Source organism: Chanodichthys erythropterus, chromosome 3, assembly GCF_024489055.1.
Source record: "Chanodichthys erythropterus isolate Z2021 chromosome 3, ASM2448905v1, whole genome shotgun sequence".
NCBI lineage: Eukaryota > Metazoa > Chordata > Actinopteri > Cypriniformes > Xenocyprididae > Chanodichthys > Chanodichthys erythropterus.
In genome coordinates, this window is record NC_090223.1 from 45,638,238 (window position 1) to 45,710,326 (window position 72,089).

At 37.4% G+C, this 72,089-nt stretch overlaps 1 protein-coding gene across 1 annotated transcript; it reads left to right on the forward strand.

The window, feature by feature from the left end:
- Positions 1–7,288: 7,288 nt before the first annotated feature.
- hs3st2 (heparan sulfate (glucosamine) 3-O-sulfotransferase 2) lies at positions 7,289–46,789 on the forward strand. Its single transcript, XM_067376074.1, has 2 exons — positions 7,289–7,821; positions 46,171–46,789. Exons 1-2 carry the CDS (start codon positions 7,289–7,291, stop codon positions 46,787–46,789), a joined length of 1,152 nt encoding a protein of 383 aa, XP_067232175.1.
- The last annotated feature ends 25,300 nt before the right edge of the window (positions 46,790–72,089 follow it).

Below are 72,089 nucleotides of genomic sequence, written 5' to 3' on the forward strand. Positions count from 1 at the left end.
TTCCCGTGACTGACAACACTAGTCAAAGCATTTGTCAGTTGCATCTTGTTTCGTCTTCACAACAATTCAGTCTTTTCAATGTAAAAGTCTCCGCTACTGACTGACACATTCATAAAGACAGTCTTTGCCGCCATCTAATGGTGTAATAATGTAACTTCTGTTGCTGTTCACGGTCAGGGACTATTTTTTTCCGGTGGAAGGAAGACTTTTAGTGATTTTACGTCATGAAAGCTACATTGATACATGTATTTTTGTCTTTAATATTTGTATTATGTGGTAACCGTTTTATAAAAGCAATAAGGTACTTGAGGCTAGTGCTGTATCGTGAATGAATCACAGCTGAAGGGGCTTCGCATCGTGCCTAACAACGCCCTTCAGCCGTGACTTATTCACAATACAGCACAGCCACTCGTACCTAGTTGCTTACTTATATAATTACATATGCACTGCACATTATCATTTCTTTGTATTAATGTAACAGTGTGCTGAAAGGTGATTTTAATCTGTGATATTGCTGAGGAATCTATTTGGATGATGCCAAAAGCAAGCAACCAGCCACCAAAATTGATCTTTGCTGGAAAACATACACAGAAAAAAATGAAACAGTGTGTGTTGTCTTGCGCATGGACGTCTAAAATATTCCACAGCGTTGAAGACAGCCGAATAAATCTGGGATTTCTGCCAGTCAGAGGAAATTACCAAATGCCAGTTGGAGCAGCCGGTCCAGTTAATGATCACCTACTCAGTCTTGATCAAACTCCTGCACTTCAACTATCACTGATAACCATTAAATGACTATAAAATAAGGAGCACTGATAAATAGACTACAAATCTCTGGAGAAAGCGGCATTGTAAGCGAATCGACCTAAAATTGTTTTTAATACCAACTGTGTGGGCGGCTCATCCGTTATATATGAGGAAAGCTTTATGACATCCTAATAATTTTTTACAGTGAAGTGTTCAGCCATCTCACAGAGAGAGACAAGCCAGACTAGATAAATTACTGGCAATTTCCAAGATGACGTTCTGAGATAAAGGATCCTGTGTGTTGTTGTAAGTGTCATTAAACTATCCATCAAAGAGCCAAACCACCCTCGCTGCCCACAAACCATTTACTATTGCACTAAAGTGTTATCAGTTGAAACGGCTGATGTTTTCTTTTATTTATTTAATTATTGTCATTTCTGTGTCTTTTATCTCTAGACGAAAAAAGGTTCAGCTTGACTTATGCTAATCAGGTTTTAAGTTCTCTATCTTTTTTTAGAATTCTAATTTTAGCAAAAAACAGAATCATCTCTAATTGAAGCGGAAATAGTCATTTCTCCGCTGTCTGTAAACTTCACATATAATGTGGGGCTAAAAATGAAGGTGTATGCTGGCAGGTCTCTGGACAGGAATATCTGTAAATATCACTGCCTGCTGAGTTTCCTGCTGACTACTGCCAATACAGACTGGGTGACAATTACCAGCTTCCAGAGAAAGGCTCAACCAAGACTCTGGGCTGATGACCAAAAGGGTGACATTTCTAACCCATGTCCTCCTTTGGTGAGCAAACATTAGTGATCGATGGATCAAAACGGCTCTGATTTAAACAACACAGGGAAAATGTCAGTAACAATTAGCTAATTCAGTCATTGGCAGGCAAAGTAACCTGCTGTTCAATGGCCTTTTCTGGGCATCTGATATTACCTTTCCCATAATAAAGAAGAGATAGCAACGTTTATGCCTCTAGAACGCCACTAATGGTAAATTCACTTCGGTCGAAACTGTCACATTTTCCACTTGCAAAGGTTTGAAGCAAAAAAAAGAGGGTGAGAAAATTTCCTCCAGCCTTTGAGGCTGGGAATGATGCATGCAAGCAAGGACCCTGATCTTATTACTGTTGAATGATTGCCCGAATCCGAATTCAGAGGAATGAACAGTCGTACAATGGTGATTGGAGCTTAGAGAGAAATGGTTCAGCCCTGTGCAAAAGGTAACACAAAGAGCACACATCTAAAATACCCCATTCCTTTCCACGAGAAGGACTAAACCTGCAGATTGGATTATTTCATTTGAAGAGAGCCAGGCATTTTTTCATGCCATTGACTGGTAACCTTGTCATGATTGGGATTAATCTTTGAACATAAATAAGAATTAAAATCACTTGTATACAGCTGGCTGCAAAAACAAACAGTCACATGTTTCATTTAGTAGAAAAGAACACTGTAGGTCTAAAAACAAGTACAGATGGTTTACTCATCTGGCTTTTAGGTTTTCTGACGTTTTTAATTTTTCATTTGTTTTTAATGTGTTCTTTTGAAGGGTCACTCTGCAGTGTCGCTACTGTAAAACAGCTAGGTTATATCTGGCTTTTTAGTTTATTGTTGATGTAGAAAACTATTTTAATATTAAGTCCATTTGATGCATGACTAAAAGATTAGTGTGTCTTTTATAAACTAGCAGCATTCAGCACCATGGACAGGGGCATGGCGCTTAAATGAGTATGTTTTTAAATTTTAAACATAGTTGAACCAAACATGAAAATTCTCTCATCATTTACTTACCTTCATGTTGTCCCAAGCCTCTCTGGAACCCAAAATATGATATTTTTTAAGAGTTTTTGTTGGAACCATTATGTGGACAAAAAACAACACAGAATAAATAAAAGCATATAGCTTTGGAACAACGTGTGGTGAATTAATGATGATAGATATTTTGACAGAATAGAGTACTTTCAATTTTTGAACATAAAATAAGATATTTTGACAAATATTTCAGTGTTTTTGTCCATATAATGGAAGTCAGTGGTAGCTAAAACTCTTTGGTTATCAAAATCCTTTAAACTGGGGGAGAGAATGAGTAAATCTTGACAGAATCTTTATTTTTGGGTGAACTATCCCTTTATATGCATAAGAAATGTCAGTGTTTTACCTTTCTTGTCCATTTAATCACTAAAGAAAGAACTAAGAAGAAAGTGGTAGTTTTATTGGAACATGTAATGGAAAATACAGAGTAGAATACAAAAACATATTAAATAAACACCCAGATGTGTCATTCCAGGATATAACCAGATAATTGAAAATCATTTTGAAATGGCACTCCACTCCTCTGGAAATATTACATCCAGCAGAGTTTGAAATTGTTCCACTAAAAATTAAACAACTCCTTATAGGCTGACCGCACTTTGACCTGGGTTATTTCAGATGATATCTCGCAGCACTAACCTCTGCAGCCAATAACATTTCTATATACTGTAGGGAACTCTCACGATCGCATTCAGAGATATCAGGAATGAGACTCAGAGCTTGGCGGAATGAAAAGGTTAATGAAGCCCCATGCTTAATTGTATCAATGTCATCTGGGCCAATGCTGTTGACCCAATTGATCCACGGTCTCTGATCACATTTCACTAAAAGCGGATTCAGAGTCACAGCAAGGGTGGCTGATTAGCAAGACAGACTCTCTGGTGCCCCACTAATTGGAAAAATTGTCTACAGATAGACAATCTCTCTGTAAACCCCATGCTTTCACTGAAAAGAATAGTCCCGTAGCTTGCATTACTATATTTACATGCTACGCCCTCTGAGGCAAAGATATTTTTAATGTAAAATAAAAGTAAATAGACCTTTAAAAAAAACATTGCAAGGCGTATTTTTCACTGAACAACTGATAATCCCAATGTGTTCATGTTATTTAGGGGTACAGTGCTTATTTCGTGGTGTCAACATTTGTATAAATATAATCTGCAACATTCAGTATTTTGTGGGAAATGTCAAACCGACACTAAACAAGACTTGCTGACTGAAATGCTCTTGTTCTCTTGAGCAATCCATGACTGCAACATACAAGCCTTTGGAGATGGCAGAGGTTAGAAATTATTCATTTGCCTGTAAGAAGAAGTACAGGCCACTCAGGATTATATCCAATAAATGCAGGCAACATTAATAATGAGAATGTGTTTATCACCTTTTGCCTCCTACACCACACTACATCTGGACATTAAAATCATCCGCTCTGAGAGGATGATCCTAATCGTAGGGATTTCACCTGTGCAATTCATAGCCTTTTTGAAATTGTCTCTCTCTCTAAAAAAGAAATAAGACCTGTCAACATTAATGTTCCTCTAGACAAACACATTGAAATAAAGCTCTGAAGCAGATTAGTGAATGAGGATTAAGGGTCTGTTTGTCTTGATAATTGTCTTTAGGAAATATTAAAACAAAAGATTTTGCACCTTTGACCTTATTTAACCTTCCAAAAGAGGTTGATATCTCCAAACAACAACAAGAGAGTATTTTCAATTAAATCTTTATTTACAGATGCTTAAATTCAGTATGTAAATTTACTAGAATGAACACATACAGTAGGATCCAAAAGTCTTTTTCTCACCTAGGTTGTGCTTGTACTGTTTTTGGTAAATGCAAAGGCCTTTTCACATGTAAACTGAAATAAATAAGCCTCAGACTGAAGGAAACGTAAATTCATGCCAATACAGTAGAGGGCGCAGCTCAAACAAACCAAACTAAAAACAAAAAATAAAATAACTTGCAGTAACTCGGATATTTTGTTGTAAATTTAAAAGCAATGTGTTACTTTACTAGTTACTTGAAAAAAGTAATCTGTTTACGTAACTTGAGTTACTTGTAAAGCGTTAGCCCCCACACTGATTATCAGCATAACAATTTTAAAGGGAAAAGATGGATTGGATAATCGGTAACACTTTATTTTACAGTGTCCTTGTTACATACTAATGCAATAACAATAAATTATGAATAATCACATGCAACTAATCCCAAAACAAACTCTACTCTTATCCCTAACCCTATGTACATGCTATTGATTACCGTGACTCGGTTCTCAATTGTATAAAAACACCATAACAAGGACACTTTAAAATTGGGTTCAAATAATAATAGTGTAAAATAGCGTAAAAAAGTGAATTAAAGAATTGCCTAAAGGGGTGGTTCACTGTTTTTTTTTTTTTTTTTTTTTCTAGGCTTGTGTTTGTGGGCGCAGTTTAACATGTCTTAATGCTTAGTTTTTTGTTGTTGTTTTTTTTTAAAATCCCATATTTTTCATGTTTTACCTTTATTCTACACAATTGTCATTTGAACGGCCAGTTTGACTTCCTGCTTCTATGATACCACTCCCTCCGAAATACGCAGTGTATTGTGATTCACTGAAGCATCTGGAAACGCCTTTCCAAAAACCAGTTGTTACATGTGCTTTGTGGAAATGTAAATAATGGCATCTATATTGTCGTATCAAAAATTGAGCCCGAATCAGACCCAGATAGCAGTAATGATGAAGAGGGTCAAGCAGAATCTCTGCAAGCACGGCTTTTAAAGGACGTTTCTGAATGGCAAGTATTTCCGTTTGTATTTGTGTCAAAAAGTGTTTACATATGCTGTCACTTATAAATGTTACTGCTGTTTATGTTAGCTATCAATATACAGTTAAATTCTGATTAAAGCTTTACTATAGCCGAATACATGACTGACTACTAGCATTATTGTAAAGGTGTCGTTTACTTTATAGCATGAACAACTGTTTGTCTATGAACATAGAAGTTTGTTGGCGTTTGTTGGAGAAGTATGCAATAGAATTTAGCTAACTGGCTAGCAAAGAAAAAAAAAAAACGCATTGATCTTTGTTTACGTCCTCGATGCAACCAAAAAATAGCAACATAATACATTTAAAAGACATGTACAAACAATAAAACGTATTTACAGTTAGGGGCCCATAAACAGCAGCTTCTGCTTTTAAAGTGGGAACAGCTTCATCTTTCAGGAATAGCCTTTGTGCAAATCCAGCATTGAACTCGTGTAGATTCTGGAAGCTGTCTTCAGCACCGCATCCAGTGTAGAAAATATCACTGATTATAATGGGTTCTATTATCTTTTGACACGTCTGGTGTACACAACTCTTCCACTTCCATAATGCCATAGCCTCACCCACTTTGTTGCATGTTCCCGTGGGCAGGGTTTATGTTAATTCCAGGGTTTATGACATCACCAACCCGGGAAGAAGCTTGTTGTAGTCCAAACCGGTAGTAATTGTAGGCATAAAACTGCCATAACTTTAAAAGACAATATCTCCGTTTGCATTGAACTTTCAGCGCTGTAACTTTGCAGATTTAACTTTGTTTATGCTTAAGCAGCAACATTACACACTAAAGTTAAAAAAGTGAAATTGTACAATTGTACATGTACAATTGTACTTTAACATTTAGTATGCCCCCCACTGTTTGTTTATTCATTAATTTAACTAGAATAAGTCGAAATAACCAATCATGTGAACATGTAGCCAATAGATGAATCTTTTTTTCTAAGCAACAGTAAAGCCAGTCTAGAAATTTGAGGCTGAAATAATGAACAAAAACACTTTTTACTTACGTTTTAAAGACAGCAATCAGACTTGTTTTTCTTGCAATATTAAGCAACTGTGAATTTCCTCTTAACACTTCTGGTCTGAGAATCTCATAAATGATAGCTTTAAGAGGAGAGTTGTTTACTTTCGGGTCTAAGAGAAGTAATTTTGTAAAACTATTAACATAATTTAATATAATTGAAGAATCGATTAAGATTCCAATCCATGGTTGCAAGCAATTCGTTTAGACACGGGGCAAATGAGAATTTAAGCAGAATAATGGCACTTAGTGTAATGGCACACGCAGCTGGGCAGTACTCCTTTAAAAAGACAAACGCACGAGGAATATGAAAATATGACGTGACGTCAGGCGTCGTCTTTAAATATTGATCTCGAGCGCTTGACTGCCGCAAAGCCGCTCTTGAGAACTTTAGAAAGACACAAACATGAGCTGAACGGAGAGGGGGAGAGCGCTGCGCGGCTTCGCGTTGGGAACTTGGGAGAAAAATGTGCCTTTTAGACCTGGAATATGCGATTTCCAAAGCGGATTACATTTAGTAAGATGTGTCACATTACCAGGTCAAACAAAGGGATTACCTTAAACATTTTCAACTCTATATCAGCACAGAATCAAGTGCGTTGCGGAAGTCCGTTGCTGAGGTGATTTAACGTAGTCAAAAGTGACACGACGTTGAAACTAAAGGGCAGTGGAATTACATATGCTGTTTGCTCATTTTGGAAACTTTATCTTGTTATCGATACCTGTTCTTCTCAGACTTTCTGTCATCTTATGTGTCCGGTCGGAAATATTAACTATCATTTTCCCAAATGAGATGTAAGTTCGCGCCTTCGGAGTTGATGGGGAGCACGAGACAACCAGCGAACCTCACTGAGAAACTTACGGAGAAAAACATGCCGTCTTTTCATCCATGGAGACATGGCATATAGGTTCCTCTCCAGCCGAATCGTGCCATCCTCAAACAGATTAAGCAGAAGATTTATTTTTATATTCACTATCTCTTTGTGTTTCATGTATCTATGCTACAGCATCATCTTCTGCTCGGGTACAATCATGCCTAACCAGAGATTGGAGGATCACCGCTGCGTCCATCTGAAGAACATGGGAAGTAAAAAACTTTTACAGAAGTCACATTATTGCACTATATCAGCGAAAGCGAGGGTTATCTCGGATGAGACGAGGGCTGTGGGTCTCTTAAACCTTACTGGCAACCAAAGCAAACATTCAGCCTTTCAGAAAACACAAGATGTGGTAGATCACAAGCAGAGTAATAACAGTAATTCGCCAAAATACGGGAATAAGAAGTTGCCCAATGCACTTATAGTTGGCGTTAAGAAAGGAGGCACCAGGGCGGTGCTGGAGTTCATCCGGATTCATCCAGATGTTCGAGCTCTTGGGACTGAACCACATTTCTTTGATAGAAACTATGACAAAGGATTGGACTGGTACAGGTAGGGTTTTTATTATTTTCTTTTCTTTTTTCATTCCCTGGCTTTTTGCATTGGTATTCTGAATAATAATTGAATAAGGCAATTGTAATATACAATAATACAATCATTTATTTATTAAATTTATGCAATATTACACAAGTGCTGCTGTACTGAATATTAACTGCAGGTAATCACAGCCGTGTGGATTTTCAATACTACTGCACAATTGCAAGAATTATATTAATATTACTAGTATTAATTAACTTAACTTGCAGATATTGGTCTGTTAGTATGTTTCTTTTCCACCCATGAAAATACTTCCAACTTCCAAAACAAGTCAAGCTTTACTGTATGTGTCATCAAGCTGTGCACATACTAAAAGCCAGTCTGGAATTGATAATATGAGCAGAGTGGAGTGGCACAGATTTCTCTTCCTAGCTTAAAAAGTTTCAGTATTCTTTTCTTCCCTATTGTGACGTACAGTATATTTGAGTTAAACGGCTTCTCGAACAAGAAAAAAAAAAAAAAAAAAAAAGTAGGATGGGACTTTATTTTGTCTATTGGGAATTGATTGAATTGTGGTTTGCTATTGCCATGATCTCATGTGAGTGACAGGTTGATCCCGCCTTTGCGCCTGTAAACACATCATTAGAGAAGAAATGTCACTGTAAGAGGGAGGGGAAGTTATTTTGATTAAACATTACGCAAACACTTGAATTAAAAATAATGATGCTAATAATAATAAAAAAAAATATTATGTGCATGTATAAATAATTTATAATAAATACTACAATATATATAAAAAAAAAAAGAATTGCGAACTTTGATTTCATGGTGACTTTAATCACTCCAGCTCATGAAGAGAAATAAGAAAACGTGAATTTTTTTCTAAACCTGCTAAATGTTCTCTGATGCTGTTTACAAGAAGAAGAAAAAGAAGTTGTTTCACGTTTCCAAATACCTTTTTTGCTCCAGGCAAACTATTCAGCATTCTTGGAATTCTGATTGGCCAATCAAATTACCTATTTAATTATAAATTACCTAAAATTATGTGAAATAGCTGTCATAAAGAAACTGTGCTCAGTATTCTGAACATGCCAAAAGTTGTACAAACTGTTTGTATGACAGTGGTAGTGTGCATAAAAAATATTCAATTATTAATATAAAATTTTTATTTAAAAAAAAAAAAAAGGGGGAAGCTATTCCTTGGATAGCAACTATTATGATCCAATATAATACACCGATCAGGCATAACATTATGAGCACTGACAGGTGAAGTGAATAACACTGATTATCTCTTCATCTCAACACTTGTTAGTGAGTGGGATATATTAGACAGCAAGTGAACATTTTGTTCTCAAAGTTGATGTGTTAGAAGCAGGAAAAATGGGCAAGCATAAGGATTTGAGCGAGTTTGACAAGGGCCAGATTGTGATGGCTAGACGACTGGGTTAGAGCATCTCCAAAACTGCAGCTCTTGTGGGGTGTTCCCGGTCTGCAGTGGTCAGTGTCTATTAAAAGTGGTCCAAAAGTGAACCTGTGTCAGGGTCATGGGCGTACAAGGCTCATTGATGCACGTGGGGAGAAAAGGTTGGGCCTTGTGGTCCGATCCAACAGACAAGCTACTGTAGCTCAAATTGCTGAAGAAGTTAATGCTGGTTCTGATAGAAAGGTGTCAGAATACACAGTGCATCACAGTTTGTTGCGTATGGGGCTGAATAGCTGCAGACCAGTCAGGGTGCCCATGCTGACTCCTGTCCATCGCCGAAAATGCCACGTGAGCATCAGAACTGGACCACGGAGCAATGGAAGAAGGTGACCTGGTCTGATCAATCACGTTTTCTTTTACATCACGTGGATGGCCGGGTGCGGGTGCGTCGTTACCTGGGGAACACATGGCACCAGGATGCACTATGGGAAGAAGGCAAGCCGGCGGAGGCAGTGTGATGCTTTGGGCAATGTATGGGAAACCTTGTGTCCTGCCATCCATGTGGATGTTCCTTTGACACGTACCACCTACCTAAGCAATGTTGCAGACCGTGTTCACCCTTTCATGGAAACGGTATTCCCTGGTGGCTGTGGTCTCTTTCAGCAGGATAAATGGTTCAGGAATGATTTGAGGAGCACAACAACGAGTTTGAGGTGTTGACTTGGCCTCCAAATTCCCCAGATCTCAAACCAATCGAGCATCTGTGGGATGTGCTGAACAAACAAGTCCAATCCATGGAGCCTCCACCTCGCAACTTACAGGACTTAAAGGATCTGCTGCTAACTTCTTGGTGCAGATACCACAGCACACCTTCAGGTTCAGGTTTAGTGGAGTCCATGTCTCGACAGGTCAGGGCTGTTTTGGCAGCAAAGGGGGACAACACAATATTAGGAAGGTGGTCATAATGTTATGCCTGATTGGTGTATATATAAACAAGCAAAAACTAATTTAATCAAATAATATAAATTAAAGAGCCACTCAAAACTCTCAAAGAAAATGTAAATTTTAAGCAAAACACATTCTTCAAAATTGCACAAATTGGAAAAAGAACAAGAACTGCCAAATGTGTGAAATGTCATAAAGGCAGCAGGGTGCAAAAATGATGAAAACTGCCTTTTTGTGGTGGCAGGAAGACAAGAGCTAAAAACTCGAACTGCTGACATGAAGATGTTAGCTGTAAGTCATACTGAGAGAGCAGGAATGATAGCGTTTTGGCCAGAGACCCAGAGCGGAATGACACAGAGTGATTGCAGTGTTCGGTTTCAGGGGGAAAATATGCAGATAAAGGCCAATGGATCTCTTTCAAGAGTAAACCTTCCATAAACCCTGCCAGAGAAAGGCATGGATCATATTGATCAGTGGGCAGATTAAAATCAACTCCTTCCTTCCTTCTTCCCTTTCTACTGATGGGCTGCCATTCAAATACCCATCGGGGAGCCGTTCGACTGTGCAAGAAGTCTGTGTCAATTCTGTGTGGCGTGTAGGGCTATGGCGCAGGGGTCTCTAGGAGACAATATCACCCCTCCCTCTTTCAGCACGGCGTCTGCCTGCAGCTCAGCTTCAGTAATTACACACACACATCACATCCCAGCTCAGACAGGACAGAGAGCGAAAGAGAGGACTCCCCATGGGCCATGTCCAAACGTGAGGGGGAAAATCCATAAAGCCAACAGTACATACCTGTGTGAGAGCAGCCCTTCAGCCATTAGCAGGTGTTGCTGCTTGTTCAGTCTGCTCGTCATCTGGAAACCACAATAAAACACACTCCTCCTCTGTTTACGTTCATTTAAGGGCAACTCCACTCACCCACAGCCTTCTGTGCTTAAATCAATTGAAGCGGATGTGTTTGTGAGATGTGTGGATCGATGCTAGTCCCTTGTATTTGGACACGGGGAGAAAAAGATGCGGGGGAAAAAGATGTAATGAGAAAAAGAGCCAGGATGAAGGAAAGATGAAAAGGAATTCGGAGATGTTGCCTTGTGCCTGCTAAACAAACAAATGCCCACAAACAAGCTATTAATAGAGTAGATATTTTCTTTGTAAACTACAGCAAACAACCCAAAAATGAAAATTTGCTGTTAATTCACTCACCCTCAGGCCATTCAAGATGTAGATGTAGATTTTTAACTGTGGTCCTTGGTGATTCAAAGGCTACTATTGCGTTGGAAGTCAAAAACCCTATACAGGCTAAACAAAATTAATACACATGCTCCTGACTATAGATTGAAGTGTTATGATGTGAAGCAATCAGTCTGAGCAAAAAACTGAGCATTATTTACAACATTAATACCTGTAATCCACAGCGTTCATGATAGTCTGGAGTGCGAGCTTCCTGACGCATAATGTCTTATACGCGGGAGCTCAAACGTTGGGAATCTGTGAAAATCTGTGAGATTGTGCAAGCAAATGTAATCTTTATTCTATATAATCTATAGAATTAATAGATATTAATCTATATTATATTAAATATTAATCTATATTATATATATATAGGTTGCAGCATCCAGGATAAGCACAAGCAAGTGCAGTTTTGATGGAAAATACAACATATCTCTTGTAAACAAACACAGCATCAGCTCGTTTGCAAGCATGCTCCCGCATATATACGTCATAATGCAACAGAAAGCTCATGCTACAGACTGCCATGGCAACAAAATTACTGGTAATAATGTTGGCAAATGGCTCAGGACTGTTTGCCATGGTTATGGATTACACCGAACATGTATATAATGTTCAGTTTCTAGCACAGACTGATCGTTTCACTTTATAAGACCTCAATATATCACCAGGAGCCTTGAGTATTAATTTAGTTTTGCCTGTATATAACATGTTGGAAAAAATGCAATGATACTTTTAAATATAAAAACTAAACCACCAGTAGTCTTATTAAGGGAGTCACTGATTCATTCAATTGATTTGTTCAGATGTCTGATTCATTCAAGAATGAAGCAAGTGACTGAATGGGTCATTGTGTTATTGACTCACCCGGTTCTTTCAGAAACATTGAATCATTCTGTAATAAAAACTCCGCTGTGTGTTGCTCGGAAATGTACAACAGTTTTGCTGTGGATTTGTTTGGAACTATGGCAAAATAGAGAAAAAATGGAAGTCACTTAATATTAACTACTCGTTTATTGAATTGTTGTATAAAATCAATGTCACATTCACAATCATGCTGATATTTGGGAAAACAGCACTCTTGGTCATGTGATGATGCTTTACTATATCATATGTAATATATGGATAGTTCAGCCATTAAACTCTTTTCACGCTCAGATTGCTTTTCAACGTAACGTTCACAGCCAATCAAATGTATTTATTACCACTTCCAGACCTGCCAACCTTGGAAAAAATTTTCGAGTACCAGTTTGACGGGACAGGACACGTTTTTTTTTTTTTTTTTTGTGGGGGGGTCATATATTTTTTTATATTTTTGAGAATACAATACACAAAGCACAAACACACACCCATCTTCGTTAATCTAATTTTGACTGTTAAAGTTTTATAATTTGACACAATTAAAAATTTCACTACACCTGCTCAAAAGCATTTTTTTTATTCATGATTAATATTGCATTGCATAATGTGTGCTTATACAAACTGACAACCACAAGTGAATAACGTTCACATATTTAATATGGACTAAAAAGTTTTGTAGGCTCTATTTACATACAACTAACCTGACAGTTGAGTCCTTTACACAGGTTTTGTAATGAAAACTAGTCTAAAATTAAGAAACCCTTAGAAAAGAGTAAACATTGAGTTTACATGTGATTCATTTAAAATACTTAATTTATTATTCCAATATCCAAATATGCTAAAATATTTGGATATTGGAATAATATTGGATATACTAAATCCCACAGAAAAAAAGGTATCTATTTGTAACATGCTGTATTTGAACAAGACAAAAATTCGCTGATTAAAGGTTAGCCAATACAAACATATTTATAGAAAACAGTAAACAGTGAATAGACAGGACCCATAAATGCAAAACGAATCGAGTATTCAAGAATATAAAGAAGTTAGTTATATAACGAGGGGTTGTGTTAACTAAAGAGTCCGCCATTTACCGAATCTTAAAAACACGGGTGGATAGTTAAAAATGTTTTCTGACAAAAAAATAACAAGAACAAATTTAACCACGGCAATTTTCATTTTACAATGATCTTCCCTTTCTGTGCTCACGCGCGTTTGTGTGTATGAGAGAGAGCTCGCGCAGCGCTGAGACAACGGTGCTTTTAAATGCATAAGTAACTAATGTGCTAGTTTTCATACAAAATAAGTAGGCTATATAACATAATTAGGTACTTTAGTTAGTATTAACACAATAACGCAACACATGTAGGCTATACGTTTCTCAACACTGATTTCTGTTTCAACACTGATTTTCTTTGCCTGTTTCTCCAGACTCGCTCTTGTCAGTCACACATCACAGCACTTTCATAATCACTAAGCCATATAGCGATTTCAATTTTATTTAGATTTGTTGTTCAACATTACTTGAGCATTTTATACCCGTTTACCTCAAGGAGTCAGAAGTACGGTGACTGCTGTACCGTCCTCGCCTGAGAATTCAGTCACTGAGACTGCAAGAGTGGAAGGAGGATCGCGCAGGATTTTGTGTTGCTGTCGATTTGCGGTCTCTTTTTATTGATAGGCCGTATGCATTTGTCAATCATCCCCGCTTGCTATTTGGGGAAATGAACCCAGCGATATGATTGGTCAAACTCTTTCTTTTGCTGGATTTGAATACTACGCGCGCACAGAGGACTCACCGGGTTTTTGCGTAGTATAGAGTGACAAATCGTACCAGCGTACTTTGAGGTCAAAATGCGTACTTGGTACGCAAAATGCGTACATGTTGGCAGGTCTGCACTTCTCTTTATAACCATGAGGCATCCAAACGAATTCAATAACGTTATGTACTATGCAAATTCTTATTCTAGCCCTCCTCTTCCCCAGCACCACTTGCCTAGATCTGGTATGGGGGTATCTCCCTCTCTCTAGCAAAATTAACATGTTTTAAAACATGCTACTTTTTTCCAGTCAGGAAGGTAAAATTCTCTTTCATTTGCCAGTTCAAAAAAAAAAAAAAAACTTATCCTGGAAAGCGGATAAGCGCTAAAGCAACACCATAGAACATTTGCTCATGGTTCCCCCATGTGGTTGATAAGCGCAATGGGTTAGCAATGTTACCAGCTTTTCCGTGGGGAGCGCAATACACGTGAATTTGTTAACTAAGCTGACGGAACCAGTGAATGCAGAAACCGCATTTGGAAACCATGTCCACCGACCAGTTAAAGTAGCCCATGTTACACTAGATCACAATGTGCAAGCTATCGAGACCGGCAACATTACCTTATCTCTTCTCTACCTTACGGTTATAAATTGTGAACCAGTAGTGTGCCAATTAACAAACTGAACACAGCCTAATGACAAATAAGCTCAAAAGTACAGGACAGTAGGGGTGTAACGGTACACGTATTTGTACCGAACCGTTTCGGTACAGGGCTTTCGGTACGGTGCACGTGTGTACCGAAGCATTACATTGCAACCAATATTCACCAACAATAACCGCAATAAGCTCTGCGTCTTGTTACTTTCGATAAGAAACAAAGTGTCATCCTTCAAATTCTGTCCACGAAATTATGAAGTTTATACAGAAAATGCCATTTTGACGTGCTTTGATGTGGGGTGACAGATCACTGTACAGGCGCCTCAGTTCAACCGGCAGCGCGAGCGCGGAGCGCAAGTGAATGTGTTCATCTCTTCCTCCTTAATACTAGTTACAGAATAAACATGAAAGAACATCTGAAGGTATGTTGCAAGATTCAGTACAACTTACTGAAACGGCCATATCTCATGTAATCGCTCATTCAGTGTTTCAACGGTGAAAGCGTCCGTATTCAACAATATGTCATGATGCATTTACCTCAGAAAAGCCATTCAGTGTTCACAGCTTGTTAGTTCGCTAGAGAAATGAACTCTTTCGCTTAATATATGCACTGTATTAGCCAATATATTCATTATTTTACTAATCTTTTAGTGATATCTTGATTAGGCTATTTAATGTATGTTTAAATAAATCTGATGTTAAAATAACAGCAACTGTGTAGAAATGATTATATTTCAACAACGAATTGGAGTAAAAACATTTAGAAGTTAATGCAAAAACTGCCTTAGGTGCAGCTTACAGGTTTGCATACAATTTGTTATTTGAGCGTTGAAAAGCAATTGAATTTAGGCTAATAGTTTGGGCTTCTTTCAAGTTAGGGCTCCCTACATAGTTTATAGCATTAGCAGAGATCATTTTTTTTTATCCTTAAGAAACTTTTAGTTTTAATTTAATTTAATATATTTAAAGACAAAAACACAATTTGTTCAGTAAACCTCTGTTTAATAATAAAAAAAGCAATTTTATGTTTAGTTTTCTCTCCACCTGCTGTACCGAAAACTGTACCGAACCGTGACTTCAAAACCGAGGTACGTACCGAACCGTGAGTTTTGTGTACCGTTACACCCCTACAGGACAGTAAGAAAAAATTTACATATAAGACTTATAAATCCAGTAGCAGGATGGTTAGGTCTCCATCCGTTTTGCAACCCGTTGCTTCTTTCAGCTCGCACCAACAAGTGTAAGCCTGTCCAATATTGATTCGTGTACAGGCTCATGTCCAATCACTCTCTATTTCTTTTCTTCGCTTGCTCTGACAACACCCTCTTTGGTTTCTTTGCTGGCTCTGCCATTGCATTGGTTTTGAGACTTGCATATTAGATCATTTTGTCTTATAGTTAGCTGTTGGCTAACTCCACCCAGGCTACAAGTAAAATATGTGACATATGCCATAAAGCAGGTCACACTCTTCCACTGGCAGGGGATGGGCGGGGCTGCATGTACCGACCCGAACACAAAACTTGCAGAGTGTGGTTGTAGCCGCTAAGTAGAATTAATCTGGTTAAAAGTTGTTCTACCACTGAAATAATTTTACAGACATTATTTTCAGGTCGAAAAACTACATAGTGTTGCTTTAATGTAGAGCACACGTAGTACCATGCCTATAAAATTTGCACAAGCACACATTAACACAAAAACAACTCTTAATCTCACACTAAGAAACTCATCAATACTATTTGTGGACGGGTTAATTAAAATGCCACAGAGGCCAAGACACTGAAACAGTCCCCCTAATCCTCACTGAAAGCTATTTTATTTTAGCCACTGACATCTTGCAATAAGAGGACCAATAAGGGCTGCAATAAAGGGCAGGACTAATGAGAAAGATGAATTGGCTGATTAAGTCAAAAGTTCCTTATAAAGCCCCTTAATAATGTGTTTTAGAGTCTTGTTTTTCATTTTACTTCAATCTTTGTCTTGGCAGGGCCCATTCATTAAATTCACGTAGCGTTGTTGAGATTACCCCAGGGTTTTTACTAGAAGTTGTCCTAGATGGAGTCACAAAGTCCTAGCTTGAAATAATAAGATCTCTTCCTTTAGCTAAAAAAAGTGCAAGGTTTCAAGACAATTTCAATAATTGTTGAGTTTTGTGTGCTCTACCACTCCGACGAAGCATACGAGAGACATGTAATACATATGTGGCGATGCTCATTACTTTATTTTTAGAATGGACAAGGATCCTTATGGCCTCATTTGTTGTAGGCAAACCTGTTTTCTCATTACTAGTGGACACTTGTGCATCAGTTCATCAAATCAAACAAATATTCTGCACTACACACCATCTAAACTTAAAAGGGCGTCTGAATTCTATTGATTTTATTATAGTTGGAAGTTCTTCAAGTAGATTCCCTAAGAAATCCTCAGATTGTAAGAGACGTCTTTTAACATTTGCTGGAGCCAAGAAATTCCTCCTGGTCCTCCATTAATTGGCTCGAAAGGGAAAGGAGCAGTGAAACACAACAGTCAGAAAGGTTGACGAGGACAGAAAGTTGGACAGAGCTTATTTAACTGGGAAAACCACACATTTCTCCATGCACACTTTCTATTGCCCTGAATCACTAACGGGAATTGCTAATCCCAGCATGGTTCAGAGAGTTGTAGATCTTCCTGTAGCATTAATTACCTACACAATTCTTCTTTGGATGTATCCCAGCAGGGAACGGCAAGCTACCGAGATGTTTTGATTTGGTGATTTTAGTGTAAATTACTCATTAAACTTGAGTGCCACTAGCAAGAGCGGCGAGTAAATATGAGCTACTCTGAGAAAGTGTGTCTACCGATGGGAGTCCATTATGGGACTGACTGGATTAAGGATGAATGTTGAATGCTTCGAGTCACTCTAGAGACAAACCATAGACCCGGTGAGGAGCTGAAGGTGAGCACTCAGATTCACTTAGAATACTTGAAGAGAAGCAGTATTATCATACATTATGGCATTCCACTGGCCCTCTGCTGTGCAAACTAATTTGTGCATATACCGGGCATATAAAACGCACTTTAGAGTTTAGCACATTTTATTTTGTTACTCTGTAATGCAAAGTAAAAAAAAAGCTAGACATTTTACTAAATAAATGACAAAAAAAATAAATAAATAATAATAATAACTAAATGCACACTGCATGTATTTCATGAAAATCATGCCTTTGCTTTTACACATGATAATTACCCCTGAAGTTATATATATATATATATATATATATATATATATATATATATATATATATATATATATATATATATATATATATATATATATATACACACACACACACACACACAGTAGCATCATCTGAGACCACCAGTGCAGCAGTGAGGTGTTTCACATGCAGTAAAAACACACCTGTGCATGTGGGAGTACATTTCTAGGAAAATTGTTAACCATAAAGACCAAGGACACACTTCATAAACCTGCCTTGTACAGCAAAAAAGAAATCTTTTGTTGGAAAAATAACATCTCTTGAACCTTTAACACTACAATCTGTGTTTCGTGATAACCTAACATTGCACATTAGAACAAGTTTTCATGCGTTAATGCTCCAAAAACATTCTTTTTGCAGCCTGGTCTCATTATTAATACTTTCAAAGAAACAAAACGTACATTTTTAAAGATGCTGAAACGTACAATATTGGCCTATATTGCGCTAAAACGTAAAAATAATTATGTTTTTAAAGTGAAAAATTTGTAAATATTTAAGAATCTTTCATGTCGTAAAGATATATGAATAATTTCCCTTTTATCTTTTTGTAGATAAATGTAAGATCTCTAAACCCCATCCTGAACCTAAACAAACCCATTTTATACAGAATGTTAAAAAAATAAAACATAATGGACAGAAATGTGTAGGAAAATGACAATTTTAGTGAAAATTAAAACAATATTTTGCGCCGCTAATACTACACCGATCATTTCTTAAAATTACATTATAAATAACAGAATTATTTAATTATTATTTAATTATTGTGAAAATGCCAAAAGTGGGACCAGTTTAAATGATGATGAGCTGGAGTTGCAGTTGCAGTTGCAGTCCTTTCTGGCAGTAATAGTTTTTTATTACAGAGCAGAATTTAATTTATTAATCCATGAAAATATGAATCCGACTCATCTCTGTGATCATTTCAAATGTCAATCCACTGAAACACGGCATGTCGCAATCAGGTGTGTCGAAGCAGGAGAGAACCAATGAGCGTTCGATATCAGTGCCATAAACCCTGTCGTAAAGGTTCTCGAGGGCACAACTTTCAAATTTGAATCTTAATGAGTGCGGGTTTTGACTGTGACGGTCGTTGCTGAGAATGAAGATTGCTGGATAAAGTGCTGAATTTGGATATGTTCTTTGCAAACATATGGATTCTAAACATTTGGAGTACAGCGAACAAATAAAATGGATGTGATTTGTGAATCCATGTTGTGCTTTGGTGTATCTCATGGTTGTATTGTCAGAGAAAACACCTTCTGTGTTGGACAGCAAACAAAATAAATATAACAAAATGGTTAAACAATTACAGAAATAATGCTCTAAATTCAGCTTTGCCATCACAGGAATCATTTCTGTTTTAAGAGATATTAATATAGAAAAAAAGTCAAAATTTCACAGTATTGTTTTACTTGATCAAATAAAGGCAGACTTGGTGAGGATAAGAGACCACAGAACCCTGATGTTTGTAGATGAAATTCAATTACTCTAGTAGCTTCCCTCCATTGGTAGTCAATGCATTGATATGCTTTTGCATATGCTTTTGTACTGACAAAGTTTGCAGGCAACGTTGACAATTGCAAAGATTTCAAATGAAGGGTCGATGCAAAACCTTTAAATATTATTCTAATATTGTATTATATTATATCATTTTTTGTGGATGCTTCTCAATTCATAAAGATGGGGGAAATTAATGGAGCTGCAAAAAAAAAAAAAAAAAAAAAATAGAGAGAAAAACGTGCTGCAGTCTGCTGAAATACTGAGACTTGGAAGATGATTAATCTTCCAGCAGGACAATGACCCAAAAATATACCCAAAAAATATAATAGTTATTCTAGAGTGGCATAAAGTGCAAAAAAAAAAAAAAAAAAGAGAGAGAGAGAGAGAGAGAGAGAGAGAGTTCATGCTTTAAAATGGCCCAAATCAAAGTCACTCCAGATTAATTATATGCATCTGCAAAATGACTTGTTATTCATAAATTTTCCCATCATGAGCAGGCATGCTCTGCATCACCTGTCTCGACCAAAGAAAGTAACTGCTGGAGTGAAGATAAGGGATGCTAAGTTAGGAGTGTAATGGATTGTAGTGGACCAGGCCCCACGGTTCGGAGCGCATGCGATTCACAGTTTAATTGTGACGTTTAACCTTCCTGTTTTAGTGAGTTTAGAAAGAAAACTGATGCATTATTGGAATCATTGCATTAGCTCGACTTAAAATGACAACAGCCTAATGTACTTTCTGCTGTCATTAATGATAATCAAAAGGCAAAAAGAAAATAACATGTGTAGCTTTAAGACTAAGCAGTGTTATTTTATAGTTGATTTTACAATGTCTGTACCTGAATACTGTTAGACCTATACCTGAAAAACTGAAATACTATTTATTTAATTTGTTTCTTTGTTCTATTACATCTATGTCTGTTAATGTGCTCTTATTCTAATACCAACTTTTCACTTGTCTTAATGAAATATTGATAAAAACAATATTGTTTTTCATTAGTTAGGCTAGTAGCTTTTGCTGTGGTATCAAAGTACTTATAGTGTTCTTTAAATAATAAATAGAAAGCAAAATCATATCCTTTTAAAGTTCATACACTGATCTGAAAAATACACTGATCTGAAACCCCCCCCATTTTTAGTTCAATAAAATGTGTGGATTTTTTCCCTTTGATATCATACAGTATTTTGTATCGAGGTGGAAAAAATCCAAGTGACTGTATAGTGCATATATGGGCAACAGAGAGAGCTGTAGATATCATGTATCACTTTTTGAGGCTTCAAATATAACCATTTCCCATTTTAAAATCAATTCACATGCCAATGCATATTCACAAGTGTACCTCATGGGAGAAGATGGCAGTGGGAGATGGTGTGCAGTGAAGTTATTTGTTGCTACTGGATGCCATTTTAGTCATGACTTTTTTGGGAATGGCTACAGTGTCTTCCATTGTACACATCATCTATAACCATTACCCTTAAGTAGCAACATCAATAAAATGAAAAAAAAAAAAATGTTAATGTGACAATTTGCAGTAAGATTCTGTTAAGATCACACTTTACTTGTGCGTCATTGGATCACGTATGAGATGAAGTGCAGGTATTCTGTGTTGCGTTCAGGTGTCCTTCAGCCATTTGCATTTCAGCCACATACTGAGTAAGCCTGCTTCTTATTATTCCATAGTAATGTTCCCATTATATCCTGCAGCTTTGCAATGAACCCTTTAAACCAGGAGAGAAAAATAGCTCTGAGGAGGCAAGTAAACTGAATACGAAGTTACACCAGGCTGGAATACCATGACACAAGCATACTGCTTACATAGTTTGAATACATAACACTCTGGATGCAACCCAACAATGAATTACATGAAACACTGACATAATTAACTAAAAAACTCACCAGAAAATGTGCTGTTTGCTGGTCTCAGTTTTGGGAGGCCATCCATAAAGCATTTTCTTTGTGGGTGGATCAAACCCATTCCCCGCTGGACAATGAAAGCTTTGGCTGTCCTCCCTTTTCACTTTCACAGCCTTCTGAAGTACACAGTGCTCTGTCTGTGGCTTGAAAATGAATGATAACATATTGTGTTTTGACAATGCCACTGATACTGAAATTAATTGAGATAATGAAGCAACAAAACCCTAAAACTGTAATCATTGACATTTTTTTTTACAAAACCATCCTACACAGTTCTTGGCTGTGTGAAATTTGAAGCGTGCTAAAATGATTTAAAGTTACGTGTATGATTGAGAATATAACAATATATTAGACATATGATGTGTCTTAAATTATGTACAATATACAATGCACTTTATGATGTAGTGCAAGGGTTCTTAACCCTGGTCCTCAAGGGCCACTTTCCTGCAGAGTTTAGCTCCAACCTTGAACAAACTCACCTGCCTGTAGCTTTCTAGTAATCCTGAAGAGCTTATGCCTCGTTCCAGGCAACCCATAACCCGTGTTTTTCCAACCTTCTACACGTGAAAGTGCACTAGAACGGCAGTCAAACCCGTGACTTCCCACCCGTGAACTTGTACTAGATCGATGTACTCCCAGTTCCGCGCTCTGACATCACATAGCCCGCGAAACAACAATGGCAGCCCCCTACGGATGCGGTGTTTATGCAAGTGCACAGTAAAATAACGTAAAATAAAAGGTATAACAGCTTCTCTTGCCTTATGCGCCATTTTTCCGCCTCCGCAAGGAGTAAGTCTATTACCTTTGGCGATAGAAATGATTGTAAATGAGCATAAGCCCCGTATGGTCCGCCATGCTGGTTTGTTTACACTCAGGCAGTTTGGCGTGACTTGCCTGGAATGCTACAAAGTCGTGAGTCGTGGTTTGAAGTCCTGGGCTCAAAAACCTGGGGTGCGTTTCCCAAACAACGATGTAACTCGCTGCTGAACTACCAAAGTGCGATGCATCGTTGAACAAATCAACTAGCTAGTCACGACTGTTTCCCGAAACCGTATTGTCGCAAACTTGTCGTTCAACCACGTTGGTGAATGATGTCACGCAGGTGGTGGAGTAATAACTTCTTTAAATTAATTTGTTTGAGATCGAATTATTGCTAGAATTTCTGCTCTAAATTACGGACATGGCATTAGAGGACTAGTTCTCATTTTCCTCAGTTATATTGCTTTATTTACAGATTAAATCAAATGCTTGTTCTGACGTACTAAAGCACGTACGCACATGCGCCCTCAAAAACTGTGCTTTAAATCTCTTGATAAACTAAAATATATAAATGACATTTGGATATATATTAAAAAAAAAGATATGATATACATTGTACTTGTCAGCTTGCTTATTTTGCTCAAAATAATGATTTATTAAGTCCTCCTGTCATAATAACAGGAAACTATTCTTCTAACTACAGCTCGAGAGCTGTCGTTCCAACCACACAAGTTTGCGATGCAGTTTGCGAATGTTCGTTTAAACTTTGGTATCAGGAAACACCAAATCGTTGAACTATGTAAGTAACGACGGAACTTGCGATGTTAGTTGGCTAATGATGCTTTTGGGAAACGCACCCCTGCCTGGAATGCAGCATTGATTAGCTGGTTCAGGTGTGTTTGATCAGGGTTGGAGCTAAACTCTGGCTACGTTCCAGTTCTTTTTTTATGACCTTCCCTCACTAACTTCCCTCAGTCTCTTTGACTCGGATGTATGTCATTGGTTACGTTACATGCCCACTACTGGCAGAACCTTTGCAATGGGCTGAATTGGAATGTCCTAAGGCCGTGATCACTTGGAATCTGCTATGGAGTTGATTTATTATTATTATTTTTTTCCCTTACGAAATTGGTTAATGCAGCATTCTATATGTAAACAGGTGTGTTTGGGGTTTTTAAATATTCAAAAAAATATTGAATATATCATAGAGTGGGGTAAATTAAACGCAATATGCGATGACGTTACAATCGTGTTGCATTGTGGTATATGAAGCTGCCTGAAGTGTACATATGTGGTAGACTCGGTCAAAATCGGGGGAGTGAGGGTCTGCCCATATAAATTCTCTCGTCCACTTCACCAAGTGGAACGCACTTCAAAATGGCGGCAAGGATTCCCCCGAGGGGAAGTGTTTAGGGAAGTTTGCGAGTACATGTCTAAAATTGGGGTGGAACGCAGCCTCTGTAGGACATTGGTCCATGAGGACCAAGGTTGAGAATGCCTGATTTAGTGTATGAACTTTATAAGGTTATTTGGCCATTAAGCATTGGAGTCTGATAGCCCTTCCCTTCTACTATGTAAGGAAAGCTGTGAGCACTGAGTGCATGAAGTGACCAACCACATTCCACACTTTGGCTGCGTTCCACTCCAGTTTTAGACACATACTCGCGGATTTCCCTAAGCACTTCTCTTCGGGGAAATCTCTGCCACCATTTTGAAGTGCGTTCCACTTCGTGAAGTGGACGAGGGAACTTTATATGGACAGACCCTCGCTCCCTCGATTTTGACCGAGGGTGCAAGTCTACTTCATATGTAAACTTCAGGCTGCTCCATATACCAAATTGCAACACGATTGTGACGTCACTGCATATCGAAGGAAGATATTTGGAAGAATGTCAGTAACCAAGCAGATCTCTTCCTTTGTGTTCAGTAGAACAAAGAAATTCAAACAAGTTTAGTACTACTTGAGGGTGAATAAATGATGACAGAATTTTCATTTTTGGGTGAACTATTTCTGCATCATTCGGGCATTTAAAATGCATGTGTTCTTTTTCGAATTTTCAGTGTGAAAACTACTATTTATACAAAATGGCATAGAATAGTGCATAAGTATGCAAATTGGGATGCACCTATAGAATATGACAGTCGTATTTGACTTCAAATGCGTGTGATGTTGTGCATCGCATGTTGAAATGTGAGAGTTGGACCACCGTGCTCTGAACTGAAGCCAGTATCCAGGAGACATCACCTCTTTGAGCTCTCCTCCTCCTCTCAGGGATGTATCTGAAGTAAATGAGACCAAAAATACTGTGGCACTGCTGAGGTGCAAAAGATGTTTCAGTTCCAACACAAATGAGTTTGGAGACTGACAAGTCTTGGTTCTTTCATCTTTTTATAGTCTCTGTTGAGGAGCTCTTTGAGCAACTACACGAAGTCTGCAGATGCACTGCTCTGAATCAAAATACACTGTTTCTCGGCGAGGTGTATATGGTAAAGTTAATTTATTGTGCGGCGCCCTTGCAGTCTATTTTGGGGTAGTCGATGGTCTAATTGTTCACGTTCTTTCTGGTCAGATCAATAATACCAACAGATCGTTATTGTTTAATTTCATACGTTGCAATTACGGCAAAGACGTCGCATGATGAATCTATGAGGGCAAGTGAGTCATTTGTAAATGCACATTGAACATGGTGTGTTGACAAATGTATAGCAGTGCTTTAGCATGTATAGATCTTTCATTAGAAGTGAAGGGCTTTTGAGATGAATGTGTGGCTTAAATGATAACACATTTTTAATGTGTCATATTGAAGGAGTTATAATTCATTCAAGTGCTGGTTTTAGTCACATTACTACTGCCAGCACTGTTCACCTACACCCACGGTATGATGTATGTGTGGATGGTTCATGGTTAACTCTTAATAGACTTTCTCTGAGGCGAGTTTCTGTTGCTGACTGGTCATTAATGGTCTGACATCCTCCCAGAAGAAAATCTGAGCAGTTGAAATATTCATGATCTGTATTACAATGATGGCAGAATTGAGCCATTTGCTCTTTGCCAGGCCAGGAAATGAGGAATATTAGTAATACATCTGTTCATTGTTCAGGGATTATGTGACTTTGTTTATTACAGCACATGATGATATGACTGGAAAACAATTCACAGTGCCGACAATTATGGTAAACTACATAAACACTTTCAATAAACTTCCCCTGGTAGTGACACATAGCATGACACCGTACCCTAACCAGACTCCAAAATCTCTTTTCTTTTATCCTTGTTAAGCTTTTTTTTTTTTTTTTTTTTGTCCTTTCCAGCCACAATACCATAACACAACATGGTTTTTGGGGGTTCTATTTCTACGATATTGCAGCTGTCAGCTAAATTATTATCTCAGTGTGTGTTTTATACAATATAAAATTGTTTAATTTGAGTTCAAATTTCATTTTTGCATGATTTTAAAAGGATAATTCAACTAAGATATTTAAATTAAATTAGAGGAAACCAAAAAGTTCAAACTGTAAACTGTAAACAAAAGTCAATTCCCTGACAAATAGTGTCAGTCACTGACTATGTGTTTTGAATAATGTTAAAATCGTTTAGTTTTTTTATTCATTTGATTTTGCACTTATCTATTTTGTTGTAAGTGCAAGACAGCGGTGCGTTTGCAGAGAAAACTCCGCCTTCATGCTCTTCTGATTGACTGTGATTGAGTTTGTTGCACCTTGCAGCCTTGTTGCATTTGGTGTGGACAAATGATGCTTGTCAATATTGTATTTTTGGAAGAAGGATTGAATCATTGACTCATTTAAATTGTGTTAATTTTGAAAAAAAAAAAAAAAAAAAAGTTACATAGTATACATTTAAATGACGGCACAATTAGAGAGACAGGAAACTAATTAGGAAGAAAGCGGTACATACTGGATTCGAACTTACATTCCCTTGAGCCATGCAATACTTTATACATCAGGAGGCACATCAGTCTCAGGCATCAGGCCCACCAAGACCATCTAATGCAATCGTACATCTGATTGACAAGTTCACCTTGAAATGAAGTTGTTTACAAGGTACAAGGTCAATACAGTTAATCTTTCTGAGGAAGAAGTAATCACTGAATTTTCCAGCTTAGTGGTGCTTTTTTTTTTTTTTTTTTGCTTTTGTTTGAAACAAAGCAATACTAATATGATCCACCTTGATGCTAAAGTTGTTTAAATCTTATATATATATATATATATATATATATATATATATATATGAGATTTTAGTGGATATATGTAAAAAGTACTATAGGTGTGCATAGAGTCCATAATCAATACTTTTTGAATGGACACATATTCAGATTATAAAGTCTGCACACATTTGTGTTAATTTCTTTGGTGTTTGATGTTTTTACTATATGAGTTAAACCCACATCAAAATAGCACATAAAACAAATCTAACTATGATTGGCTGTTTTATGTTGGTCTCTTCCTGTGTAAGTGGGTGGTTTTTGGAGAGAAAAAGCTGCAAACTGGACTAGAGTTTATGTCGTAGTCAAAAGTCTGGCTATGCGAGACTAATGCTCTACCCACTTCTAAATGTTTCCAGCAACTTTTGCGCTTAACATGTTGGATACCATGCAAATGCTCTATTGACAATATTTATGCAATAAAATGCTGAAAAAGTGCCGTAAGAAACAAACTGATACTTTATTTGACCATAAGCCACTAAATCCACATGGATTGTCCTAGAAAGCCAAAAGATTCATAAAACAGTTTGACATTTCTGACAAATGTCTTGTTTCCTTAAAAGAGAGGTAGTATGCAAAGGAAACACTGAATCAGGTTTAATGCTGCATGATAACATAAAACTGCACCTAACTAAACTCCAGAGTAAACTATGAAGCCATAGATGTTGGCCTGATCCCTATGAAGACTCAGGAACAGGATATTGTTAACGGGGCTGGGCTCATTAAGAGTGTCAGCAATGACAAGCATTTGAACTCAGACAGGAAATGAGGCTCGCTGTCTAAAACGCTGTGAGCATATATCCCCGCAGCTTTGTCATGGTGATTGATGCTTTTCATTTGAAATACCAATGAGATGAGATCAGCACTAGCACGAATATGATGGTCCAATCCTCTGTCCCACCATTAAGCACTTTAATTAGCACAATGAGGCTTAGATTAATTAGACAGAAATGGCAGCATAACTGGCCAGTTAATAATCACATATGTAGGTTTAAGCAAGACTTCAGCTAATGCAATATTGGAAAGCGTCTGAGCATGCATTATTTAAATATGCCCAGGTTAAGCTTAATACCCATGGATTGAGTCATTAGATGTCTATGGTGGGTTCAGTAGAGGGAGCGGACAGCATGTTGGAAAGAATAAGCTGAAAACAAACCTCAGCACGCCGTCACACATAAATGGACTAAAATCTACCCTGAATCACAAATAGCTTCAGACATTTAATCCTGGGATTTTATATGTACAGGATTGTTAGACAGGTCAGATGTGCTTAAGTGCATGAAAGCTTCAAGCACACGGTAGGGGAAAACAGACTTTATTCCCAGCACTGCTCAAACGGCATCAGGAGGGCGTTTAGTACTTCATATCGACTGAACATCCAAAACTGACCTTTTCATCAGACATTGGTACATTTCTAAGTATCAAAATGCTGGACTTACAAGTTCCCATTTAAAGTGAAGGTTCAGGAATGCAAAATTAAAAGAATACGTTATAAAACACTGTGACTTGTAGCAATCAAAGCGCAGAGATGGCTTTGCTGTAGCTGCGCTGCATTCCCCAGTCTGTCAGAACTTTTAGAAAAATACACATGAGGTTGCATCAGAACAGTGTATAATGAGAACTTTTATATATATATATTTTATATATGATAGGGCGCTGCAAAGTCACTCAAAGTCAGATCTTTCATAGATAACCTAAACAGGCAATCTAAAGTCAAACTATTACAGAAAGAGACAAAGAATGGCAGATTAAAGAGAGCAATGTTTGTAGTAGATTCATAGGAGTTGCTAGACCTTGCTATTTATATGATCTCTGACAACATTGGCTACAGTAGCTGAGGTTATTTCACTTTCCAGTCATTAAAATGCATTAACATTTGTTCCATTAAGTATTATCAGAGAGCTTGTATGAAAAATATGCTCTATACATATAGTACTGCCTCACCAGCCAATATAGACATATTAGGTTTGGTAGAAAATTTGTTTGGTTAGAGGCGAATTCAAACTCAGGTCAGTCGCATCAAAAGCTGATGCCACCCATCCTGCTCGCCATGCCACTGATTCTGTCAACAAGATTTCTTTGGTCATTTTGTCTGGCTAAATCAGATAATGGTGGGCGGAGTTAGCGTAAATAGTACGCAGCCCCTAAAGGTACATGGTGGTGGAACAAAATTGCGTAGGGAAGGAAAAAAAAAGGTCAAAGCTTTTGCATTCCCCCGAGAAATTTTGCGTTCTCTCGCAAAGATATTTGTGTTCCTAGCAAGGACATTTGCCTGCTCTCACAAACTTTTGCATTCTCTCGCAAAACCTGTTGTGAGTTCGGACAAACACTTCCTGTTTAATTTCCCTCTGACAATGGTTCAGATAGCTCTGTACGTTAACAATTGAGCAGTTAATAGAGTTTTATTTTAAACTTAGACTTAAGTATAAAGAAATATGATAATTCAATTCAAGGCACGGTTTTGACGTAAGTAAAAGACACCTGAACTGAATAAGTTCGGTAAAGTTAGTAACATATTCACAGATTCGAATTCACTGGATCAATAAGCTACAATCAATGAGCTACAACCTAATATCCCTCAAAACAAGCCTTCCTCCACACAAAATACATTGATCTCTATGTGCAGGTGGCTGAAGGGACCGTCTGCAAAGTGCAAAATCCGAAAAGCGCTTACTTCAAAAATAGTCAATAAGGCTGCACACTGTAGCTTCATCAAATTTTGTTCAGACGTCACTGCTCTTTTGATGGTTAAACTACAACACTTAGATTGGAAAAATGTGCTTTTGCATAATTTTTATGATTTTCTATTAAGAAAAATATAAATAACTTCACTGTAACACACTGTACTGTCACCAAATTCAGTTCACAAATTAATGCTCTCCTACTAGTTATACTATGACACTTAGTTTGGAAAAAATGAGAACGGAAAAGTTTGAGCGCATGCAAATGTCTTTACGAGAGAACGCAGATGTCTTTGCGAAGAACTCAAAATATTTGCGAGGGGACGCAAATATCTTTGCGAGGGGAAGGGGACGCAAATATCATTTCCAGGGAACGCAATTATCATTGCGAGAGAACTCAAAAGATTTGTGAGGGGACACAAACATCATTGCGAGAGAACTCAAAAGATTTGCGAGGGGACACAAACATCATTGCGAGAGAACTCAAAAGATTTGCGAGGGGACACAAACATCTTTGCGAGAGAACTCAAAAGATTTGCGAGGGGACACAAACATCATTGCGAGAGAACTCAAAAGATTTGCGAGGGGACACAAACATCATTGCGAGAGAACTCAACAGATTTGCGAGGGGACGCAACCATCTTTGCGAGAGAACTCAAAAGATTTGCGAGGGGACACAAACATCATTGCGAGAGAACTCAACAGATTTGCGAGGGGACGCAACCATCTTTGCGAGAGAACTCAAAAGATTTGCGAGGGGACACAAACATCATTGCGAGAGAACTCAAAAGATTTGCGAGGGGACACAAACATCATTGCGAGAGAACTCAAAAGATTTGTGAGGGGACACAAACATCATTGCGAGAGAACTCAAAAGATTTGCGAGGGGACACAAACATCATTGCGAGAGAACTCAACAGATTTGCGAGGGGACACAAACATCTTTGCGAGAGAACTCAAAAGATTTGTGAGGGGACACAAACATCTTTGCGAGAGAACTCAAAAGATTTGAGAGGGGACACAAACATCATTGCGAGAGAACTCAAAAGATTTGCGAGGGGACACAAACATCTTTGCGAGAGAACTCAAAAGATTTGCGAGGGGACACAAACATCATTGCGAGAGAACTCAAAAGATTTGTGAGGGGACACAAACATCTTTGCGAGAGAACTCAAAAGATTTGCGAGGGGACACAAACATCATTGCGAGAGAACTCAAAAGATTTGCGAGGGGACACAAACATCATTGCGAGAGAACTCAAAAGATTTGCGAGGGGACACAAACATCATTGCGAGAGAACTCAAAAGATTTGCGAGGGGACACAAACATCATTGCGAGAGAACTCAAAAGATTTGCGAGGGGACACAAACATCTTTGCGAGAGAACTCAAAAGATTTGCGAGGGGACACAAACATCATTGCGAGAGAACTCAAAAGATTTGCGAGGGGACACAAACATCATTGCGAGAGAACTCAACAGATTTGCGAGGGGACGCAACCATCTTTGCGAGAGAACTCAAAAGATTTGCGAGGGGACACAAACATCATTGCGAGAGAACTCAACAGATTTGCGAGGGGACACAAACATCATTGCGAGAGAACTCAAAAGATTTGCGAGGGGACACAAACATCATTGCGAGAGAACTCAACAGATTTGCGAGGGGACGCAACCATCTTTGCGAGAGAACTCAAAAGATTTGCGAGGGGACACAAACATCATTGCGAGAGAACTCAAAAGATTTGCGAGGGGACACAAACATCATTGCGAGAGAACTCAAAAGATTTGTGAGGGGACACAAACATCATTGCGAGAGAACTCAAAAGATTTGCGAGGGGACACAAACATCATTGCGAGAGAACTCAACAGATTTGCGAGGGGACACAAACATCTTTGCGAGAGAACTCAAAAGATTTGTGAGGGGACACAAACATCATTGCGAGAGAACTCAAAAGATTTGCGAGGGGACACAAACATCTTTGCGAGAGAACTCAAAAGATTTGCGAGGGGACACAAACATCATTGCGAGAGAACTCAAAAGATTTGCGAGGGGATGCAAACATCATTGCGAGAGAACTCAAAAGATTTGCGAGGGGACGCAACCATCTTTGCGAGAGAACTCAAAAGATTTGCGAGGGGACACAAACATCATTGCGAGAGAACTCAAAAGATTTGCGAGGGGATGCAACCATCTTTGCGAGAGAACTCAAAAGATTTGCGAGGGGACACAAACATCTTTGCGAGAGAACTCAAAAGATTTGCGAGGGGACACAAACATCATTGCGAGAGAACTCAAAAGATTTGCGAGGGGACACAAACATCATTGCGAGAGAACTCAAAAGATTTGCGAGGGGATGCAACCATCTTTGCGAGAGAACTCAAAAGATTTGCGAGGGGACACAAACATCTTTGCGAGAGAACTCAAAAGATTTGCGAGGGGACACAAACATCATTGCGAGAGAACTCAAAAGATTTGCGAGGGGATGCAACCATCTTTGCGAGAGAACTCAAAAGATTTGTGAGGGGACACAAACATCATTGCGAGAGAACTCAAAAGATTTGCGAGGGGATGCAACCATCTTTGCGAGAGAACTCAAAAGATTTGCGAGGGGACACAAACATCTTTGCGAGAGAACTCAAAAGATTTGCGAGGGGACACAAACATCTTTGCGAGAGAACTCAAAAGATTTGCGAGGGGATGCAACCATCTTTGCGAGAGAACTCAAAAGATTTGCGAGGGGACACAAACATCTTTGCGAGAGAACTCAAAAGATTTGCGAGGGGACACAAACATCTTTGCGAGAGAACTCAAAAGATTTGCGAGGGGATGCAACCATCTTTGCGAGAGAACTCAAAAGATTTGCGAGGGGACACAAACATCATTGCGAGAGAACTCAAAAGATTTGCGAGGGGATGCAACCATCTTTGCGAGAGAACTCAAAAGATTTGCGAGGGGACGCAACCATCTTTGCGAGAGAACTCAAAAGATTTGCGAGGGGACACAAACATCATTGCGAGAGAACTCAAAAGATTTGCGAGGGGACGCAACCATCTTTGCGAGAGAACTCAAAAGATTTGTGAGGGGACACAAACATCATTGCGAGAGAACTCAAAAGATTTGTGAGGGGACACAAACATCATTGCGAGAGAACTCAAAAGATTTGCGAGGGGACACAAACATCTTTGCGAGAGAACTCAAAAGATTTGCGAGGGGACACAAACATCATTGCGAGAGAACTCAAAAGATTTGCGAGGGGATGCAACCATCTTTGCGAGAGAACTCAAAAGATTTGTGAGGGGACACAAACATCATTGCGAGAGAACTCAAAAGATTTGCGAGGGGACACAAACATCTTTGCGAGAGAACTCAAAAGATTTGTGAGGGGACACAAACATCATTGCGAGAGAACTCAAAAGATTTGCGAGGGGACGCAAACATCATTGCGAGAGAACTCAAAAGATTTGTGAGGGGACACAAACATCATTGCGAGAGAACTCAAAAGATTTGCGAGGGGACACAAACATCTTTGCGAGAGAACTCAAAAGATTTGCGAGGGGACGCAACCATCTTTGCGAGAGAACTCAAAAGATTTGTGAGGGGACGCAACCATCTTTGCGAGAGAACTCAAAAGATTTGTGAGGGGACACAAACATCTTTGCGAGAGAACTCAAAAGATTTGTGAGGGGACACAAACATCTTTGCGAGAGAACTCAAAAGATTTGTGAGGGGACACAAACATCTTTGCGAGAGAACTCAAAAGATTTGCGAGGGGACGCAACCATCTTTGCGAGAGAACTCAAAAGATTTGTGAGGGGACACAAACATCTTTGCGAGAGAACTCAAAAGATTTGTGAGGGGACACAAACATCTTTGCGAGAGAACTCAAAAGATTTGTGAGGGGACACAAACATCTTTGCGAGAGAACTCAAAAGATTTGCGAGGGGACGCAACCATCTTTGCGAGAGAACTCAAAAGATTTGTGAGGGGACGCAAACATCTTTGCGAGAGAACTCAGAAGATTTGCAAGCGGACGCAAACATCTTTGCGAGGGAACACAACGTTTGCCGAGGGAACGCAAATGTTTTGCGAGAGAACGCAAAAGCTTTGAAAAATGCTTTTTCCCCCATCCCAAATTTTTTCCTGTCCCTTTAGGGGCTCAGTAAAATAGCCTCTGCCAACAAGACAGGCTATTTGCACTTGGTCCTAAAAAATCCTAAAAAAATAACCACTTTTGAACAATGTAAAAATGTGATAGTGTAAAACTACTGTATGCAGATCACAACATTCCATTACAATGTCTATGCAAAACATAGAACCACATTTTATGTATGAACACTATATCATGTTGGCACTTCGCTGTCACAGACACGCTTCGTTTGTACAGTAGCTCTCATCTGAACACTCTCTGAATATTGCATCTGTGTGAAATCACAGATGCAATATTAATTTATTTACAAAAGTTGTCAAAGCCACATCATCTTATTGTCAAGGACTGAAATCCTTAAATTGGCCTTGAGTAGAATGAGATTAGATCATTTCTAGAAGGACTTCAGCGTCACTGCATTCAGTGTCCCTTTACTGCAAATATGCACTGTCATCTATTAGATAAACATACTGCAATGTGTGAAACACAAAGGTGCGGCACAGAAAAAAAGTCATCTCAGCATGCAGGTTGGCCAGAAGCCTTTTTTTAATCAGAATCAATGACCTCAGTAGGAACGGCACATTGGTTTGCACTTAGCACGGCATACACTCATTCATACACTCAAACATTTTTTTTGGTTTTGTTTTTTTTGTTTTGTCTGTTGTTGTGTTTTTTGCATTCATAGTCCAGCTCACAATGTGGCCCAAGAATAGAGATGCCTGGGCTGACAAAAGGCCTGCAGGAGACTTTTAATTTGAGAAGATAACTTTAGGTTGGTGGTATTAGTATGACACTAGCTGATGCAATTCACAGAGCTTGTTCTCCAGAGCTCTCACGACCTTGTCAGCAGATCCCAGACATATCATAAGAGCTGCCTGGCTCTATGAAAACTTATCTTCAGCAGAAAAGACAACAGGAATACATCGTGCTCTGGCAGACAATTAACAGCACTGTAAGTTTCAGATGTAATATCAGACCTTTGCCTGATGCCATTTCTCATTTCTCTGAGGTGGTGGATCTGTTGGCAGCAAGTAGTGACTTAACCCCCTGATGAATTAGAATGTCAATCTGCATTAAAACTGAAAGCCGGTGATACCAGACATCAGGATATCCTCCATTATGTAGACCTGTGTCTACAGATACAGTGATCTAATAAATGCAAGGCTTGGAAAGATAGCTGGAGTAAATGTTACGATGGAAAAGTTCCCCTAGGAACGCTCAGTTTCATACTGGCGGTAATTGTTTTATGTCTTACTTGTTTATGATAGAAATTCAATTAGGAATTAAATGCAAGAGACTGACTTCAAAGTTAATTCAATGGGAAAAGATAAAAATGTTTCCTTTGCTGCACCATGATAAGCGTATTAATTATGTAATTGCAGAGGAATTATGCCAGTGATTAAAATGTTTACATTTTTGGCATGCTTGCTGTTGCTATTAAAATGTTCCTTATTACAGGGTCTTGGCAATTTCAAAACTCTATGTAAACAATTTACATTCAGATTGTCTTTCTATTCTTATGCTAAATAGAATTAAAAAAAAAAAAAAGTCGGTTAATGACTGATTAGCATGTTTCCCACCACTGAAAGCGTAGTAACTTTGTTGCATATATATAACCTGTGCTTCCCACAGGTTTGAAATATACTTGCAGTGGTAGCGGTGTGAAAAATCCTCCTATTACCTACGGCACAAAAATGGTCTGCTACATGTGACAAACAAATAATGTGTGATTTTTAACAGAATATTTATTTATTGAAATTAATTTGAATTACATAGCATACATTACATTTAATTACATACTAATATTATGCATTATTATGTAAAATTACAGCATTTAAATGGTTCTCCTTGTCCTATGTTCTTCTTGCTGTCATATAGTGTCTCTCTCAGTGAATGGGACACAGATTTTACTGGTAAAATTTATATAATGAATAGTATTTGTGTCAAATAATGTTCTTAGTCTTTTATTCATGTGGGGGAGACTACAGTAATTTACTATGAATTAAATGGAAATCAAATTAAATACAATTTATAGTGCAACCAAAAATACCAATAATGCCCAAAAGAAAAAGACAAAACTTAGCACGTGACGTTTAATTATAAACAAGCCTGAAATACATGGAGACTCTTATTTTGAAATGTCTACACAATTGCAGGCTGATCCTTCAGATTCTTACAACCATCTAAAACCATCTATATAAAGGTCATAAAGTAAACATTGTAATAATTCATCAACTTGAGTTCATAAATCTGCTGCCTTGTGACTTTGCAACATGCAAAGCTCTTTGTGAAATATCCAGTGCGTCTCTGCAGCACACGTGGGAATGTCAGCGGGAGCAAACAGTTCTGACACACATAACGAGCAGGTACGAAATGCATAGGGCGAGTGGAGATTTTCCACTAGTTAATCGATCGTGGATGGTTTTCTTATCTTGCACGGATATGAAAGTATAAGAGGAAAAATAATAAAAGTAAAAATGTGTCTCCAAATATACTTGGGCGGCGGTTAATATACCTGGGCGGCCCGCCCAAGTAAAGTCTATCTGTGGGAAGCACTGATATATTTCTCCCATAAACATGATTAAAATTGTGTGTGACTTGTGCCACAAGACCAGACAGAATGACCTTTGTTGCAGTCATGCCCCACACCCTGTCGCCGGTTTTTAGTTTGTCCCTCAGATCACTGTTGGTAAATTCTCACCACTGCTGACCGGGAGCAACCCACACGTCTTGTCGTTTCAGAGATACTCTGAGCCAGTTGTGTTGCCGTAACCACTTGGCCGTTTTCAAAGTCACTTAGATCTTTATTCCTGCCCATTTCTCCTTTATAAAAAACACATTGATTATAAGAGCTGATTGTTTGCTTATGATTTAATCTACCTAGGCCATAATATGTGGCCTTGTTAGGAGATGATCAACAATATCACTTGACCTGTGACTGGTCATAATGTTTTGGCTCAGTGTATATAGGTAATAGGGGTGTAACGGTACACAAAACTCACGGTTCGGTACGTACCTCGGTTTTGAAGTCACGGTTCGGTACAGTTTTCGGTACAGCAGGTGGAGAGAAAACTAAACATAAAATTGCTTTTTTTTATTATTAAACAGAGGTTTACTGAACAAATTGTGTTTTTGTCTTTAAATATATTAAATTAAATTAAATTAAAGCTAAAAGTTTCTTAAGGATAAAAAAATGATCTCTGCTAATGCTATAAACTATGTAGGGAGCCCTAACTTGAAAGAAGCCCAAACTATTAGCCTAAATTCAATTGCTTTTTATTTTTAGATAAAATAATCAACACTCAAATAACAAATTGTATGCAAACCTGTAAGCTGCACCTAAGGCAGTTTTTGCATTAACTTCTAAATGTTTTTACTCCAATTCGTTGTTGAAATATAATCATTTCTACACAGTCACTGTTATTTTAACATCAGATTTATTTAAACATACATTAAATAGCCTAATCAGGATATCACTAAAAGATTAAGTAAAATAATGAATATATTGGCTAATACAGTGCATATATTAAGCGAAAGAGTTCATTTCTCAAGCGAACTAACAAGCTGTGAACACTGAATGGCTTTTCTGAGGTAAATGCATCATGACATATTGTTGAATACGGAAGCTTTCATTGATGTCTTTCCACCGTTGAAACACTGAATGAGCGATTACATGAGATATGGCCGTTTCAGTAAGTTGTACTGAATCTTGCAACATACCTTCAGATGTTCTTTCATGTTTATTCTGTAACTAGTATTAAGGAGGAAGAGATGAACACATTCACTTGCGCTCCGCGCTCGCGCTGCCGGTTGAACTGAGGCGCCTGTACAGTGATCTGTCACCCCACATCAAAGCACGTCAAAATGGCATTTTCTGTTTAAACTTCATAATTTCGTGGACAGAATTTGAAGGATGACACTTTGTTTCTTATCGAAAGTAACAAAACGCAGAGCTTATTGCGGTTATTGTTGGTGAATATTGGTTGCAATGTAATGCTTCGGTACACACGTGCACCGTACCGAAAGCCCTGTACCGAAACGGTTCGGTACAAATACGTGTACCGTTACACCCCTAATAGGTAACATTTCATTATAGTCTAGTAGATTTATCATTGTTATTGCTGAGGGCTCTTAACAGTGTAATGCCAGGTTCAGACTACACAATATTTTTGTCTGCTACGATAGTCACTGTGACAGATTATGCAATTTTGAATTCCTTGTCATGTCATGGACAGACTACATGTTGCTTCCTGACCAGTCATCACTTGCCGTCTTTAACCATGTGTGTGATGACATCGAGAAGGTGGAAGGTAGGAAGGCTACCGGAGTGGCATGTTAGCGTAATGCTAATTCTAGTACTCATCAGGATGCTGAATCGTCTCCACTGTCACTCGCCAGAATTTCTCTCTTTTCACTCTGTCATGGTAATCCCTCAAGGAAACATCAAAAAAGCAAGAGTACTATTGTCATAGTTCCATGAACCTTTTCTCTATTGCATAATTCCAAATAGCAGCACCAATACCATTGTCTCTCTTTCGTTTCGCCATGTTTGAAAGCTGTGTACGGAAGAGCTTCTGTTCTCCTACTGGTCAACGTCATAGATGTGAGGACCAAAAAACATTAAACAAACTGTAATTGACGCGGCGTCAATTGTCGTCCACTATGACACACTATACGAGATGAAACGATTGATTTTTGCGTCCCGACTGTCATTGTTGTTTACGAATCATCACGAGATCCTACGTCAAATGGATGTCGTGTAGTCTGAACCCGGCATAATTTTTTTCCTCTCCACCATCTTTTTTGTTACTGCTCAGGATATTCACTATAAAGGCTTGTTCTTCCATCAACCAATCAGCATAATCATTTTACTGTGAATAATCAGTCACATAGCATTTTAGGTGTAGGTGAAAGGCTCAAAAACAGTTCAAGTGACCAGGAATGATGGCAGATTTCAAATCACATACTTCCGAGTGGTCCTGCACCAGCTGAGTAACTGCCATTGAGATACTAACAAGCAATGTTTCTAGAGGTTTCATTTCGATCTTCTTAAATAGTGAAAATTATGGGAAGTTCTAACAGAACTTTACTTTAAATCATTTTTAGATTTATTTCTTGTTATCATCTAGTTTTATTTCTGCATTAGCCACAAAAATCAAAGCTTTCAGAAAATGTTTTACGAAGTGCCAAGAACTTCTTCCACTTATGGCTACTTCACCGGCTATTCTTCAGTGGACCCAACAGTACGCTTCTGTGCACCACTTTGCAATTAGCACCTCTCTATTCCAGCTTTCAGCTAACTTAGCTTTCACTCTTCTCACTAAATTAATTTTCTTCTAAAAGACCAGACTCTTATGCAAGCAACAGAGCACCTGCCAGCCCCTGTCTCAAGACAGCAGATGAGAGACACATCAGTGATGTGATAACAGGCAGAATGGCAAATTCATGGCATCTTTTGATTCTTGCAAACGCAATTAATTAAAGAACTGCAAGTACAGAGGTATTCAAAGGCGCAAAAACAAAATAAATTTACAGCTTGGATCGAAATCTTGGACATGCAATTTGAAAGAAATGCCTTTTCCGTGCAATTTAATAATAATTTCACAAAAATATTTACATAATTTTCATTCAGTGAGGAAAATTATAGTGCCATTCATTTCAGTTGAATAAAGCATACATTCTTCCTTAGTGATGCATGAAATATTATAATTTGCAAGGAAAATTAAGGCTGGTGTTACAACTTCAATATGACAGATTCAGAAAAAGATTTTTTTTTTTGTGAGTGCATTTTTGATGGATGTCTGGAAAGAAATACACGTCTGATTGTGTAACTGAAGTATGCATTGCGTCAGGGTGTGATTGGTGCTATGCATTCAGACACACAATAAAGTTGTTTAGTGGGTGAAGCTCCATTGCACCGAATGCAAGATTAATGGCTGCCTCTGGCCCTGAACCTCTAAGGCTAACAGAGACACCCTGGACAGCAGTGCACCATTTATAAATCAAGCTAAATGGATCAATATTTTCAGGACTATGGTGGTAAAGTATTGCAACTCCTGCTTTAGGGTAGCCCATTATGAATCGCGGATGAGTCTGAAGCTGGTGGAAACTCGAGGTTATTCTCTGACCCCTGTGTTCCATACAATAAGACGGTCAATAAAATTTTCATCTTTATTACAGACTTTCATTAAGATTTAAATTCTTAAACCCTCACTAATCCTGTCTTATAGCTGTAATTCTCAATTTAATGGATGAACGCTGATGTAATCACATAAAAAGTTCATTTATAGCTCTGGTTTAATACAGTCTCAGGGAAAAATATAAAGGATTTGTAAATGTAGCAAAAATCTCAATATCAATTAATGCTGATATCTTACAAGTTTACTTGATCGATCATATGTGACCCTGGACCACAAAACAAGTCATAAGTTGCACGGGTATATTTGTAGCAATAGCCAACAATACATTTTATGGGTCAAAATGATTGATTTTTCTTTTATGCCAAAAATCATTAGGATATTAAGTAAAGATCATGTTTCATGAAGTTATTTTGTAAATTTCCTACCTTTTGTAAGTAATATGCATTGCTAAGGACTTCATTTGGACAACTTTAAAGGCACTTTTCTCAATATTTTGATTTTTTTGCACCCTGAGATTCCAGATATTCAAATAGTTGTATCTCTGCCAAATATTGTCCTATCCTAAAAAAACGAACATCAATGGAAAGCTCAGATTTTGTATAAGTCACAATTGACCCTAATGACTCGTTTTGTGGTCCAGGGTCACATATAGCAAAGTACATTAGCAGGGAGCTTGTGTGTTAAATATAACATACAGCATATGTTTAGTTTATATATGTTATTATTTATTTAGCCTATTTGCCAAATTGATTCAGGGAGGGAGAATGGACAGAAAATTATACTGATAAAGCAAAGGAGCAGAATTGGGAAATCCAGGTTTGAGCTCATATCTCAAAGTATTAAAACAAGTACCATGTCTCATTGTGCATTAATTGCTATGACACAGATCCAACATATCTGTGTAAATATGAGTGAAAAAATATTTCATTAGGGCATTTCAATACAATCTCATGACAATCTGTAACCATTTTACATTTTGGCAAATTGCTGGCTAATTCCTGTCAGTTCTTACAATATCATTCGATATCAAGTTCCCTTGCATGGGAACTGTCGACGCTACGTCATATGATGTTATGGTTTCCCAGGGAACCAGGGTTACACAAGTAACCTGAGACGTTTTCATACAATCTGTTTACATCCCAGTGATGGTTATATTTAGAGGTGGAACTTCATGTTTACTTTTTTTTCTAAAAAAAAAAAATCATACATTTCTGTAAAAATCCCATTATGCAAATTTACATCAAACTGCCACAATGTAAAAAAGGTTACATTTTCTTGTGAGATTGAGAGGGTTTACACCATGCACACCAGACGCAAGCGGTGCAACACGACAAAAGCAAATAAAAACCATTAATCAGTGATGGTGTCTACACTAGATCCAGACAACAGACCGATGCTCTGTTCTATTTCTGACGGACTTCAAGCGCTCGTGCTACTTCTGACACGAAGAACAAATGGATTTGCAGCAGTTGTTTTGTCGCATCCAGTGTCAGCCTCAAGCTGTCAAAATACACAGGTTTTTATTTTATTTTTTAGTCGCAATGTGACAGTATCAGCTGATTGTATGAAAGGGTGACAAAATGATAAAAAAAAGCTGACAAAATGATTGCAGGAAGGGGCAGGTTTAAGTGGAAAAAATGATTGGAGAAATGGGTGAGTTCAAGTGGACCTTAGGCTTGTTCGACTTCATGCAACGCTGTGCAGACCGATCAGCGGCTGTCTTGAAGCAGTGCATGCAGATTAAAAATTCTGTCCAACTTGAGACGCCAATACCACACGACTGTGAAACATGGCATCAAAGTACCACGAGAGTGATTCGAGAGTAGTCAGCTGAGTCAGCCAGCGCAGCTTTTCCAGAGCGGCTGCACGAGCTCTGATGATGACAGCTGTTTCATGATTGTCAGGATTCAACACATGACAACAATCACGTGTGTTTCGTTTTTATTTCATGTTTATTCTTCAGTTCTACTAATGCTCACAAATCTGTATTTTTTAACAGTAAAAGCTCTTTCATGTAGTCTCAATGTTATATTATGACAGGAATTGTGTCATGTTTATCAATAAAACTGATAAAAATGTAGACCCCACTTTTTGGTATTTAAATAGTATATGCTTATGTTAAACTTTATTAATGCTTGTACAAACAGATGGAGTATTAAGCGATACATAAAATGCTGAATGAAATGCCTCTAAAACATTTGTGTATTTGACAAATATTGCTTTTATTTCACTTAAGCTGTGATAAAGTATGCAAATGAAGTGCAGGCATCACTACGGGAAGCAGAAAGTGTCTGACTTCACATCTCCGTTTTCATCTCCGCCCCGACTCAACGTGGCAACTCTCACCGATGATGGCTGGTTGCATCCAGCCACAGCCGATGTTGAACACACCTAAAATGATTGAGAAAGAGGCGGGTTTAAGAGGACAAAATGATTGAGAAAGAGGCAGGTTTAAGAGGACAAAATGATTGACAAAGAGGCAGGTTTAAGAGGACAAAATGATTGAGAAAAAGGCGGATTTAAGAGGACCAAATGATTGAGAAAGAGGCGGATTTAAGAGGACAATATTATTGAGAAAAAGGCGGATTTAAGTGGACAAAATGATTGAGAAAGAGGCGGGTTTAAGTGGACAAAATGATTGAGAAAGAGGCGGGTTTAAGAGGAAAAAATAATTGAGAAAGAGGCGGGTTTAAGAGGAAAAAATAATTGAGAAAGAGGCGGGTTTAAGAGGACAAAATGATTGAGAAAGAGGCGGGTTTAAGAGGACCAAATGATTGAGAAAGAGGCGGGTTTAAGAGGACAAAATGATTGAGAAAGAGGCGGGTTTAAGAGGACAAAATAATTGAGAAAGAGGCGGGTTTAAGAGGACCAAATGATTGAGAAAGAGGCGGGTTTAAGAGGACAAAATGATTGAGAAAGAGGCGGGTTTAAGAGGACAAAATAATTGAGAAAGAGGCGGGTTTAAGAGGAAAAAATAATTGAGAAAGAGGCGGGTTTAAGAGGACAAAATGATTGAGAAAGAGGCGGGTTTAAGAGGACCAAATGATTGAGAAAGAGGCGGGTTTAAGAGGACAAAATGATTGACAAAGAGGCAGGTTTAAGAGGACAAAATGATTGAGAAAAAGGCGGATTTAAGAGGACCAAATGATTGAGAAAGAGGCGGATTTAAGAGGACAATATTATTGAGAAAAAGGCGGATTTAAGTGGACAAAATGATTGAGAAAGAGGCGGGTTTAAGTGGACAAAATGATTGAGAAAGAGGCGGGTTTAAGAGGAAAAAATAATTGAGAAAGAGGCGGGTTTAAGAGGACAAAATGATTGAGAAAGAGGCGGGTTTAAGAGGACCAAATGATTGAGAAAGAGGCGGGTTTAAGAGGACCAAATGATTGAGAAAAAGGCGGATTTAAGAGGGCAAATGATTGAGAAAGAGGCGGGTTTAAGAGGACCAAATGATTGAGAAAGAGGCGGATTTAAGAGGACAAAATTATTGAGAAAAAGGCAGATTTAAGAGGGCAAATGATTGAGAAAGAGGCGGGTTTAAGAGGACAAAATGATTGAGAAAGAGGCGGGTTTAAGAGGACAAAATGATTGAGAAAGAGGCGGGTTTAAGAGGACAAAATGATTGAGAAAGAGGCGGGTTTAAGAGGACCAAATGATTGAGAAAGAGGCGGTTTAAGAGGACCAAATGATTGAGAAAGAGGCGGGTTTAAGAGGACCAAATGATTGAGAAAGAGGCGGGTTTAAGAGGACCAAATGATTGAGAAAGAGGCGGATTTAAGAGGAAAAAATGATTGAGAAAGAGGCGGATTTAAGAAGACAAAATTATTGAGAAAAAGGCGGATTTAATTGGACAAAATGATTGAGAAAGAGGCGGGTTTAAGAGGACAAAATGATTGAGAAAGAGGCGGGTTTAAGAGGACCAAATGATTGAGAAAGAGGCGGGTTTAAGAGGACAAAATGATTGAGAAAGAGGCGGGTTTAAGAGGACAAAATGATTGAGAAAAAGGCGGGTTTAAGAGGACAAAATGATTGAGAAAGAGGCGGGTTTAAGAGGACCAAATGATTGAGAAAGAGGCGGGTTTAAGTGGACAAAATTATTGAGAAAAAGGCGGATTTAAGAGGGCAAATGATTGAGAAAGAGGTGGGTTTAAGAGGACCAAATGATTGAGAAAGAGGCAGATTTAAGTGGACAAAATGATTGAGAAAGAGGCGGGTTTAAGAGGACCAAATGATTGAGAAAAAGGCGGATTTAAGAGGGCAAATGATTGAGAAAGAGGCGGGTTTAAGAGGACAAAATTATTGAGAAAAAGGCGGATTTAAGAGGGCAAATGATTGAGAAAGAGGCGGGTTTAAGAGGACCAAATGATTGAGAAAGAGGCAGATTTAAGTGGACAAAATGATTGAGAAAGAGGCGGGTTTAAGAGGACCAAATGATTGAGAAAGAGGCGGGTTTAAGAGGACCAAATGATTGAGAAAGAGGCGGATTTAAGAAGACAAAATTATTGAGAAAGAGGCGGGTTTAAGAGGACCAAATGATTGAGAAAGAGGCGGGTTTAAGTGGACAAAATGATTGAAAAAAGGCGGATTTAAGTGGACAAAATGATTGAGAAAAAGGCGGATTTAAGAGGGCAAATGATTGAGAAAGAGGCGGGTTTAAGAGGACCAAATGATTGAGAAAGAGGCGGATTTAAGAGGGCAAATGATTGAGAAAGAGGCGGGTTTAAGAGGACAAAATGATTGAGAAAGAGGCGGATTTAAGAGGACAAAATGATTGAGAAAGAGGCGGATTTAAGAGGACAAAATGATTGAGAAAGAGGCGGGTTTAAGAGGACCAAATGATTGAGAAAGAGGCGGGTTTAAGAGGACAAAATGATTGAGAAAGAGGCGGGTTTAAGAGGACCAAATGATTGAGAAAGAGGCGGGTTTAAGAGGACCAAATGATTGAGAAAGAGGCGGATTTAAGAGGACAAAATGATTGAGAAAGAGGCGGGTTTAAGAGGACAAAATGATTGAGAAAGAGGCGGGTTTAAGAGGACCAAATGATTGAGAAAGAGGCGGATTTAAGAGGGCAAATGATTGAGAAAGAGGCGGGTTTAAGAGGACAAAATGATTGAGAAAGAGGCGGATTTAAGAGGACAAAATGATTGAGAAAGAGGCGGATTTAAGAGGACAAAATGATTGAGAAAGAGGCGGGTTTAAGAGGACCAAATGATTGAGAAAGAGGCGGGTTTAAGAGGACAAAATGATTGAGAAAGAGGCGGGTTTAAGAGGACCAAATGATTGAGAAAGAGGCGGGTTTAAGAGGACCAAATGATTGAGAAAGAGGCGGGTTTAAGAGGACCAAATGATTGAGAAAGAGGCGGATTTAAGAGGACAAAATGATTGAGAAAGAGGCGGATTTAAGAGGACAAAATGATTGAGAAAGAGGCGGGTTTAAGAGGACCAAATGATTGAGAAAGAGGCGGGTTTAAGAGGACCAAATGATTGAGAAAGAGGCGGGTTTAAGCAGACAAAATGATTGGAGAAAGGTTTGAGTTTAAGTGGACAAAATGGCATACCATCCGGCATACCTCAGCAGAAAGAAGGTTGTCATTTTACCGGAAGATCCATTTATGATATTTTAATTAAAATTTCGGGATTCATTTTTTTAAATGTACATAGATGAATCGTTCACATCAAGATCAATAACATCCATTTAGAAAATATATAAGGTCAATTCCCGTTTCATTCCGACTTAAAGGTGCCATTACCAATATTAGCCATTTTGCTATCTTGCACCACTGAATTATACTGTCCCCTCTTTCGAAAAATCCATGTATAGACATGTTAGCACTAAAAATTACTTGGCACTTCAGAGCATTTTGTCTCGCTAAACAGTAACATCCTGCATTCAGATAGCCGTATTTCTGCCTATAGGGCTATCGCAGAAATGAGTGTGATTTTTCAAGACACCTGATATCTGTTAGTTAAGAGGGAAGTTTTCTGCGTGTCATTCCATAAAACTTGCTTACAGCAATATTAATACGCTCACTCCTTCAAAGAGGTTGACAGGGCAGCCAGCTATCTGCTACAACAACAAAGCTGTGACCGAGTGGATATCACCTTATGTAGTTCGTCAGTTCAATTCAGAACAACTCTAAAGTTGGACTCGATGGTTTCATGAAGAAACTTGTGAAAATAATGACCTATTTCGCATGTCCCAGATTTGCCGAAGCCTTTCTCTCTATTGTGCATCTGTAATGCAGGTGATGGTGATTTATGAGTAGGAGTAAAGGATGTGCCTGAGATTTGATAATTTCCCCATACCCTTCAGCATCACACTCACCCAGGAGATAAGAGACTGGAAATACTGGCTGCGAGTATTAAAACCTCATGTGGGAGCTCTGATTATTTTGTCACTTTCTGTAACTGAATTCCTATTTGTCATGCTGGAGTCTACACTAATCTGAGTGGTGACCACATTACACAAGCTTTCTCACTATTGCCTCACAATGCTGTGAAAAGAAAATAGCAGTGTTGTAGTTTCACCAAATAAATTTAATACATTTGAAAATGTTCTGAGGAAATGTGACTGTGGTTGCAATATGCTTGCTTACTCAAGTCAAAAGAGAGGTTCATCCTTCAATGTATGTCTATAGATTTCCCCCCCTTATTTTATTGTTTGCCAGACTGCCTTGAAAAGCAATAGCACACCCCAACAATTTGATGTATCATTTATGTCTGTAGGGACATTAGTAGAGAGTTCCATGCTGAATTGTAATACTTTTTTATTATTGTTTTGCTCATATTTACCAATATTAGTGTAGGTGGCTGAAGTGAACCTTACCCATGCTATTCCATTCATTTTGATTAATATTTCTGTTTTCACAGGGGCCTTATGCCACGGACTTTGGACAGCCAAATCACCATGGAGAAAACACCGAGTTACTTTGTGACACGGGAGGCACCGCGACGCATCTCAAACATGTCTCGTGAAACAAAGCTGATTGTTGTAGTGCGAAACCCGGTCACAAGGGCGATCTCCGACTACACACAGACCCTGTCAAAGAAGCCCGACATCCCCTCTTTTGAGGAACTAGCATTCAAGAACAGGAGTCAAGGCATCGTGGACACCTCCTGGAACGCCATCCGCATAGGCATGTACATCCTACACCTGGAGAACTGGCTGCAATACTTCCGTCTGTCACAGATTCATTTCGTCAGCGGGGAGCGGCTCATCACGGATCCGGCCGGAGAGCTGGGCCGGGTGCAGGACTTCCTGGGGCTCAAACGCATCATCACAGACAAGCACTTCTACTTCAACCGAACAAAAGGCTTCCCGTGCCTGAAGAAGCCGGAAAGCAGCAGCCAGCCCCGCTGCCTGGGCAAGTCCAAGGGCAGAACTCATGTTCAGATTGACCAGGAAGTCATTGAGCAGCTTAGAGAATTTTATAGGCCATTTAATGTGAAATTTTATGAAATGGTGGGTCATGACTTCAGGTGGGACTGAGGAGGAGGACCTTGGTGAAACCAACCCTGCTCTTCTGATGATGAGTACGTCTTCAAAGGATTGTTCATCCAAAAATTCAAATTCGGTCATCATTTACTCACCCTAACATTGTTCCAAACCTGTATGACTTTCTTTCTTCTGTGGAGCATAAAAGACGATATTTAGAAGAATGTGCTGGTTGCTGTTTACTCATTTTACATAAAGTCATATGGACAGCTTTTATAATACTTTTATGGTGTTTTTACACCGGTTTTAAAGTTTGAAAGCTCCAGTTTATTATATATGCACTACTGTGTAAATGTTTTTTTTGTCAGTAATTTTTTTTTTTTAAGAAATATGTTTCTTAAGCAGCAACTCAGCATATTTTAATGATTTCTGAAGGATCATGTGACACTGAATACTAGAGTAATGATGCTGAAAATTTTGCTTTGCCATCACAGGAATAAACTAGATTTTAAAATATATTAAAATAGACAACAGCTCTTTTAAACCATAATATTATTTCACAATATTACTGTTTTTACTGTATTACTGTGTGATCAAATAAATGCAGCCTTGGCAGGCATAAGAGACTTCTTTCAAAAACATTAAAAAAAAAAAAACAATTTACTGACCACAAATTTTTTAAACTGGTTTGGAGGGTGAGTAAATGACAAAAATTTTTGATGACAAAATTGTAATTTTTGGTAGAACTATCCATTTGGATCAGTTTGCAGGATGAAATGAAACAGAACACCTCAAACTAATTAAGACCCAGTGCTCTTAATATATTAAAAAGATAAAATACGGGGCAAAAAAACAAAGATGTATGTACTGTAGCTCAAGAGACTTTGCCTTTGACATGAAATGCTTTAATACATTTAGAACTCGTGCAAGGTCATTAAACGAACAGAATAAGTGAGAAGCTCTTGTTCAGTGTCACAGTGTTTGATATGCACAGCATTGGTTTCATTCATTGCCCTCCTGTTACTGTTTAAAACACTAAACCAAGTCAATCATCTTGATATGAAATAGAAACCCGTAAAGCATACAGTGACTGCTGAGGTGTGTCATTACGTTTATCTCACAAAATGTAACACAGAAAAACAAATTAAACACATCCTAAAGAACCACATTCACTTTCATCCTCATTGCAGTATGAGAAGTTAATTCAAGTTCTTAAGATCAATGGAAACTTGTTCAACAAGTTAAAGGGGTCATGATGTGGATTTTTTCATTGAGGTTCACTTATAATGTTATAAAGTTTTTTGCACAAAATAAAAATAGGCCTATATATGTGGAAAAATAATATTTTCAACCTTCATTCGGACCTCTGTCTGAAATAATCAGCAGATACTTTAAGGCTTTTCAGTAAACCATCACTGTTATGATTGGCTAACGCCATTGCGTAGGAAACAGTATCAGCACCCACTCGCTATTGCACATGTTTTGAAAACCTTGTCCATATAAAATCATTTACTTGTGGTTTGTGATACAGCTGCGGTCAGATTTTTCATCTTTCAGCAAACGTTTTTTTTCCATTACACTGTGCCTCATTTACAAAACAAAATGCTCCGAACAAACATGTCTCCAAACTTGTCTCCTCATTTAAAAAAAAAAATGGTACAGTGCTTTGGTTAAAATCCATAAATAAGACAAATATTGTAGGTTTACTCATCTAATGGACTTTTATCTTTCATCTTTTATGTGCAGTGATGTCCTTTATTATGAATGCAGTATTTGCAGCATTTTGATTGAAGCAGGGCCTCAGTCTATCTGTCAGAGTGATAAATCAAGCATTAGTCCTTTAAAACACATCTGTGTGCTCTGAAAAGGTCTACCATTGATTTGCTATGATCATGAAGGAGGAAACAGTGCAATTACTGGTAGAGGCCAGTTTAACCTTCAAAGTAAATACCGAGAAATAAACAGACAGAGCTGAAAATGTCATGAACTTTGAGCTTTTCAGAAGCATCTTGTACCCCTGCCTTAATAAGTAATGTCAACAAAGTCAGGTATGTCTTGTCTGCCTGTCAGAGATGGTTGGAGAGTGTGAAAGTACATTAGGGTGTTATTCTTGTGCATATAAAAGCATCTCACTTAATGGTCAGCCAATATGGAGTTTTCAATGGCTGATGCAGACAGTAATATTTAGAGATGCAGTGACTGATGCATCTCAACTAGAACTCAAGAATCCATATTTTACCAATAACAAGGATAATTAAGATTAATTTCATTGAGATTTAAATTCAGATGTGTATATAGTGCTGGATGTTAAAGGTATATGCAATTTCAGCCATTTTACTGACTTTTGCAATTTTTCTAACCCAGTCCATAATGACACATCAGCTAAGTAATGCTCCCTTAATTTGTTTTCTTGCTGAGCAGAACCTCTCTCTATTGGGTGGATAGTTCAACCACATGAGCAAAAACATCCCTTATACTAGGCGTACACACAAAAAGTGCTTACATCATCCAGTTGCAACATTAAAGTGCTATTTCTATTTTATTTGACCCCTGATGTAACTTAGGGCTATTAAATCATAGCTCTGAAAAGAAGCAGTTAATTCAGGATATAGTCCTATAATAATATGAAAGCAAATTAAAGCATTTAAACTTTAAATAGGCTAGAAAATAATTCCAGGAAACATTTTATAGTCATCTAAACACCCCTGAAACACACACACACACACACACACACACACACACACACACAACCTAGCTGAAGTATTTAACTGAGGTATTTTGCATTTGTACAGTACACCTGTGGTTGTGTAATTGTAAATGTACGGAAGAGGATTAGTGCCAAGCAATAATAAAAAAATAAAACCATCTCGAGATTAAAGTTGTTAAAATTTCGAGGAAAAATTCAAAATAAAATGTTGAGAATAAACTCGTTAAATTTCGAGAAAAAAGTTGTTAGATAAGAACAAATTCATTAAATTATGAGAAAAAAGTCGAGATAAAATGTTGAGAATAAAGTCATTAAATCACGAGAAAAAAGTCATTAATTTGTTTGACTTTTTTTCTCATAATTTAACGAATTTGTTCTCATAATCTAACGACTTTTTTCTCGTAATTTAATGACTTCATTCTCATAATTTAACGAGTTTATTCTCAACATTTTATCTCGACCCTTTTCTCGAAATTTAACGCTTTTTTTCTCGTAATTTAATGAGTTTATTTGCAACATTTTATCTCAACCTTTTTCTCGAAATTTAACGAGTTTATTGTCAACATTTTATTTAGAATTTTTTCTCAAAATTTAACAAGTTTTTTCTCAAAATTTAACAACTTTAATCTCGAGATGGTTTTATTTTTTTATTATTGCTTGGCCCTAATCCTCTTCCGTATAAATGTGTCAGAGTTTTGTTACTGCAGTGCATAATTCATCCATTATTTCCACTACTTCATCAAGCCGCTCTTCTTTAAATCATCTCATGTCTTTGCATTTGTAGTGGGGGCAACGCATTACAAGTAATGTGGATTATGTAGTCAGATTACTTTTTTCAAGTAACTAGAAAAATAATGCATTACTTTTAAATTAACAACAAAATATCTGAGTTACGTTTTCAAATAAGTAATGCAAGTTACTTTGTTTTCCCATTTATTGACTTTCCTGTCCCCATGTTGATAGAAATTGGGAGTAAGTGCGGAGGTGTTGTGTGCGCTGTGAACATGATGCTTATTGTAGTTGTAGACTAAATGTGAACATACATTTACTCATCTCACTTGCACAGAACAGTATTCCTCAAAATGAATAAAAACAGTTAAATGCAAACTTGCAAACTCACAAACCTGCAATAATTAAATAACACAAAAATACTTCATGTATGTAATCACACACAATTACCCATTGTCTTTGCTATTAGCCTTCGATTAACCAATTCAACTAAATCAATTTAATCAATATCAATTTAGTTAAACATCACATTGTTTTATTATTTGTTTTCAACCCTGGAGTAGGAATGTTGAACTTTCTTCTCCTGCATTTTATTTTTCTTCAATCCAGAATGGCAGCACAGCTGAAAGGTTTGTCTGAGCAGCGCCCTCTACTGTACAGGTGTAAATATGCATTTTCTTTGGCCTGAGGCTTATTCATTTCAATTTTAGTGTAAAAGGACCTTTATATTTACAAAAATATAACTTTTTTGGGTTTTTAAAAAAACAAGCAAGCCTAACACAGGTAAGAAAAGTAATACAAAAGTAATGTAATGCATTACTTTAATTTAAAGTAACCAAGTAATGCAATCAGTTACTTTTTTAGGGAGTAACGCAATATTGTAATGCAGCAGCATTGAAATATTCTCTTTCTATGAAACCTGTAAACCGCATTTACCAGTTCTAACTTTACACAACAGATCCAAATACTACAATTCTTTCTCACCCACTAGAGAGCAATCACACTTTTTTGCACCTGGCTTCTGTGCAGCATTTATTTTTATTTTTTTCTGCACGGATGCGATATCAGAAGTGCATGGTGTGGAAAAATTCTTTATTCCATTAGTGGTGAGAATGTAATGAAACAATCACTCAGGAAATGTCTTTTGTTGCTTTTATTCTTGCAAGAAGGCTGTTCAAATACAGACAGAGGTTATCTGCAGAGAAGGAAACCCTCGCCTAGTGCAGGCTGTCTCATATAACCCTGTATTGCTGCTTGTTACCCCAAACCAAACATTAAACATGTTACCATATAAGGATCAGACAGATTAAAAAAAAAAAAAAAAAACGGGCTTAAAGGGATAGTTCACCCAAAAATGAAAATTTGATGTTTATCTGCTTACCCCCAGGGCATCCAATATGTCGGTGACTTTGTTTCTTCAGTAGAACACAAATTATGATTTTTAACTCCAACCGTTGCCGTCTGTCAGTCAAATAATGCGAGTGGATGGGAACTTGGATCAATAACAGTCTGAAAAACATGCACGGACAAATCCAAATTAAACCCTGCGGCTCGTGACGAAACATTGATGTCCTAAGACACAAAACGATCGGTTTGTGTGAGAAACCGAACGGTATTTATATCATTTTTACCTCTAAAACACCACTATGTCCAACTGCGTTCAGCACTCGTTTAGTAAGGTCTGATCATGCTCTGACAGCGGAAGTGATGTCTCGCGCATATACTTCAATGAGTGTGAGACATCACTTCTGCTGTCAGAGCATGATCAGACCTTACTAAACGAGTAGTGGGTGAACTATCCCTTTAAAGCTTAGCAGATGCCCTCTTGAACTTCAAGCTCTCTAGACAAACACATTTGCACTCTGCCTCACTTCCTTTGTTAGTTTCAGAAGTGTTTTTAAAAGAGAACAGCACATTATTTTCCACTAATGCAGACTGTTTTAAATGTCACACAAAAAAATTTAGAAAAAATTAAAAATCAAAACATAATATTATAAATCAAAAGAAAAAAATGATATACAATAAAAATAAAATATCCCACTACACTGACCATGCTGGTGCGCAGAGGGAACATTGCAGCCAACCAAAGCCCTGCATCCAAATATGCATACTTCCATGCTATATAGTAGGCAAAAAAACAGTCTGTGAAAGAGTAGTGTGTCCGAATTCATGGTATTCACAAAACATTAAGCGAAAAGTATCCAGAGGATTTGTGAAAGGCTGTCCAGCAACACAATTGGCGCTGTAGGTCACATGACAGTGACAATATGGTGGATGTAGTACATAAGAATTTCATTACACACATTCATACTATATAGAACTTACTTACAAGGTTGTCGAGCAAGTTTCAAACCAAATGTACTACCTACTATACAGTATGCGGTTTCAGACGCACAAGTGCAAAAACATTCCCTAGCAGAGAGCATTTCTGATTGGCTAGTTATAAAGGCTATAAGGCTGTTTAATGAGCGTACGGTTGTCACAGAAACAGGTGTGATTTCTCAAGACATGTCAGGCAGTGGGAGAATTGTGTGCTATTCTAAATATTAATAATAAAAAAAAATAACACCTTTAAACAACTTGTCATGTAATAAGCATTTCTAATCTCAGATTTGTAAGCGAAAATGGGCAAAATATCATAACGTGTTGCAAAAATGTGTGAGGAGAAAAAAAGCTAGCGCTCCTGCTGTTTATTGTCAACATTTTCACACCTGCAGGCTGCAGCACAATATATGATGCTGTGCTTTAATGGAAACTAGTTAAATTAAATATTCAAGATATAAAACTTAATCAAATAGATGTAATTGATCAGTTTAAACTCTAAAAATACTTAACATCTTATGCTGATATATACTATACTCAAGGGTTAGGAGGAACATTGCAACAATATGTTGCACCATTACAAACATTAAAAATAGATGTGCTAATGAGCAAAAGGAACCATATTGCTCCACACTTGAGACATAATTTGAGGTGCTGAAGAGTCATCATCCATCTGCTGAAATTCATTACAATTCAGCAAAATAATCCTCATGGGAAAAAAAAGGTTTGCACTTCATATGCTCACACAACCTCATGCTACACCTATACAGCCAACTATACAGAACTTGCCTGGGTTGTTCATTTAATTTAGAGTGGAAAAGCGTTTTGTCTTGCTATGAGGAAGAGAAGGAGAAAAAATAACATCTCCCAAGTCAAAAGTATACTCAAAATCCCACAGATGTCAATGGGCGGAAATACCTGCTGAGAGCTGTTCAAAAGTGAGAGTACCGAGGGAAAGCAGGGTTTGCTTTAGCTGATTTTGTGCATCACACATAAAAGATGCAATCTTCTATATAGCAAAATAGTTTGTTTCAAATGTCTGCACAAAAGCACCACAAGTTTTCTGTGAAAAGCCTCTCAATTAGCATTCCATCTTGATTTGATAAGGCCAACCCCTTGTCACGGCTGTCAAGTCAGAGACGGTTTTGTGTCCTGCAGCGGTTTCAGCATTTAGAGCTCAGACTGGCATGTAGAACGAGAAAGGCCATCAGAGGGCCATGAGTGTCACAACACTGTCTCACCTAATGAACAGCATGCCAGAAATGTCTGTCTTCATGCAGTATTAGTTCATCCTTGTTAGAGAAAAAATGAGCTGCTTTTGCACTGAACGTGGTCACATTTATTTAGACCACAAGACTGTGGATTTATGCCATCTGATTCAATGGCAAAATGAAGCACTTTATTCGGGTCCTTTAATAAGCCACGGAAATGGAAATGTCCATGAATAAAATATTTCAGTAATGATCAGTGAAAAGAGGTGTATAACAACCTAAAATCTACACTACCATATATTACTTTTATTTATCAAGGACACATTAAATTGAAAAGAGACAGTAAATACATTTATAATATAACAAAGGGCTTCTATTTCAAATTAAAAAGCTGTTCTTTCTATTCATCAGTGATTCCCGAAAAAAAAAAAAAAAAAGTAACAGTTTTCACAGAAATATTAAGCAGCTTAACTGTTTTTAAAATTGATAAATGTTTCTTGAGCATAAAAGATCATATTAGAATGATCTCTGAAGGATAGTGTGACACTGAAGACTGGAGTATTGATTCTAAATGAAGATTATGAACCTCTATTACTGAAAAAAAAAAAAAAAAAAGAAAAAATATTGCTGTTTATTCATTCATAACTTATTCAGGTAAAATGCAATTTAAAAGACCCAAATAAAGTGCTTCGGATTTTTAACTCTTTGATATGTGATTTTGTTATTTGTAATATTACATGAATTTGAAAACTAAATAACTAAATCAATCAATCAATCAGCCAATCAATCAATTGAATGCACAATTGCCCATAAATTTAATATAAAATAAAAAATAAATAAACCTAAAATATAAATTAAATGTAATGAAATGAGATTATTTATCAATCAGTGTATACTGATCCATCCACTGTGTTTTAAAGTGACAGCAGCCTAATATTCCTGCTGTCTGTATTTTCTAATGTTAATCAAACAACAAAAGACAAGGAAATCACTCATGGCTCTTGACTGAATAGTTTTTGTAACTTAATAATTAATGATTAATCTTTATTTAATTTATACAGTGAAGATTATATGCAATGTTGTTTTACATTTGACACTTTATTCAATTTCTATACCTGAAAACCCCAAAAGCACAGTTTATTTTATTTGTATCTTTGCTTTACTGTATTTATTTGTGATTTTTCTTGTATCTTGATTATTTGTTCTTATTTTCATTTGACAGCAGCCGAAAACCGTGACCCTAAAACCATGATAAAAACCAAACCGTGTATAATTTGAACCATTGCACCCCTGATAATTAGTGTTTTAAATAAAAACATGACAAAAATATCATTTCCACTGATTCAATCAAATTTATGATATATGTTATATGATTTTGACTGTTGGATGGAGTTAAAGATGCAGCATGTAATACTGACAGATAGCAGTTGATTCAAAATATTGGAGAGTTTCCCCTTCCCCTTAGATTCCACGCTCACTTGGGTTGCCAGATTGAGAACATGCAACAATGGACAATGGAAGGCGACAAGCCTTACACTGTAAGTTGATGAGTTGATTTATCCACCTTTTAATTAGCCTCTGGGTATAAGAGGTATATATAGTCTGGGTAGAATCTCTGACCCAGTTCGTTTACTGGCTTTAATGGCTTCAATATGTTGTGTTTTCCACCAACTGGCAACCCAGGGTGTCGAAATACTATTTGGTAAATTTGCAGTGGACGGGATCACACAGACCAAAACAAAAACAAACATTAGGCTTTGGAATGCATATTTAGAATAAGTGGCTGTAGCATTGTTTTTCAGAGAAACAAGTAGGCTATTTAACCTTAGCATGTTTCCTTTTGGTATTTTTATACTGTAGTACAATCAAAAAATTACATCTGAGTGTGACAGGCCAAAAATCCAAGGGAGACATGTGATGTGCTTATAGCTTTTTATGTTACACTTAAAGGTTAATAACATGTTAGATAATAGTTGATCTAGTTCTCAAAACATAATTTCTTACAAAAAAAACCTGTATTCACTGAAAGTGCCAAATTTAGCCTCTTTTCATTTTCATACAGAATACATTATTTTGTTATAATGTGCAGAGCTGAATGAATAAGAATTTTTTCCTCCATTTTCTTAGAAGTGCTTTTAAATAAGAAAACAGCTTTTATCTATAAGTAAAAATGAATATTTAAGTTAGTGCTTTTAGAATATATGGTTATAGAATTTAAAATGTCTTCCATAACATTAAAACTCATTAAATGAAGTCCAATGGGGGAATAAACAAAGCAAACTCTCAGAGCGGTGTTATGGCTCAAGAACGATTCCCTCAGCATTTTAAGTGATTAAATCTAATTCTCTAAAGTAATCACCTCTGCTCTGCTGCGTGCACAGTGAAACTGATGAGCAAAGCACAGAGCTGGAAAATGGTTCCCTCTCCATAAAAGTACATGACACTTGTAAAAAGCTTGTCATGTTTTGATACTGCTTTAAATCAATTTTATTGGTGCAAAAACCAGTGTGTTTTTCCTCATCCCTCTCCTCATCACATTCGCATGAGAGCGAGAGCCGTTAATGGTGACGGCGACTTTGTGAAGTATTTTTATCAAAGCATCTCACCTCACCGTTCTTCTCCGAGAGGCAAGCCCACACCGGATAATGAGAACGGTGCCTGGCCACGCTGCCAGAGAGGAATACTTGCCTATGGATGATTTATAGGATGACAGGCATGTCCCACCTTCAAGGGATTACTTATTATGTATAGGACGATCACGTGAGCAAACCTCTTCCTGCTTCAGGACACAACAGCTTTGAATTCACAACAGTCATCAGCACCACTGCACCCTTTTCCTAAAATAGAAATTGTATGACTTAAAGTGGTGGTTTGGTAACATTGGCTGATGAGGGTGTGTAATTGAGAGACCTGGAAGCGGCTTCTCTGATTCCTTATGCTTGACATACTCAACCTGACATCTCCTGTGCCACACTAATGAAGAGCGAGCTATTAGAGCCGCAGCACACACAGTTAGCTACTTTGATGAAGTCAAGGTCTCGACATATCCATGCAGAGAAAAGACAATGAGAACCACACACGCACAAGCCCACGCATACACGCTTTTCTACATAAACTACATATCACCGTTTCCACAGCAGCACAACTGTTTTCAGCATTGATGATAATACGGAATGTATAGTATCATTGACGAATAAAAGTGTAAAAATACATAATGCAGATATAATTAATTTTGAAGTTTTATTAAGTGTTAACAATGAGATTATGTGTTTTTTTATTATCAATTAACACTGTCTGCTTTTGTCATTTTTTACAATGTGGACAAAGTTTGTCACCAAAAAAGTCATTCGGTTTAACCAAGACACTTTTGGTTATACCAAAAGACAATATTTTCAAACAATGCTAACAGGCTGATATAGCAAAAGGACAATCAAACTTTTCATATTTAGTACAAGTTTTTAAAATATTACAAAATGTTTCCGCGTTTTAATAGCGGTTTTACCGAATGACCTGATGTTCCGGGACATGCGCATGTGCAACTGAAAACATGAATTTTTCAAATAGTTAAAAGAGAGTTAGTTACTTTGGTTCACGACCATATGATCCTTTGCAGGTGTCTGAATGATGTCACACCCTGTCACATGATATTGACCGCATAACTTGATCCAAAATGGTCCCTTTATATTGGTTACTCCGAATGAGTATTTTGTAAAATCATGCCAGAATAAAAATTATATACATTTATTTCATTTTAAGATATTTTAATCACAAATGAAATGGCTGTTTTGGTCTTTGGATGTTTAAACCGAATGACCTTTTGACACAAAATCTTTAAAAATACATTGATATGTAGCAAAATATAATTAAAACCTTGTGGATTCAATAAAAGAGATGTAGTTGTACTACCTTACATACTTTGGATGTCATATCTTTGTTTTTTTTATTATTATCAAGGCTTTTGGACAAAAAAATGACCCGTCACATCACTGACCCATATATATATATAGTCAATGTTGAAAACTGCACTGCTCGATGCTTAATATTTTTGTAGGAACTGTGATACATTTTTTTTAGGATTCTTTGTTGAATATACATTTCAAAAGTACAGCATTTATTTGAAATAGATAATAAATTAGATAGAAATATTGCTTGTAAAAAAGTCTTTACTGTCACTTTTGATCAATTTAATCTTAACCCTATTATTTTGGGGTGAACTATTCCTGAACCTAATAGGATATGTATAAAAGCATCATTCAACTGTGAAAGAAATTGGAATCAAATGTTTACATTATAACTATTCTTCTTTTTAACTGATTATTTCATTCAGATTGAAACTCCACTTAGATCAAGCTCAACTGGATATTTTTGAGTTGCTTGCACAAGTACTTTTCCTTCAGTCATATTATTAAGGCTGTATTTAAACATAGCTATCTTCTTAAATTTTTTTTTTTTCTTTTCTTTTTTTAAACCCACTTCTGATGAACGCAAAATCTGGCACAGTCTCTCTTTAATGATTACCAGGAGAATACTGATAAAACTTCCATTTGGCAACATGTCTTTCTCAAAGTAGATGAGACACTGTCTGGGCGAAGACTCAAATGCCTTCATCTCCACCTCCTCTCCTAGTTGGACTCGCCAGAAACCTCCTCGGTGCTGCTCATTTTCCTGTGGCCTGTTGAACACGCAGCGGTCGCTTACCTTTAGGAAAGGTCAAGCGCTGAACACTTCTCCAGGCAACAGAGTTGGGCTAATTAAGCTTCAGCAGTGGAGAATTCTGAATCCCCAGACGCCCGGCTCAGAGAGAGAGGAGACCTCGGCAGGTCATGGCCATCTTGTCCCAGATTCATGCCTGTGTATGCCATTTGCATTCTCTTGTAGTCAATGCACGATAAAATCCCTCAGGAACATCCGTGGTAAGTTCGAAAATTTCTATGACAGCAAAGGAGAGAGGATTTTGAGATGCTCTGAGCAAAAAAACTGCTTGATGAATGAGGTTGGGAATGTTTTCTGTCACTGGCTCTGCCTTGGCGACAATCACTAAACTAGACACTAAACTGAAGGTCTGGTTGTATTCATTTCAAAGCGCAGAACTGGGGGTGAAATGTTACACATAAGGTGTGTTAGGTGATCAGAGTACTGTTTTTTAACGTGTTACTTGCTAAATTTACAGCTTTTTAAAATAAATAACATTAGGGCTGCAACGATTAATCGCGATTAATCGTTTGCAAAATAAAAGTCTGTGTTTACGTAATATATATGTGTGTGTTCTGTATATAATAATTATGTATATATAAATACACACACATACAGGTATAAAGTTTAGAAATATATGCATGTATTATAAATATATATATTTATATATATTTATATTACATATAAACATAAATATTTTATATATAAATATGAAATTTTTCTTAAATATATACATGAATGTGTGTGTATTTATATATACATAATTATTATACACAGAACACACACATATATATTATGTAAACACAGACTTTTATTTTGCAAACGATTAATCGCGATTAATCGTTGCAGCCCTAAATAACATGGGCTCTTTTTCTATTTATTTAATTTATTAATTCTATGTGTCACAAATTCTTGTGATATTAAAAAGTGACAACATTTCTTGTTGAGGTAAAATGCTGTCTTGCCATATCATGATGACTCTTCTTTCTTCATGTTTGGAGAAATAGGAGGCATATTTAAGCACTATAGAAGTTGTTGTATATATGTAAATATGTGTAAATATTATAGGTATTTTATTGATCATGACATTTGCCTTTCAAATTACCCTAAAGGCAGGAACACACCAAGCTGACACCGACGAACTAGTGGCGACGAAAGCAGACTGTGGGGTTGGATCATGTCGGCAGTGTCTGGGTCCAAAGTTGCCCTGACACACCAAATCAACACTAGACAGCTGACGGCCGAGTAGCACGTCCCTTCTGCGCCTGCGCAAGAAGAAATGCCTTTCCGTACCAGCAGGTGGCAGTAGCTGAACAGCCAATCAGAATGATCAGATGGTCCGACGGACCGACGAGCTCCGACGCTGATTCAACATGTCGAATCGGCCGAAAAAAAAAGTCAATGAGGACCAACTTCAGCCGACGGTGCGGAACACCCTGAGAAAACTTAGTCGGCCGATGAATATAAACTGCCTGACTGCCGACCGTCGGCTTGATATGTTCCTGCCTTAAGGGGCCATTTAAACAACACAGTTTTTAACTAAAAACCATTTACTTTCACAACAACGCCATTTGGGGGACCTGAAAACACAAGCTTTTGAAAATGGTTTGAATAAATTTGTGAAAACGGTGATGTCATGCGCATGCGTATTATGTATTCATTAACATTAACAATTACTAATTACATAAACTAACAGCATTTTTACAACATCATTGGCCTGCTCCTGCGTAGAGCTGCACGATTCTAGGCACGAATATAGGCTACAACTAAACAAAATAGCATGTAATTTACTAGAGGTTCTGACATAATATTAATCGCTGGATTCTAATTGCTGTAAAAAAAAAAAGAAAAAAAAAAGGTTTAATTAATTTGAATGAATTACTTAAAAAAATGGTTTTGAATGATCCAATGACTCATTAATAAATACTTGTTTCATTACTGGATGAATCAATGTTTTTGAATGAATGATTTAATGACAAATAAATTTTTTAATAGTCACTTGCACCACCTAGTGGCGTAAGATGTAATTGATACAACCGTTATTTGAGGCGCCACTTTAGTTTTAAAACATGGTTTGCTCTATTTTGCTATATTTATCGCTATAGACATCAGTTTATATCCTAACTTTAAACTTTTTCCCAGCACTTCTTTAATATTTGTAACAGACTACTGTGTGGTTCAAACCTGCACTCTCTCGGTTCAGTGGCAGCATTCTCGTCGGTTCATAAAATTAAGGTTGAGCCACTGTGGTCACGTGGACTATTTTAACAATGTCTTTACTGTCTCTACTACTTTTCTGGACCTTGAATGTGGTAATTACATCGCTTTCCCTTTGGGGATCAAAAACCTCTCGGATTTCATCAAAAACATTTTAATTTGTGTTCCAAAGATGAACGAAGGTCTTACGGGTTTGGAACAACATGAGGGTGAGTAATTAAAGGATTAGTTCACTTTCAAATGAAAATGTCCTGATAATTTACTCACCCCCATGTCATCCAAGATGTCCATGTCTTTCTTTCTTCAGTCGAAAAGAAATTAAGGTTTCTGAAGAAAACATTCCAGGATTTTTCTCCATATGGTGCTCATCTTGAACTAGCTCTCTTCTTCTTCTTCTTCTTCTCTATTAGAATTCCAGCAGTGTAGACGCTGATAAGTGTATTACTGCCCTCCACAGGTCAAAGTTTGAACTAAATTGCCATATACAATATGCTTGTGCAAGTATATAACAATTACTGTAGTTCAAACTTTGACCTGTGGAGGGCAGTAATACACTTAGTACTGTCTACACTTCTGGAATTTTAATAGAGGAGAAGAAGAAGAGAGCTAGTTCAAGATGAGCATTTATTGTTAAAGCTTTTTTTTTAGAAAATAAGTGATGGTTTCTCTAGATAAGACTCTTATTCCTCATCTGGGATCGTGTAGAAGGTTTTGAAGCTGCACTGAAACTGTAATTTTGACCTTCAACAGTTTGGGCTCCATTAAAGTCCACTATATGGAGAAACATTCTGGAATGTTTTCATTAAAAACCTTAATTTCTTTTCGACTGAAGAAAGAAAGACATGAACATCTTGGATGACATGGGGGTGAGTAAATTATCAGGACATTTTCATTTGAAAGTGAACTAATCCTTTAATGACAGAATTACCAGTTACCATTTTAACTAATAGTAACATCCCCCACATTGTCAAAGAGTGCTCAACACTGCCTGATTTGATTCCTTGTTTTTGTGTTTACTTACTTCACTCGACACTTCACAGGTACTTGACAAGGATGCATATACTCTGATTGTGTCACTTTCATAAGCCATTGCGCTTTACAGAAATTGGAGCAATTCCACACCATTTACCGGCGCTTGCGGTTCTGCGTTAAATACATTCTCACAGAGCTATTACTGCGGGTGAGATCACAGACGGCTCTGCTTGGAATGATGCATCAACCCATTACGCAACAATGGTCATAATGCCAGTGCATTAGCTAAATCCTGCGTCCACTACTCTGGCAAGAGGCCGTGCAGATGATATTCACAGATGTAAATGAGCACCAGCGACTGGGTCTGCATTATAAACATTCCTGTGGTGAGAGAGATTAATTATCTCACATTCACACCCCTAAAACGCCTTGTACACTTTCTGTCCACCTCCACACTCCAATGAGCGAAATGCTAAAGACGCACCACATGAGCTAACAACTGAAATTACAAAACCCTCATACATAATTCCACAGCTCTGTGATATAATGGGGGCTAAAAACAAGGAACATGTTTTAGAGTATATGGAAAGATAAGGAGGAAACTGGTTGCATGGTTGGCTGTCTCATTGAGAACTGTGGAACAGTGTAACAGCATTCTCAATTCTGATATATTGCAATAGTTTTGCTATAAACAGTCAGGAGCAATTTGTTCCAATCGAGCTGAATACAAAAGGCATCCGTGTGAATTATGTGTTTTGAGCAATAAAATAACTGTAGGCCTTCATAACCCAATTTGTGGCTGCCAGAAACAGTGGTTAGCACTTTTCCTGTAACAGTTAATTTGCTAATGTCAAATTCATGTTTTTACAGCATCAGTAACTCTGACAGAATAGTGACAAATGTTGACAAAAAGGTCTCTGTCTGAAATTGTAAACACTTGCTTGTTCAGTGACAATAAGTAATGAATTTCTTTCTTTTGTGGAACACTGTAGGGAAGAATATTCTGGCCGCTATTTTCAATGCAGTGAACATGAATGATAACTAGGGCTTCAAAAAATATATAAATAAAAATGCAGAAGCACCCTAAAAATATCTTAAAAGTATAGCCCATATGATTGATGTACTATATTTCAACTATTCTAAAGCCATACAATAGCTCTGTGTGATGAAACAGACCAAAATTCAATTCGTTATTCATTGATAATCTTCCCCTTCACTGAACTGGAGTTAGTGAGTTAAATTAATCTCTTAAGTTAACTACTGTAGTTATTAATACAAGGGCAATACATAACTACGTTTTATAAACATGTATAGTGCATCATATATTATGTGTAAAAGTTACCAGAAAAACAGGAGGTAAGGGAAAACACCTAAAAAAATAAACAAATATAACTTAAGTGTGGGAGGAGATCTTGTTTTGGTAACTGAGCAGACTTATTGCCAATAATTTCACATCGTTGCACAGATTTGTCTTAAGAAATGTGACATGCCGTTCATACAAAATGCATTAACTTGAACTTGACATGGTGTCGTAAATGCGGCGCAACGTTAAAATATATTTAGGGGAGAGTGGGGTAAGATGTGCCAACTTTTATGTATGTGGTCCTCAAGATAAGGGGAAATGAGGCAGAAGAACAATGAAAGTATTTAAAGTAATTTCATTTTAAATGATCAGAATAGTTCTATGACAAAGGGTTCTAAAAATATGACTTCTTATAAAAAAGTGATCCTCTGGCTCAATTTACCCCAAGTTAGGGGTAAGTTGAGCCAAGTCAGTAGGTGGGTGTAAACTGACCATCTAACTGAATCTGAATCAAACCCATGTGAAATTCTGAAGATAATGTACCTATTTTAAAAACTAATTTAATAATCAAATTTCCTTTTACAAATATTCATATTTCTTTTTTTAAGCTAACTTAAACAACATAAAACCAACCAAATGAAGTTGAAATTTCAGTATGTTTAATTGTTTGCATTTCTGAAACAATATGTTAAACAGCAAAGTTGTAACTTTTTCATAAACAAACAGTTTGTTGAGTAAAATTAAATAAAAACTAAATAAGAAGGAATAAATGTCAATGAAACTAATAAACATTTTAGTCAAAAGGTTCTCGACATGATGGTTTTTCTGCAATGTTGACCATGTTAGGCCATTAGAGACTACAGGTGGAAAGATATATATGATTAAACATCATCTGGTTCGTATCAGAGAAGGATTTGGTGTACTTGTACACTATTCCTATCAAATAAACTTAAAAAAAAAAAAAAAGAAAAACTAAACCAGTTGCGTAATATTACATTGAAATGACACCAGTTTATATTTCAGATTTAACTTAAATTCAGTGCATTATGGTGGGGTAAGTTAAAACGCTGGCTCAATTTACCCCACAGCATGTGGCTCACTTTGCCCCATAGCTGCCATTTTAGGAAAAGCTAGCTAGCTTACCAATTTAGAATAATATTTAGCTAAATGACTTGCATGGTTTCATACGTTGCTAAATCACCAATATGCATCATAAATATTTTAGACCTGGACAAATTTGCTTTGATGAAACAGCCATTACATCTGTTATGTTACAATTTTACTTTGACAAGCCAAAAACAGTTTTAAAGTAAATAAGCGACTTCCACTCCTCCCATGTGCTTCTTTTCACAGTCTGGCAGAAATGATGGGTGGTTCAAAAATATATGGTCACATGGCAATAAAATGGTACAGTTGCCAAGATACAGGGGGTGGGTCAACTTACCCACTGGCTCATTTTATCCCACTCTCCCCTACATGAGAATTCGACACAACCCCGATCGATTTTAGGTTAAAGTGCTATTTCTGCCATTTAAAGTTTGTTGAACACTGTAAGCATCTCAGTGAAGCTTTACGAATCTTTTGTTTTGAATCAGTGGTTCACGTGACTGGCAGTTTAATACACGCTCTGAATCACTGATTCAAAACAAAAGATTTGTAAAGCTTCGAAGCTTCCTGAAGCAGTGTTTTGAAATCGGCCATCACTAGATATTGTTGAATACAGTTGTTATTTTGCTTTTTCGGCACACAAAAATATTCTTGTCGCTTCATAACATTAATGTTGAACCACTGTAGCCACATGAACTGATTTAAATGTTTTTTTTTTCTGGGCTTCTGAAAGTGTAAATTATCTTGCTGAGAGGCCTCACTGAGCCATCGGATTTCATCAAAAATATCTTAATTTGTGTTAATTTGAAGATCAACGAAGGTCTTGCTGGTATGGAACAGCATGAGGGTGAGTAATAAATGACAGAATTTTTGGGTGAACCAACCCTTTAAGACCACTGAATGCTTACCTCCTTGTGGGGGTTCCACAACCTACGGTCCTGTATTCGATATCTTCTTTCTCTCACAAACCTGCTACATTACAGAAGTGAAATGGCTTGCGAATGCAGTTTCTAACTTTAAAAGCAAGATTAAATTTTGCAGAAAGGCCTTTTTTTTTTTTTTTTTTGATTGCCACAGATCAGCTTTTCCAATTTTCCCTCATGAATTGACATCCTACATTTGAAAGTGTCGTACAGGAAAGGTATTGAATAACACAAAGAGGAATCATTCAGAGTAATTGCTTTGTTGATACTGAAGGCGACATTGGAGATGGACTGCTAGTGGCATGCTGGGGAAGAAAGTCCATATCGGTCTTGAGAAGTCTTTGAAAAACAACCCCTGCGGGGACACAGGAGTGCTGGCTATGTTTCAGGTGATCCACACAAAGGGCCCGAGGAGAGGTCGATACAGCTAGAGACACACAGGCTGGTCCTCAGAGCTGGTCTCGGCCCTTCAGCGCTGTAGACTTCATACAAGGTCAGCTCAGGCTCTGTATTTATAGAGCGACAACACGGCTTCCTGTAAACCTGCATCACCTGCACGTTTTATATCGACTTACATAGGAGATTATTTTAGCCTTTTTTAATAGAAAGCATAAATCTCGCTTCTTCATTATCCACTGGTTTTGTAAACACTCAAGGAGGTGTCGTCACATTTTGCTGACCGGGTACAAAACAAATGAGCTGTCTTAAAAGGGGAGAATTTTTTATTATCGTGGACATAAAAATAACTTGAGAGGCTAGATCAAGCATGTGTGTCAACAATGCAAGTGTGAAAATGAATGGAAAATCAAAAACTGTGTTGACACTGCAGACACATCAGATTTGGCTCATTTGGATCACCATTATTATTATTATTTTTTGAAAAAGAAAAAAAAGAAATTAATACTTTTATTCTGCAAGGAGGCATTAAAATAAAATTGATCAAAAGTGACATTAAAGATATTCATAAAGTTTTAGAGGATTTCTATTATAAATAAATGATGTTCCTTTGACCTTTTATTCATGATAGAATCCTGAAAAAAAGTAATACAGTTTCTACATCAGTATGAAGCAGGACAACGTTTCTAATCATTAGAAATATTTCTTGAGCAGCAAATCAGCATATTGGAATGATTTCTGAAGGATCACGTGACACTGAAGTCTGGATAAATGGCTGCAAAGCAATAAACTAAAACCCTTTTAAAAAATATTACAATAGAACACATTTTAAGTTGTAATAATATTTTACAATATTACTGTTTGACTATTTTTGGTAAATAAAATCAACCTTGGGTGCCATAAGAGACTTTAACATTAAAAAAATACACCACCCCAAACTTTTGAACAGTAGTACATTATCAAGACTTTAACAGTAACATCAGAATGTATAAAACTTGAATAAGAAATTCAAGTTTTACATCTAAACTTCACAATCTAAACTTAAAATATTGTTTATGTGCTGAACCTTCAGTTTAACTGTCCTTGAGGAGGCTGTTACATTCACACCGACAGGAACATAATGGAGTTTTTGAAATACTGGCTCAAAATATGTCAAATAAATGAGAGATAATGGTTTAAAATTGTTATTATTATTTGATTTATTTTAAAAGTAGGGGAATTTACAGTTAAAGGCCCAAAGACCAGATACTGTATGATGAATGAAGACCCTGAGTCAGAAAATTTTTCTAAGAATAGTTTGCAGTTTCATCAGCAGAATTCAGCTTTGAGTCTCACGGGGAGTTCGTAGGCCGCTCAGTGTACATTCACTTTCCACAACACTACTTATTTCAAACTATGTCAGGGGTGTCCAGTCCTGCTCCTGGAGGGCCAGTGTCCTGCAAAGTTTAGCTCCAACCCCAATTAAACACACCTGAACCATCTAATCAAGGTCTAACTAGGCATACTAGAAACTTCTAGGCAGGTGTATTGAGGCAAGTTGGAGCTAAACTCTGCAGGACAGTGGCCCTCCAGGACCGACTTTGGACACGCCTGAGCTATGTCATTACTTCAGGTTAACTGATTCTTTTCGGCTAAAACAAACAAAATTTTTAATTTTCCACACATGGACTGATAGACAGAAGCATATCTCCATCCATCAAGCTTCTGATGCTCGGACCTGGGATTTAGGCACATGGTGACCTTAGAGATCATGAAAAGTAGAATGCCAGTACCAATACAGGACCTGCACACAGACACGTGTGGACATACACAGATACACAGGATTCAAAGCTTCTTTAAGGTTGAAGTTGGCCTGAGCTTTAACTATAAACAGGAAAGATTCCCAAAACATACTGATAAGTTGTACTTTTCTCTCACTGAGAGGTATAGACATTATGCATCATATTCTCTAATATTTGAAGATGAAAAGGAAAATAAATGCTTTAACATACACTGAAGAAGTCATTTAATATTTAGAAGGATAAATATTGATTAATAACTTATAAATAACTCAAAATATACTGAAGTGGCAGTGGATTCCAGAATTCACGCCCTTAATGATAAAATTGTGACCCTAAAGCCAAAAGTTACACAAAGACTTTGTAACATTTCACACTACTGTACAGATAAACTAATAGGATTCATGCATCTAGCCATTCTCCAAACCATGGATGCTGGAGCCTATCCCAGCGTCTTGGGCCATAGTCACTGATATAAATATGATAAACCAATAAATATAAAATAAAACATACTTTTGCGGCCTGAATAAAGCCAAGCAAGTCTTCACAGTAAAACTTGATTAACCCTGGTCCTGATGAAGCATTCAAAAAACATCCAAGCATTTCAAAGGGCTTGAAAGCAAACACAGACGTCAGTTTGAAAACCACTGAAATATGAAAAGCAGAATAAATAAGTTATACCCAGAAATATATAAATAAACAGGCCTCTCAGTTGGAGACTGCTGCAGCGTTGTTCGCTGAGATTTCATCTGAGGAAAATAATAGAAGCTTGTGAAGGAGTTAAACTGGTCCAGTGACTCCACGGCTGATAATGTCTGAGAGGGATGCAGAATACCCATATACTGAAAACATCTCGATCCTATTTTCTTCTTACCTTCTTTTACTTCAAGGACACTTCAGATGGTAAGGACTACATCAAAAACTTCATTGTAGGCTAAACTCTCTGGAAGGGCTTTCATGTTCAGAGGAAGCGCTTAGGCTTTGGAAGGCTGTGCGTTTTGTGTTGATGTGCTATTCATTTCACATTTTCCACTGCACAGAAGGGAAAATAAATTGAATACATCAACTTAATTCAGTTATACATAAATGAGGGATAAAAATATATTTTCTTTTTTCCCATTTTCCTGAAATTAGTAAGGCCCGGTGCCAACTACAAGACTAGTCCTGGAGTGTTTACACAAAAAATGTATGCGTTTTGGCTGTTCATTTACACAACAGCAGCATTTTGGGGGCCTGAAAATGCAAACTTTTGGAAATGGGTTTCAAAATGCACATTTTTGAAAACAATACCATTATCATCTCTGTGTAAACTACAAAAATGCAAAGTTTTGAAAATGATGATGTCAAGTGCATGTGTTTAGTAGGTTACGTAGTGTTTCTTTACAAAGTGACATCGCCAACTACTGGCCTGGCATGAATAATACAGCATTGTCGCCTGTATGCAAAAAACGCAAAGGAAAAACATTTCCATTCTCATTTAAACATTCCCTCAATACTAAAAAGGTTATCATTATACTGCGACCAATCAAGTGAACCTTTATGCCACAAACCAATTTTTCATTTTCACCTTCCTTACCCTTTTTTTTTACCTGTTTCATTCATGCCCATGCACATTATGTGTTCAGTCTATAGGCGCGTAGTGTTTCTTTACAATGTGATATCGCCAACTTTTGGTTTGGCAACAATGCAGCATTTTTAGTCATTTTCAAGTATCCGTGTGATGGGGATTGTTTTGACAATGTTGTCATCTGTATGTGAAAAATGCAAAGGAAAACTTTTTCATTTCTACTACATCGTTGTCGTGTCGTTTAATGATCTACAACAAAACAGAGCGAGCTTTGGTGAGAACTAAACAAATATTTAATTACTATTGTAGTAATTTCTTGCTAGAAATGACATCAGAAGTGGAAAATGTTGGTCAAAAAAGTAAATTTACACACAAACTGACTAGAAACCACAACTTTCAGATGTCATCTTTATTTTCTTTAGTTCAACTGTCGAAGAATGGAAAGCATAGGATTGTGGGATATCAAAGGCAGTAAAGGATTCATCTATGCTGCCTTCAATAATCGATCAGATAAAGGTATCTCAGAAGACAGGAAGTGAAGCTAACCCAAACAGCAACATAGTGTTGGTCCGGGTGTAATTCACATGTACCAGATGTGGGCCGAATCTGGGCTACACTATGTTGCTGTCTGGGAACACTGCAATCAGATGTGTCTTGATTACCTTGGAATGCATCCTCCGAAGGCAGCATTTTAAGTTTTTGGATGCACCCTGGGTCAACACAACTAACACCTGTGTCTGATTGCAGTGATTGGCGTGGAAGTCCGACAGCTGATGGGCCACAGAGAGAGAGAGAGAGAGAGAGACTGGTGGACTCGGGCACACAAACAAAGCTGTTAAGAGAAGCTGAATGACTGAAGAAAGTGATTTATTGTGAGAAGCACGTGTTGCGCCAGTGTGTTTGATTTTTATTTAAATACGCACCAGTGCAGGGTTAATTAAGAGGACCTGAGTCCACCTTAAACTGACCATGACTTCTCCTCATTTATCAAGGACTTGTTACATTGTTCATTATGCTGCTTGATCTTGCAAGCTCATATTTGTTATATTATTTTCATATAATATTGTAATCATAAACATACTATTTATTTATCTTTTATCGGTCACTCACCAGACAAGAAGCTCCATGCCGTAGCTATAATGAAATATATAAGCATATACAAACCTGATTCCAAAAAGTTGGGACACTGTACAAACTGTGAATAAATCCAGAATGCAATGATGTGGAAGTTTCAAATTTCAATATTTTATTCAGAATACAACATAGATGACATATCAAATGTTTAAACTGAGAAAATGTATCATTTTAAGGGAAAAATAAGTTGATTTTAAATTTCATGGCATCAACACATCTCAAAAAAGTTGGGACAAGGCCATGTTTACCACTGTGTGGCATCCCCTCTTCTTTTTATAACAGTCTGCAAATGTCTGGGGACTGAGGAGACAAGTTGCTCAAGTTTAGGAATAGGAATGTTGTCCCATTCTTGTCTAATACAGGCTTCTAGTTGCTCAGCTGTCTTAGGTCTTCTTTGTCTCATCTTCCTCTTTATGATGCACCAAATGTTTTCTATGGGTGAAAGATCTGGACTGCAGGCTGGCCATTTCAGTACCCAGATCCTCCTCCTACACAGCCATGATGTTGTAATTGATGCAGTACGTGGTCTGGCATTGTCATGTTGGAAAATGCAAGGTCTTCTCTGAAAGAGATGACGTCTGGATGGGAGCATATGTTGTTCTAGAACTTGGATATACCTTTCAGCATTGATGGTGCCTTTCCAGATGCCACACGCACTCACGCAACCCCATACCATCAGAGATGCAGGCTTCTGGACTGAGCGCTGATAACAACTTGGGTTGTCCTTGTCCTCTTTAGTCTGGATGACATGGCGTCCCAGTTTTCCAAAAAGAACTTCAAATTTTGATTCGTCTGACCACAGAACAGTTTTCCACTTTGCCACAGTCCCAGAAAAAAGGCCTGCTTTTCTGGATCATGTTTAGATATGGCTTCTTTTTTGACTTATAGAGTTTTAGCCGGCAACGGCGAATGGCACTGTGGATTGTGTTCACCGACAATGTTTTCTGGAAGTATTCCTGAGCCCATGTTGTGATTTCCATTACAGTAGCATTCCTGTATGTAATGTAGTGCCGTCTAAGGGCCTGAAGATCACGGGCATCCAGTATGGTTTTCCAGCCTTGACCCTTACGCACAGAGATTGTTCCAGATTCTCTGAATCTTTGGATGATATTATGCACTGTAGATGATGATAACTTCAAACTCTTTGCAAGTTTTCTCAGAGAAACTCCTTTCTGATATTGCTCCACTATTTTTCACCGCAGCATTGGGGGAATTGGTGATCCTCTGCCCATCTTGACTTCTGAGAGACACTGCCACTCTGAGAGGCTCTTTTTATACCCAATCATGTTGCCAATTGACCTAATAAGTTGCAAATTGGTCCTCCAGCCGTTCCTTATATGTACATTTAACTTTTCCGGCATCTTATTGCTACCTGTCCCGACTTTTTTGGAATGTGTAGCTCTGATGAAATCCAAAATGAGCCAATATTTGGCATGACATTTCAAAATGTCTCACTTTCAACATTTGATATGTTATATTCTATTGTGAATAAAATAAGTTTATGACATTTGTAAATTATTGCATTCCTTTTTTATTCACAATTTGTACAGTGTCCCAACTTTTTTGGAATCGGGTTTGTATAAATATGAACTACAATAATGTAAGTCTTGCACATACATAGAAAATAGATTTCTTCCGCTTTGAATAATAAGATCTTTCTTTCCAAAAAACTAATTTTAAACTAGAATATGGATATAAAGAAACAAGTTAGGTTAATATTTCTAGAGGGTTACCAATGGTTATGTTTAGGATTAGGGGTTAGTTATGAGAATATATCAGTTCAGTTTCAATAATTTAAACAGTAAATCATTCCTGAATATTAATAATACAATACAGAACAACAGCAAAGGTGTGGTTGCATTAACTGCAGCCTCTGTTATCATGCTACTCAAATTTCAAATGCTAAAAAAATTGTCTATTGTAAATAGTGTAGCAATATATGAAGCAATGCAGCAGTCATTTTCAAACCAAGCAGCTTTCTGCTGGTCAACGCGGCGAATTTGCTTGACCAGTTTGAACTCTGCATGGGGAAGTTTTTCGCCCTCAAGCGAAATTCCCAATCGTGCAAAATTTACTGAACGATGGTAATTGTGTTGTAACAGCACCTTCATCGTTTCTTATTTGTGTTGTTTTGATGCACTGATCTGCAGAACATCTTGGAACAAGAGAATCCTCTTGTAATTTAATTGGCTGTTGCTCATGGCCCTTTTCTTGCTAGTCACTTAAAGACTGACAGGATTTAATACCAATTTGAAATGTCTTGTAGCATCTGCAACTAGCCGCAGCTCATTTCACA

Excerpts from the sequence above, each read along its gene's own strand:
- hs3st2 (XM_067376074.1), top strand. The coding sequence starts at position 7,289 with ATGGCATATAGGTTCCTCTCCAGCCGAATCGTGCCATCCTCAAACAGA. Across the intron at positions 7,822-46,170 it reads AAAGGATTGGACTGGTACAG|GGGCCTTATGCCACGGACTT; the intron begins GTAGGGTTTTTA and ends CTGTTTTCACAG.